Source organism: Phaseolus vulgaris, chromosome 3, assembly GCF_051622355.1.
Source record: "Phaseolus vulgaris cultivar YP4 chromosome 3, ASM5162235v1, whole genome shotgun sequence".
NCBI lineage: Eukaryota > Viridiplantae > Streptophyta > Magnoliopsida > Fabales > Fabaceae > Phaseolus > Phaseolus vulgaris.
The window spans coordinates 39999980-40072068 of NC_143500.1; the positions used below are offsets into that span (position 1 = coordinate 39999980).

General features: G+C 30.2%; 4 protein-coding genes and 1 long non-coding RNA gene across 6 annotated transcripts; 3 read left to right on the forward strand and 2 right to left on the reverse strand.

Annotated features, from left to right (window-relative positions):
* The first annotated feature begins 3349 nt into the window (after window positions 1-3349).
* LOC137807540 (Tetratricopeptide repeat (TPR)-like superfamily protein) lies at window positions 3350-5421 on the forward strand. Its single transcript, XM_068608226.1, has 3 exons — window positions 3350-4181; window positions 4268-4440; window positions 5084-5421. The coding sequence occupies exons 1-3, from the start codon at window positions 3714-3716 to the stop codon at window positions 5223-5225; spliced, it is 783 nt and encodes a 260-aa protein (XP_068464327.1). The 5' UTR covers window positions 3350-3713; the 3' UTR covers window positions 5226-5421.
* Window positions 5422-9315: 3894 nt separating this feature from the next.
* LOC137807541 (Nucleoside transporter family protein) lies at window positions 9316-12251 on the reverse strand. Its single transcript, XM_068608228.1, has 2 exons — window positions 10838-12251; window positions 9316-10276 (listed from the first exon to the last, which is right to left on the reverse strand). Exons 1-2 carry the CDS (start codon window positions 11334-11336, stop codon window positions 9579-9581), a joined length of 1197 nt encoding a protein of 398 aa, XP_068464329.1. The 5' UTR covers window positions 11337-12251; the 3' UTR covers window positions 9316-9578.
* A 4578-nt stretch (window positions 12252-16829) lies between these two features.
* LOC137807542 (uncharacterized) lies at window positions 16830-21568 on the forward strand. 2 transcript variants are annotated; one of them, XR_016519161.1, is made up of 3 exons: window positions 16841-17075; window positions 19931-20155; window positions 21212-21568. It is a non-coding gene; the product is annotated as an uncharacterized LOC137807542 (long non-coding RNA). The 2 variants fall into 2 exon arrangements; XR_011080551.2 differs by lacking the exon at window positions 21212-21568 and having other exon boundaries at window positions 16830-17075; window positions 19931-20613.
* A 5578-nt stretch (window positions 21569-27146) lies between these two features.
* On the forward strand, window positions 27147-28388 carry LOC137805619 (uncharacterized). The gene is made up of 2 exons (XM_068605560.1): window positions 27147-27326; window positions 28071-28388. The coding sequence occupies exons 1-2, from the start codon at window positions 27147-27149 to the stop codon at window positions 28386-28388; spliced, it is 498 nt and encodes a 165-aa protein (XP_068461661.1).
* An 11268-nt stretch (window positions 28389-39656) lies between these two features.
* Window positions 39657-43560, reverse strand: YAB5 (plant-specific transcription factor YABBY family protein). The gene is made up of 7 exons (XM_068608229.1): window positions 43104-43560; window positions 41981-42100; window positions 40818-40938; window positions 40612-40660; window positions 40447-40522; window positions 40283-40351; window positions 39657-39875 (listed from the first exon to the last, which is right to left on the reverse strand). The coding sequence occupies exons 1-7, from the start codon at window positions 43179-43181 to the stop codon at window positions 39828-39830; spliced, it is 561 nt and encodes a 186-aa protein (XP_068464330.1). The 5' UTR covers window positions 43182-43560; the 3' UTR covers window positions 39657-39827.
* Between the last annotated feature and the right edge of the window lie 28529 nt (window positions 43561-72089).

A 72089-nucleotide genomic window follows, 5' to 3' on the forward strand; every position in this document is an offset into this window, starting at 1 on the left:
CATAAATATAAAACAGAAATTAAAAAAAATAACTTTACATAAAAAATTTAAAAACCTGAAGATAAGTAGTCAAGAACAGCACAATAGGGATGACTGATAGGATGAAGAACACACCACGAGTGTGCCTGAAAACCACATAAAACAAATTAAGAAACACAGAATTTTACAAAATTTAGAACATAATCGATTATCCCATCAGTTATATACACAGGATAATCGATTATCCACGTATAATCGATTATGTTAGTAGGCAAAAAAACAAACATAATCGATTATGACAATACATAATCGATTAAGACCCTTTTTTCACACTTCAGATAATCGATTATGGGTTGAAACTTTTACAGATAATCGGTTAGTGCCTTTACTTAATCGATTATCTACACCATAATCGATTATGTGACCAGTGCTAGTTCAACCATAATCAATTAAGCACCATTCAAAGACATGCTCTCACATTAGATGAACCCAGATGAACCCAGAGATGAACCCAACACGTGAGATGAACAACCTATACGTAACTCAAGCCCCTACCACACACTATGATGGCTTACGAATCTCTCCAACCACACTACACTACACACTCTAATGGCTTCGCTTTCTTTGCTTATATGTGAATGGAGGAATCAACTTCATGCATCGTTTTATATAGCATTTAACCAACTTCATTCCACACCTACCTCACCCACTGCATTCACTCAGTTTTCACACTTTCACACGGTCAAACGATTCCTGAGCCAAGTCAGGAATCTTTGATGCTTTCATGTAGCATGCATGCAGGGCACTGTTCAGTACAAAAGCAAGGGCACCAACGTAACTTCCTATGAATGACGTGGCACTCGCTCTCCTCTGCTCAACTTTCTCTTCATCTCAAGGGAGAACCGAAATTCACTCCCCTTTCTCTTTCCTTCCACCCTCACCCGCAACAATACATGGATCCAAATGGGGTGGTGTTGTGACTTCCATTGTCGACAACAGTACCACTCCTGGAAGCAAACAAGCTCTTAGATGCGGTAACACTTTATATGTTTTTTTTTTTCAGATTTTCATTGCATTTTTTTTTAGGAAAGTTAAGGTCATGAGATGAAAAAAAAGACAATATATAAATACACAATAATATCAATAGTTCATATTGCATAACTTGAGTGCAAAATGGATATTATAGTATAATAACTATTAAATATATAACTGGTCTTCAGTTTTTTATTTTTATTTTCAGGAATTGAAGAAGTGAATTTATTTATCTAAGGTGATACGATCTTTTGGCTATGGTTCTTCTAGCTTTTATATTGAAAAAGCCAAGACACACTAATGATATTTTCAATATCTTATTAGTTCGAGTGGTTGAGAATCATTACGTAATATCTCAAATTCCTTTTTTTTCAATAAAAAATATGTACGTATTACTTAATTAAGTTCTTTTATGGAATCAATTATTAAAAAAAATATTAAATACTTTAACCATGTTTAAATAAGATATTTGACGTTTTCTTTCTTTGTACACCATTTTGAAAAATTTGTATCAGTTGTCCACGTCGAGGGGAGGAGATGAGCTTTTGTTTGAATTTGATTGATAGCCAATAACAAATCATCTTTATGCCACACACTTAAGAGATTTTGTTTTCTCTTTTCGATGGACACTTCACTATTTATTTATAGCTTTAAGTAGATTGGGGATTTGACTAAATCTTTAGTTAAATGATAAGATATTATGAGCTAGAAAAAAAATTGTTTTCATAATGTATATGTTTTATTTTATTAATACTAATAAATAAAATATCAGGACAGATCATCTAATATTTTTTATAGTGGTCTAGTGTGTTTTATGTTTATCTAATATTTAGTATAGGGTACACTGTTTGTTAGTTTCTTAGATATAGTGTAAATTGTCAAATATGTTTTAGGTTGACATAGTAGTCTAGTTTTTCCATAGCCAGTTTATTTCTATTTTTTTTTTATGATTTTAGGTATTTTAAGGTTTTGTGATTTCAACAGTTTTATCTTTGTCTTTTTTGTGTGTATATATTGTCATTGTTGTTTTTTATAATGTGTTGTTTTTTTGGCAAAGCGTCATATGAATGGATAAAGCAGAGGGAATTTGGAATGATTTAAAGTTTATATACTTTCTAGGTGATTTATTAAGAATTTTTTACCACCAAATGAAGGCTTCTTCATTAAGGAAAGGTGATTCCATCGCTACTGAATTTTTTTACCAAACTTCGTGTTATATGGGAAAAATTGCACAATTTCAAACTAAATCTCATATATGTTTGTGTCACGAGATGTACTTGTGTTGTTCTAACAATTATAAATCAAGAAAAGATTATCAATTATAGAGATTTTTTCTTATGTGTCTCAATAAAAAAAGACAAATTCAAAGAAATAACTTCATTATTGGTTTGGAACCTAAGATCAACGTTGTTGCTTTAGTAATTATTGTACTAATTGTGGAAAAAGTGTGCATATAAATGATACATTCTATCACAAACATAATTTTCCTCTGAATCATTACAATAAAAAAATGTGAATACACTACGACAATCTTAGTCATATTATGAACATATGCTATATAAAGCACATATTCCTACTCTACTTGGTAACAAGTTTAGCAATAATAAAAATAACTGTGTTAACATTATATATATTGAGAATGAAAATAAGAGTGAGATCAATTAATCATCTACTTTTGAAAATAAAGTATTTCTCCTTTCACAATAACAATATTAAGCTTTGATGTCTTTAGTTTCTAAATTTGATTTTGATAACTCTACCAATATATTTGAAGTCAACGAAATAGGTTCTTTCATTGTTTCACACAAACTTCTAATATGAATTTTTCAAATTTATAAAATTTAACTTTATAAACTCTAGTAGTACTCATTATACCTATTAGTGTGATTTACAAAATTCCTTTCTTGCTATTTATACATTCAGTGACTTACAATTTAATTTCTATTTCAAAATTGACTTCTCTTTTAAACTAAAATGACAGGAAAAAATGATTTAGTTAATGCTATTGTTTATCTATACATTCTTAATGCTAATGTTGTTCGATACGGTCTCAATTCATACAAAAGAATATTTTTTGTTTTAAAAAGACCAAAATGTGAAGGAGTTAGTGAGTTTTAATGATAAAGTGATTATTAAAGTGGAAGGAAGCAATTATAAAACATTGAAAGATAAGAAAATAAAGTATAAAATATCAGAGAATAGGAAAAGAAAACCTAATAATGAGGCAAAGAAGGCTGAAATGACAAGAATGGCCAGAGATGAAATGGTTTTGGAGAGCGGGACCCACAACAATCTGCTTCCAGGACTCATAAGATGCATCCAAAGCAGAGGCCCCGACGAAGGCGACCCCAACGTTTCCCAGCCTCAGCAGTCACCCTTAAAAAATCTCCACCAATGCGCACACCCCACACCACACCACACCATACCTCGTCCCTTCGCGCCATCCCCACCGTCCAAACCGGATCTAACGCCTCAAAATCTCATCACCGGGTCCCACTTCACGTGAAACCCTAGCACGTGGGGCCACATAAAGGGCCCCACTCCATCAAGAATCAACGGCCGGGATCACTTATCACTTCCTTCTATAAGAATCCGTCGCCATTCTCCACCTTCCTCACCTCTCTGACGCGTGAGTCAGCGAGTGTTCCTCTTCCTTCTCTTCTCTTCTCCGTTATCATTTCACCAACGACTTCCTTACATCCATGACAACAACCACAATGCTTCTGCGAAGCTCCTCCACGCCGATTCTGAACTCCTGCATCCCCAACCCCAACCTCAAGGATTCGCCTCACGAACACGAAATCCTTCACCGGATCCCGCCTACGCGCTCCCTCACGCTGTCGGCGTCCTCGAGTTCGCTGTCACTTGACGCTTCCCCGAGCAGAATGACGAGGGCGCTGTCGGAGACGGATCTCCCCGCGCGCTCCAAAACGACGTCGTTCGGCTCCGCTCTGTTTTCGTTCTCCGAGTCCGACGAATGCGAGAGTGCGTCCGTAGAAGGCGGCGGAAGTGGCGGCGGCGGCGGATGGGACAACAGTGGCGGCGGAGGGTCGGGGTTTTGGAATTCGAATAACGGGAACGATAGCACGGACTTGTATTACCGAACGATGATCGAAGCTAATCCAGGAAACCCTCTATTTCTTGGGAACTACGCGAGGTACTTGAAAGAGGTACGTGAATTGACGAATATTTGATTTACTTGTGGAGTGCGTAAAGCGATGGATGAGAATATGTATAGTTGTTTATTTGATGGCAGGTTCGAGGGGACTTTGTGAAAGCAGAGGAGTACTGTGGGAGAGCGATATTGGCGAATCCAAATGATGGGAAGGTGCTGTCCTTGTATGCAGACTTGATTTGGGAGAGCCATAAGGATGCTTCGCGTGCCGAGACTTATTTTGATCAAGCAGTTAAAGCTGCTCCTGATGACTGGTAACAATCATCAACTCTTCTCTTGTTTCTTCTTTTTATGCTTCGTTAATCTATATAATTCCATAATAATATGTATGTATGTGGTGTGTTTGGGACTTGACAGTATCGTGTAACAGTAGATGGAATTTTTTTGAGTAATTAAGGACAAATCGCATACATATTATTGTTATGTAAAAACTAATCATCTTAAAATTACTTTTCAAGAAACTTTTTGAAACAAATACTAATTTTGATTGTAATTTATAATTCATTATATTTATTATCAGTTACCAAAATATTATAAACTTTTTAACTTTTACATATATGTCATTTCTAATTGATTATTTATTGACTGTAAATAATACTCCGTGTATAATTGAAGAAAATGATTTAGAATAGGATGTTTGCATGAATTGAATATTATAAATATGTATTATTTCCATGACTTTTCCGAGGATAATATAATTTCTGGCTGACACAATTTTCTTATCAAAATTCATATTTCAAAATGGCTGGTTGATTGAAGGTTAAAAAACGCTGGTATAGAAAAGTAGCAATTTTTGGTTCAATATATGGAGAGGGATGACCCTAGATCAGAAATTAAGAATATGTGTTTGTCGTAACTCGTTCTGTAAATTTATGAAACGCTTGCTTTGTTTTGTAGTTATGTTCTGGCATCCTATGCTCATTTTCTTTGGGATGCTGAGGAAGAAGAAGATGAAGTTGTAGAAGATTCGTGTGAAAAATCTGGCTGTTTCATACATGAAGTTGCTCCACCCCCTACTCCTTTAGCTGCTGCTTCTTAAGCTGCTTCCACTGGTGCCTGGGTTTCATATAATATAACTTTCTAACCTTTGTTTATACTACCTTAACCTTATAATATTTTTGGCCGATGAGAACTGTGATAATGATAAATGGTTATTGTCCACCTTGTGATCGATGTAGATTCATGTAGCCATACTGGAGAATAAAAGATGGAGGACATTATTCTCCTTTCTGATTCGTGTTTCGCGTTTTGATTGATTTGTCAAATCTTGCCTTTTATTTTTAAAACATTTCATGGACAAAATTTCTAATATTCCCGAGATAAGTCGAGTCTGCAAAGCACGACATTTAAGTGTTAAATCGTCTTTCTGAAAATAATTTCTTTATTTTTTTTAGTGAAATAGAGTTTGATAATCTAGTTTAGGATTATTATTTTCAATTAAAACTTGTGTTTTTTTTAAGTTGCGTTTCTGCACACGACTTTAACCTTTTGATTTGATTGAGGTCGTCTATGATATATGATTTGATGTTAAAGATTTAGCATTGTTTTTCGTTTTTTCATTTTTCATGTATAGTTTTATTTTCTATAAACTAGTTTATATGAAGAATAAAGTTTCTTATATGAATGTGTCACTTTCCTTTTCTTCTTTTGTGCTTGGTTTCGTTGAACTTGGTGTGAATGCAGCATTGTATTTGCTTCCATGTTAACTTCATGCTTCCATGTTAACTTCATACCGGTGGTGCTGTGTGATTGTTTGTCAAAACTTAGAGTACATAATTAACTATGCTATAGCATAAACTATTATATTTATATTATATAACATAATAAATAATGTTAAAAATAAAATAGTAAATAATAATATATTTTAAATAATAAATAAATTCATATAAATAGTAATAAAAATATTAAATAAAAACTACGATTTATAATAACAATAATAAATAATAATATTAGTAATAAAATAATAATTAAAAATAGTAATAACAATAAAATATCATAAAATAATCATACTGCTAATAAAATTAAAATTTAAGATGAAAGCAATAAAGTTATTTTACAATTTTTTTAATTAAAAAATAATTTTAATCTATTATACCAATCAAATAAAGTCATGGTTGAAATCATAACCTTTTAAAAAAAATAATTAAAAATCGCGTTTCTAGTAATATTTTATGTGAATTTAGCTTTATTATTTGATTTAATTTTTGTTTTAATATTTCATTTGAACTTTAGCTTTAATAAACATATATTAGTCTTGTTTTTTGTTTTCAAACAACACTTCAATTTTTTTAAATTATCTACACAAATGATGTTTTGAACGCGACTCTAAAATAAAAACATAATTATTTTAATTTTCTATAGCGATACGTAATATAAAAGTTTTTATAAAATAAAATAATAATTATTTTATTTTATTTTGTTAGTCGGATGAAAATGTTTGCATGTAAGTTTATTTAGAAAAAAAAATCAACTTTAACAAATAAAAATTATAATGTTATATTTTAGTTTATGATTTAAATTGAAATCGTGAATCAAAACACGGATTTAGTAAAAGGTTAAAAAAAATAAACATAAAGAAATTGAGTTTGAGACTTTTACTTTGGAGTTTTTTCTAAGTTTTGATGTATTCAGCAAACTTAAGAGAAAGTGCACTGCTCTGTAAAAAACAAAAAATATCTTTGTCTTTTGGCATAACTCCAAGAAGAACGCAGCTTGAGCCGTATTTGGAGGTATATCATTCAACCTCTAAGTAGGTGCCAGATTTGGGTTTTTATGCAGCTAGCATTAGGCTGTTCCATCCAATCAACTCAAACCAAATCCAAACACAAATTTTGGATCTTATAATTGTAATTGATTTGGGTTTTGAATCCGGATATGTAATTTTAACTCAGAAACAATTTAAATTTATCTTTTTTATTTATACCTTGTAATTTTATAATTTTATATCACATATACATTTATAAATTATCATTTTGACTCGAGAATAATTTTTTCTTCTTCAATTTACTATGATTGCCCCTTATTTTTTATTTTGTTTTATCATCATATCCCCAAATATAAACTATTTTTTGAGTAAATTATTATTATTATGATGGGGATGGCCACTTAATATAAGATATACATTCACCTCAATAGTTTACATGATTATATTCCAATAATAATGTAAAAATTTCTGCAAACATTTAAAATCCAACAAGTCTACGACATAAAAAAAAAGTGTTTCACATCAAATACTATTTATGTAATTTGAGTTGCTACAAAAATTTGAAAAATCTGAATAAACAAAAATGATTTAATACTGATAGGATAAAGTTTAATGATCTGAAAAGCCAATCTATTGATATGCAAAATCCGCAGGAATTTTGTGTTTAGAAATAACGTTTCAACCTTGTATAGCGCTGCTTCCACAGTTTTGGAGTTATATTATTCACACGTGCGGATAGGTGGCATGGCAGATTTTTATTTTTAGACAGCTCGCATAATGTCACGTAGGGACAAATCAAAATCCCCAGGTGTATGCTATTATTATGTGTCGTAAGGGTCACATAACTCCGGGCCTATTTGACTTATATACTTTAGTAGACCTGGACATCTCCATAATGAGATACCTACAATTTATTTATTTATTTGTGGAACTATATATTATATATTATTAGTCATCGAGATAAAATCTAAATGACTAAATTCTTTCTGATAAATATCAATTTTATCATGTATTCAATTTGGCATTAAAATGAGGAAAATATTCATGTGAAATGATAAAAATAAACTTAAATAAAAAGAGGGTGTATATTTTTAAATTTGATTTTCGGAACACAGTATTGAATTCTGAAAATTCATTTCCATAATGCATTTTCAAATTTTATGTTCTGGAATGTATTTTTTGCATTTTCTTTTCCAAAAAAAAATTTTGATTTATATTTTTTGAATTTCAAATTTTCAAATTCGGGATAAAGGATAATTTTGAAAATTTTAAAAGATAAAAGGGTGCATGTTGAAATTGATATGGTGCACGAAGAACTTGTCAGGTTAATAAGTAAACTTTAAACATAGTTTAATAAAATAAAACTGGTGTATAAAGTGATGTTTGCACCTACTTATATTTTTTAAAATATTCATTTTTTATAATCGATGTGAGATCTCCAACATTAAGAACTAATATTCTAGAAGACACAATTGATATTAGTTAGTTTCCTTCTAAAAACCTTCTAGCACGTTCTTTAATAGTTCATTCTTCAAAATTGATTCATCTATAAATTTTTTGAATTTCTAATTGAAGAGATTTATGTACATACCCAACAATCATAAGACCAAAAAATATTAATTTAATATAATATTTAACATAAATGGAATCATAACTTATTATTAATAAGATTAGTTACTATTATAAAATTTATTTATATATTATAATTACTGTTTAATGTATTCTTAATTAAATAGACGAGAAGAGTACAACTCAACTTTTTTTTTTTACTTTTTATACTCATAAATATAATATATTCTTACTGGAATAATAAGAATCTTTGACTTGAGTATATAAGAATATTTGTAAATGAACCTCAACCTCTCCCTGATATCTATCAACGTCATAAATCTGGGTCCGATCAAAATCTTCTGATCTCCACCTCAACTCTTGGAGTCGAGAAGAGGTGGGTGGATTTTTATTGTAAATGGAGCGTTCGTGTTTCTCGTATTTCATTTTGTCAAATTGTTGTGATAGGTCCAACCCTTGCCATTCAGCTTTTGAAATGTTGATGGTTGGCAAGACAGCTGCAAAATTTTCGAATTTTGAATATGGTTGGTTTAGGAGATTCCATATTATCTAGTGAGTAAATTAGTTTCTGGACTGAGTCAGGCCTAGTTTAGATACTAAAGTAATATCAAAGTTTGTCTCACTGGTTGTTCTTAGGTTGAGTATGCTACTTAGTACTTGTTATGGAGTTGTTAAGTTACCTACGAATGTTCAAATCTATAAATTTATAATTTGAGATGTTTAGCCTTTTGTCAGAAGAGGTATGAGTGATGGTAACTCTCATTTCTTTGAGATAATTTTAAAATTTGAGTTAGACTCGAAATCAGATTGAATCATTTGAAATGCCTAATTGCGGAAGAGGAAACTTGTTTGCATCTGTGGAAGAAGATATTGCTTCTATTAATGCAGATCTTAGCTTCCATTCAGTTTATGGATTCTTAGAATACATTTCTAACCTACTATTTTTCTAATAATCTCGAGGTTTCTCATGTTCTGGCATGGTAAGATATGGCACTCACAACATTAGAGAACAAATAAAGAAACAACCTAATCGTGGCAAGGTAACTACGGTTTCTTGCCTCACGATTTACAACGAATGCTACTACCTTTTGTTCATTTTATTACAGCAGAAGGAGGCCTTCACAAGATCCAGAACCAGCCAAGAACTGAACCACCAACTAATCCAAACCCGAGGAACCCTGTCATTACAATAGCAGATAACTCTGCTTCAGACAAGGGCACTGACTTGGGTGTTAGAATCATGAGGACACTAGTGAGGTATCCATTGCTAAATCCTAGCAGAAAAGTCAGAACCACCATAGGTACTTCTGTTTTGAGCCATTTTGGTCCATGAAGACAAATTACAAAGAGTGGATAGAATAGTAGCCTAGATGTGGCAGCCCATATTGCCCTTTTCATGGATTGAATAACATAAAAGGCAGTTAATGACTTCCCCATTAGATCAGCCAAATTGTAAACTGTTATCAGTAAAATAGGATACCAATCCCTTAGAAGCTTGGATTCAAGATCTTCAGCAATAAATCCGGGGAAAATAGATAGGGTCACTATGTAGATTATGAAAATTCCAAACGCTGCTCCCTTGATTTTTCCTGCCACTGCCCAAAATTTTGTCCCTGTGCATAAGGTGCTCTCCTGATGAACGCTCTGATGGTGCTGGTGCATCACTGGTAACTTGTGCTGCAAGTTGCTTAACACAATACAAAATAGGAGGAAAATGGTGGCAACCATGAAGTACAGATGAGCACTTATTTTGAGACCCTTGGGGGTTTGTGGGAGTGATGCCTTGGTTATTATCCTCAAGATTGAAATTATAATACCTGTCACCCAGGAAAAAAAAATTATTATTTGTGTAAGACCAAACTTTAACAGCACCTGGATATCAAACTAACTACTCAATTTTACTTCAAACATCATTTGAAAACTAGAGACCGACCAAGCTCAACTTATTTAAGCGAAAACAGCAGCAAGGTCAGTTACAGTTTCAAAACTGTGAAGTATTTAATATTTAAGAGACACTTGGTGTGAGTAATAACAGTATGGCTCTATTACCAGATGGATAGGATTACTTTATCGATTATAGATGAAAGAATATGCTAAATATGCAAGAAAAGATCTTGTCACGCAGATACAGTGCCCAGTTAAAAACTAAGAAAACGAGACCCCGGAATCTACATTAGTTTTTCTCCCACCCTTTAAAAGCATGTATATCCTTACAAGAATAAAAGTACACAACATGGTATTGTTTAAAACTTCTTTACTTTTCTAATCAGCTGCTTCTTATGTTCCTAAGAATTTGTCAAAAATAGAAAAACATAATCTGCCAATGGGGAATGAAAGTGAATTGAACTTGGGGGACAAAGAATGAATTGCCTTGGTACCTGAAGAAGCAGTTCCAGCAAAAACTGCTTGCATATACTGTTTTGGGAGCTTCCCAGCTGACCCTATCAAGCTTCCACCTACCAAGCCGTCTGCTAAACCACATATCACCACTGCTGCAACCGTCAAACCATAGGCACCACTCGGTCTCTCATTGAGCTTGGTGCTGCTTGAGGTCCAGTCTATGACTGGGGCTACCATAAGAGACATAACAAACATGGAGAACCCCAAGTTCATTCTCAACCTCAATGTTGTTTTGCTCCAACCTCCCCAACTGATCATCCCAAGAAGCACCATCACAGATGAAATCATGTAAGCCACAGAGAAAACCCTTTCTATGTGTTTGGTTGGATAGAGGTAGGCAAAGTAATCCACTGCAGTGATCAAGGCATTCCAGGGAAGCAAGTTACCAGCACCAAGCAAGAAATGAATTATGTAAGCAACTCGGTAGGTATCTGGTCTTTCACTTGGATCACTAGACACCAACTTAACAGCTTCCATGTTTTGCTAGCTTTTTCTCAACTTGTGGACATTCGTGGTTGATACCTGATACTATACCAACCCAAGTGCTAAGCTATGGTGTTTGTTTGAATAGAGTGAGAGGATGAGAACTATATGAGGAAGTGGTGGTTGATATAGGCAGTGAGATGGTTCTACTTATGCTAGAGCTAGTTTGGGAGGGACTAGTTGACAGCTTTGCTAGCCTTCATACGTATATATACGCAGAGAGGCAGGCACACGCACAAAGAGAAGCACGCATTTGATTGATGGAGTTGGACATGGAATCGATATGCTTAATGTATGAATAAGAAAATTTGTGCTCTGTGGGGACAGCAACGAATGGGTGATATTAGATATACCTTTTGGTCATACGGTCACACATGGGTAAGCTGTCGTTGCAATATCTAGTACTTGACCCTCAATTAACATAAATTGGATGCTTGATATTCATGATAATGATCCCTTTAGTAAAAGCCTTGTCTTTCTTGCACCCGAGTTATCCATCCACAAGTTGCAAAAGATGTTCAGTTAAAAGTAGTGTAATAAGTCGATAACAATATGCCACCAACCAACGGTTGTGTTCACTCATAGAGAGTGTAGTCAATGAAGTCATGGAGATAACACTGACAAGGGGCTTGTCAAGCGTGACATTTCACAAAAGAAAAGGGTCCCTTGAATCGTGTCCCTCGGTTAATTGCTAGTTTACCTCAGCAGAATTTGATACTGTATCAGAGAATTTATACAGTTCAAGTTAATCACCCCCAGCTTGACGTATGTCACTTAGCCGTTATTCCAGGCTTTTATCCTTTTTTCACATGGTGCTGGTTGGTTTCTTGAGGTCCATGCTGCTCACAATCACCCTTAAATAAAGCACTGCCTCAAGATAACACTGCAAAAGAAAAGGAAGTTTAACATGAAGTGCTATGTTACCTAAATCATCAAATAGTAACAGCCATCAATTTTTTTGGTTAATTGTATGAGTCATAGCATGTGGAGCTTTTCTTTATTTCATCTACTCAGTGGAGGAGACAAACCAGTACCCGATGATAGTGATTGCTAAGAGACTTAAACCTAACGATGTGCAATACAAACTGGATGGACAGAATTTATCAACTATAAAAGCAGTAGCAATGTGCCCTCCATATTGCATTATCTAACATGAGTCAAGTTTAACCATTTTTTTGAATGTCCTTGTTTTGACTTCAGTCTTTTTTTGGGATATAATTTCAAATCAATTAAAAATGAGATAGCAATCATTACGTGGTCATATTCCTTAAAAATAATGTCCCTTAGACAATGATGTGTGTTTTGCACCTGTAGCCAGAATCAGGCCCAGTGATCCATTATTCACCCAATTAGGGTCATAACTTGATTTCAGGTTAGATGCTGAAATTTCTGTCATAATTGCGTCATCAACCTAAAAAACTTATGACTCATTCTGCTTTCAAATTATGTGCTTAGCCTAAAATAAAAACTTTCCACCATATTTCTTATACCAAAAAGTTTGGATAGCCAATCTCTCATGCTTAAGTAACTACCACGCTAATTAAATGGGGTCTCCCCCACTCAACGTGACTCTTTTATTTGGGTCCAAATATGATTTCAACTTAAGTGTTTATGGGAAAACGAAGTCTCATTATGGGAGGTATTTGTATTCAGTGTCTAAATTGCATCTCAAAACAAAAGTATAGGGTACAACACTTCTCTCTGACTCCACTACTAGTACTACTGCGGGGACATAACAATCTTCAACAGACCTGCACGGAAACTATAGTCTACCAAGTCAGAACTGTGATTAGATCCATGTGAAAGGGACTTGTCAATACAGAATAATGAATTGTTAACAAAGGAGGCACATGTTTATAGTAGTTGTAGAAAATGATGTGAAACTAAAGAGAATGGAACTTATATAGCATACCATCTCCTTATGTTGGGGAACACAACCATGCGTGAGAATCACGTGATTCTAGGGCGTTTCCAGACACCAACCTCTTGTCTCTTAGTATCAAATTCTCATGGCTAATGTCTTTACCATATAACTGATTAATTAATAAAGTAACAAAAAGGTAAAGTAGAAAAGATTGTCGAGTCTACAAAGACGGAGCTTATAAATAATGGCTTGTACCTTTACCATTATTGGATTGGAACAAACCCAAACCCAACATTTTTGAAGTGCTAACTGCCAAATTTATGTTGATGAACAATAGATTGTATTATTGGATTGGAACTATGGGTGAGAAAATGACAAAAGTAACCATTCATGTATTTTCTATCAGTTTAGTGTTAAATATGATTGAAAAGGAGAATGGGGCCTAAGAAACAGATAAAAAAAGTGATTTTCCCAAATGGGATTATCTTTGGAGGGCAAAGCTTTTTAGCTCTTTGTCTCATTCGATGAACCATTTAAAACAGTCAAGTTGAAATGAGCTTTACCATGAAGATTTTGAGTGGCGTGATTTTAGGATGTCCGATGTGAGTCTGTGACTCCGACTGCGATTGGATTGACGTTGTTAACATCTAGCAATAATGGTTGTTTGCTTCTAAAGCCTTTAGCAGAAGCATAAGAAATGTGACCAAATTTGCACAAAAGTAAATGAAGTGATTAGTAAACTTTGAAAGCAGAGATAGATATGCATAATCTAAGGATAAGCATGTTGGTGATTATTTTTAAGAACCATTTTGCAAGGTGGAATGAGTGCAGAAGGGAAAGTAAGTTTGAGCTATGTTGTGAAAAGGAAGTTCCCCTTGTCCTTTTAAATCCCATCTATTCTTATCTCATAGTATCACACATATCTGCCACAACTTGATTGGCCAGTGAATTAGAATATTCTTTAGTACAAACACATTATTGGTTAAGCCAAACTTAGAATGATGTCCCATGTTTGGAGTGAAGTCCTTTAAGCTCAAAAGAAGAAAAATAAATGTGCGTGTACTAGAGAAAGAGAGTAACCAACCACTTCTTACGAATCAATTGAATTTGTGGTTTAACTTTGTGGATACCCACTACTTCATCTGAAAAAGGGTCTCATTTTGTCTGACTGCTAAAATGTTCACTTCTTCATAATTTCTACAGTACAATGCTTACTCATCTACCAAAATGCCAAGTTCTATTGGTGTACAGGGAAGTTTAGGGGTACCAAATTCAACACCTTCTTCAATTGCTACTAAAGCTACCATCCACCAACAAATAATTGACGTTCTCTGTCAACGCAGAATGTTTCAGCTATACACAGAATCTTTTTTGGTTTCTTCGGTTACTCCTTCGGTATGTTCCCTATGCATTTTGGGTGGATGAAATTTGACATCTACTACAACACCATTCTCTTATACTTCTTCTTCTATTGGAACAAACAACAATACCTCGTAATCACCACTAAGTTCATATCTTAATTTTTGTAAAATCCATTTGTTGAGATAACTATATTCAGATTATGCAAATAAATGTACATGTTCTTAGTAGTTTATGTTTTTTTAAGTAATAACAGTGAAATTATTACAATTGTTTTATAGTTTAAAAATATTTTATAAGCAAATTATTACAATTTTGTTTGTACGAACAGTTCTATAAAATTATTTTTAAAATCAAGTTAAGTTTAAAATTAATTCTATTAATTTATGCCTTAATATTCCTATTGTCGTATATTAATTGATAGAGTATTTTTCTTATTATTATATTTGAGATGAATTTGTTGATGTGGTGGTTAAAGTTCTATATGTATTTATTAATACATATATTGGATCTTTATTCAACTCCTTTTATAACAAAATGTTAATAGAAAAAAGATGAACGAACTTTGATGTCTAATTTTTTTATTAAAGGTTTTTTTTTTTTGTAAAATTTTAACTTTTAAAAAAATAAACATAATATAATTTATCTTCCTTTGTAAATATATTGAATGGAAAAAACATGTAAGCAATATCTCATTTAATTTCCAAGATTATAGGTGTCATGATATGAGAAATTAAGAGTGTTTTTTCTTAAAATAATATCCGAAAATTGCTTTCTCCTTTTCTTTCACTTTCATCTTATTCCTCCCCTTTTCTCGTGGCCCTGACTCAGCATAAGCATTATGCTCTTTTAGAATTAAAAACACCTCTCTTTACCTGAGAAAATAACAGCTCTCTTTAGCAAACTTTTCGAAGTTTGACCCGAATTTTTTTTTATAAATATTGAATTTATAATGTTTTTATGAATTATTTTTCACAAAAATTATTATTTATGAGTACTTTTTTGTGTTTAATAAATAGTAAGTGAAATACATTAATATATTAAAGAATTGAAATTAATAAAAATACTATTTGATAAAATAATAAAATACATCTAACAGAGAGGGCGTATATATTCGTATATTGTTGGTTTGACATAGTAATGCAAAAGCAATATATTTTAGTCCCTGTATTTTATAAACTTTACCCTAAATTTTATTTTCTAAAACTTGACTTCTTATTTTTTACAAAATTATTAATATTGGCATCTAATCTCTGCCTGCAATTTTAGTCCTTAATTAGTTTTATCTATTTTTTATTATGAAATATTTGAATATGCAACTAAAAGAAATATTTTTTATGAGTATCAAATTAATTTTTCTTCACTTTTTTGGTAAATTATGAATTTCCTTTGTAACCGTTTAACGTCCGAAATTAAGATCAATAGTTTTCTTTTTATTTTTAAGAACAGTTGAGTTCAAATTGAATGAGAAGAAAAATTTAAACTAAATTGATTGGAGATAAATAATAATCACCGTATCTTTAAAAGTATAACTCTTAAACATTTTTTAATGAATTAAAATATGTATTACTTCCTTGATACGTTTAATTAGTAAATATTAAGTATCACAATCAACATTTTTAAAATTAAAATTTGAAAACTTATAAATAATTAAAATTAAGATATTATGAAAAATAAAACACGCCAAAATTATACACGGGACATGATTACTTAAAAGATATATAGGCCCATAAAGCTAAATAATTTTTGGCTCATTCTTCTTGCACCCAAAAAATTGTAATCTATTTTTAAATTTCTAAAATTTCTCTTCGTTGAAAATGAAAGTTTAGAATAAAAAAAAATAAGTTTTAAAAATATAAATCTGGTATAAATTTTTATTTGATGGAAATAAAATTTCAGAATAAAATTAGAAAATCAAAATTTTATTCTATTTTTTTTTTCAGAATACAAAATATACATTCTAATTTTTTTTGAAAAATAAAATCTAGAAACGTACAAGTGTTATAGAAATCTAAATCAGAAAACATTCCAATTTTTTTTCTTACAATGTATTTTAATCTACACCCCTTTTATTTAAGAATATTTTTGTAAACATCCCTCATTTTTAAGAGTATTTTTGTCATTTGATAATCCCTTATATTTAAGAATATTTTTATCATTTGATTTGATGTAAACTCAAGTGCAGACAACAATTCATGGGGTGCAGGAAGTAATTGTGATAACTTTTTTACATAACTTGAAAAAAATGGAAACATGAAATACTTGGTGCTGTTATGTTACCACTAACCCGTGTTTGTTAGAATCGATTTCTTGAAGAGAAAAAAAAATGGTGATGAGAAAAAATTCCTTGTTTTTTTCCCGCCGTAACTACCTCAGTGCCCGCCGAACCGGAAGGGAGAAGTGAAGGGGCATAATCGCCGGCAATAAATCCGCCGATGGGTCCTCATTGTCACTCTTCCACCCACTCTTACTCCCTCTATTTCTGTGTCGCCGCTAGAAGATTAATGTTGGTTAGGTCTCACTACCATTCTCAATTTGAATGTTAAATTTCAGAATTCCTCTTAGTATTAAATGTTTTAATTCGTTCATGAATTGGTTGTTTTGTTTGTTTCTGTTATACTCTTGGCCTGTAATGAGAATTGGGTATTTGATTAAGCATCCTTACTCGACTGAGAAAGGAGCAAGCTCCTATGAAAACCATACTATATTTTAATTTTTAAAGGGCTTCTAATTTTACACTGATGATAACAAAGCCAGCGTTGGAACAGGGTTAGCCAATTGGTACATCCCTTCATCACTAGTAGCTCTGCTTAACTAATTTGTAGTGTACACATCAGCATCATTTTTACCTCCCAACTCTCTTTTCTCATTTCTTGCTAAAATTGCAATGTATATCCTACCCAAGTGGCAATGCTTTGATTCCAAAGTTTATTACCAGAGTGCAAGTTTAGAGTTAACCTCTTCCTTTGATCTATCAATTAAAAGAATACAATTTGTAAAAGGAAGGCACTTATAGGTCCCTAGTATGCACATCCAACCTTGACTCATGGTGTGATCCAATCCTTATAAGAAAGTTTTTAGATATCTTGGAATTCTCTCACTGATGGTTATTCCATCACACGTGTCTTGTATAGCTTGCAAATTTAAGTCATGCGAACATCTTTTTGGCATAAAACTAATTAATTCTTCAAAATCCCTGTTTCTTCTTTTAATCTATGTTCAATCATCTTTTTTCTGGAACAAGGACTGAGTTCAAGAGGAGGTGAATTGAACTTTTAAAGATTTTTGCAAATTGATGAGTTATTTTCTTTGAATCAAGATAGTCTTTATGGACGAACAAATTTCAGCTTCAAGAGATGTCAATAATGCTCTTTAATTTCCATGAGCATACAATTAGAAGTTTAATTTAGATGCAATGTATAGGAGATAAGAGAAGTAGAAAAACACCAAGTTTTATACTGGTTTACCTTTACAAGAGAGCTAAATCTAGTTACCTAATCACTTCGATTACACTAATGTACTATAGTTTCAAGTTTTGTTAGAAGCTTTAAAAAACAAGAAAATACATCAAACACAACAAGATCTTCTACCTCCACTGGTGAAACACTATTGCAAACAATATTCTTGACAACCCTAGTTAAGATCAAAATCTTGAACCCTACATGATCTTTTACTACCCTTGTAAAATCCTTTTACAAGTAACATCTTGACCAATCTGGTAAAGAACAAATACACCAAAGAAATTAGAAAATGGAACAAGATCACCTTGACAAGTTGCACCACAAAATGAGAAGAAAAGATACAAAGGTGATCTCCAATGTTATTTACTCAATCTATGATCTTGAAGCCTTTGATTCAAGGGACTCCAAGAAACCTTTTTCTAGCTTTTAAAGCTTATTTCAAAGTTTTGAAATGATTCAAAACATTTTCCAAATTGATTGCTCAAAGATAGCTTGATATAGCTTTTATATAAAATTGTCAATTTTAATGGATTAAGATTTGTTTTAACGACAAAAGTTGTTGCCTTGTAGAATTCTAATTCTTAAAAACACGTTTTTAATGGATTAAAGTCAGTACACCGATTAAAATATCATTTTGATTTATTAAAACAACATAATCATTAGACTTTGAAATGTTTAAGTGAAATTAAAAGATTAAAATGAAGTTTTAATTGATTAAAATGTTCTTCCTTCCAAACCCACCAGACTTCAGAACATCTTAACCTATTAAAAATATTTTTAATCTATTAAAACAATACTTAACATTCACACAAGGCTAAAACACTTCCAAATAAATCACCTATCAAGATTAAGAACAAAGAAACAACTCACAACACATTAAGTACTCAAATTACACTTCAAACTCAAGATCAAACACAAGGTTACCATGTAATCTGAGTAAAAACTATCTTCATCACTTGCATCATCATCATCATCATCATCATTAACATAGCATATTGTGGTTGGAAACATAAAATGTTTAAGCTTGGAAGCATAAAATCTTCTAGCATGGAAGCTTTAAATCTTCTAACTTAGAAGCATCAAATTTTAAGCTTCAAGTCTCTACATCTACACATTTCCCACAATCTCATAATACAACTCATTTTATTTCTATGTAATTTACACAATTATGAATATCTCCCCTCTCCTTAAATTCCACACATCTAACATTATCTTAGATCTCATAATCCCATTAAATAGATTAGTGAGTTAAACAATACCTTGTTCTCCTACACATTTCCAAACTCCAACAGAAATACCATAAAGATCAATGACATTATCATTATCCCTTGTGGATTTCTTGTACTTGTACCTCTCCAACTTGAATTTTGAACTAGTAAACCAAGTTTTGTTTGTTCTCTTGAACTTCTAGTCCTTCAAAATTTGATCCTTGTCCATCACTGAAAAATAATTCTCCTACTTCTCTTTAAAAATATTAGTATGTAAGCAAAACATTTATAAGTAAACGCTATATTAGTTTACCTTTCAAAGCTATGATTTCTAGATTGTGAGCTTTGCTTGTTTGGATATTATTTAAATCCCTGTCATGGAGCAAAACTGTTGCTACTAGGAAGACTTGCAAAAATTTAGATAACATTTGGACTTAGAATAATGGCTCTAACAAAAATGGAGTTTACAATTGAAGAAATCTATAAAATAAACTTTACCACATAATCTAGTACGAACATTTGCAGAATGTTAAATCAAGGAATATTTATTTTTTTAATATCTAAATCGTTTCATTGGTTGTTTGTCATATTTCTATTTTGTTTTTTTCTTGTCTCTGTTGTGCTAGAGCACTGTTGTTGGCTTCCTTTGCTCCATTGTCTAATCAAATGCACTCGCACCACATCTTTTTTATACAGTTTATCACCATTGGGAGGGTACAACCCTGTTCATATGTATTGTATACTTCAAAGGAGATTGTACTAATGGATTCCAAACCCATTGTCACACATATGGATCCCAATGCTAAACTTCTACTAAGTTAGGAGGAGCCACTTTCAGATCCCAAGAGATACAAGAAACTGGTTGGAAAATTGAATTACCTCACAATCTCTTGTTCTGACATCTCCTTTGCAGTTAGTATGGTAAGTTTGTTTCTTAATTCTCAACGTGGAAGACATTGAAATGTAGTCATTCACATTCTAAACTACATCAAAGGGATCCTAGGAAATGGTTTGTTTTATGGACACAATAATGATACTTGAATCGTAGGATCCTCAGATGCAGATTGGGCAGACTCATCTTCTGACAAGAGATCCACTTTTGGATATTGTGTCTTTATTTGTGACAACTTGATCTCTTAGAAAAGCATGAAGCAAAATGTAATGACAAGATCCATTGTAAAAGAGAGTATAGAGCGATGACTTCTACATCTTGTGAGCTTATTTGGCTCAAACAGTTGTTATAGAGATGTCTCTCATTTGTGATAACTATGATGCTCTACATATTGTCTTAAATCCATTATTTCTTTGTATGACCAAATATGTTGAGATAGATTGTCACTTCATTTGAAAAAGTTAGATTTTATTTTGGAGACATTATACTCAGTGTGTTTAGTTTCAATGATTAGTTAACACATCTTCATTAAACAATTGTGAAACCCTAGGATTGATTATATAACTTTGTGCATATGATTTATATGTTTCAACATGAGGAAGTTTTAGATATATTATAGATATATATTTTGTATACGGGCTTGGGTCCATTCCTATGTAATGGCGCGTATGGTATTATGTATATATGTTCCTTAGCTTTGCTAAACAAAAACAAGAATATCATATGTCATGAATGTATACCATTTCTCTTCAATAATTTCTTGTATAATATTCTTGATCTTAAAGCCTTTATGTTGGTGCACTCTCTTTTGCATTTTTTTTCTTCATCTTAAAGCTCATATTTGTTGATATAAGCTCTGTCTGATTTCCCATTTCTGTCGAAAGTGTCTCAAGTGCTTAGTGTTGGATATTGTAATCTAATACTTCCCTCTTACCAAGGTCATATTGCCCTGCCAAGAAGATAATTTTTTTGTCTTCCCTGCTCTCCCATCCTTTTTTAGTGTAGTGTTTGGGAGGAGGATTTGGACCATTTTCTTCCTCTACATATAAAAATATTTATAATTGATTGTGCTTATCCTCTGGCAGCTTCAGGCATCTAAGGCACTGGTGACATTAGTGATACCCTGTAATACTGGAGCAGTTCTGATGTTGTTCTTCACAGGCAGGGAACATAATCTTGGTACATTAATCTTATAGATGATCTTTCCTCCCCGTTGTTGTTGTTTAAGTCTAGTTTCAGAATTATATCAGGTAATGGCCTAGAGTTTGCTGAAGCGAGGCTGTAACTTTGAAGTCAAAATTCACTTCAGATGAACCTCTTTGTTGTCCCATTTTTCTCTTAAAGTGACAAGTTCTTTCCTATCGTTCTTTGGTCTTCTCCTAACTTGTGTGTAGGAATAGCTTCAAGCACAACATGTTTTTATTAATCATGTTAGCATTTTATTTGCACATAATCTTTTAGAAAAGCATTTAATGTGCAGATAACAGTTGTGACCATGCCTAAACTCTTGGATTCCCTTAAGTACATACGAAAATTTATTCGTTTAGCGGGTTATTAAATTAAATTTCAAGTGTTGAAAGCTATGCTGTTGGAAAATATCATAATTCACAAGTGGTTTGCAGCTGCACATGGGCTGCCAACAATATCCAATATACAAAGACATTAAGAGTTTAAGGTTATTTCTTCATTTTTTAAGTATTAGATTACCTAAACTGATATGTAAATTCTTCAGTTAAATTATCTTTTCCATAATAAAGATAGACATTATCTTGTAAATTTTGGATTAGATAATCTAAAATGAAGGTTTTACATCTTGGATTGATCTTTCCACATTACAAAAGTGTTTAAGCTGATGTTGTTGGAATGTAGAAAAAACAAACCAGTTTGAAATAGAATGGAGTATATGGGAAACTCAACACTTTTAGGTCTGACAAAGATGAGCATGCAGCTTAGTATTTTTTTATGGGTACAACTAACAGTCATACAGTGTGGGCGATTTCTTCCTGCAACTCCATAGAAGATATGAAATAACAGCTTTGCACTTTTCTTCATCTTCATTGACACCCCTCTTCTGAACTCTAGGATTTGGAATGTATTTTCTTGGCGTATCTTCCAAACTCTATAATCTAAAATACAATATTCTGAATTCTAGAGTTCATAAGGAATTTTTTAGGTTTGAAAATACATTCTGAATTCTAAAATTTAGAATATAAAATTATATTCCGAATTTTAAAGTTTGGTTTATGGATTATATAATTCAAAAATTAAAAAAAAACTCGGCTCCTTTTTGAAGGATAGTTTTGGAATAAAAAGATTTGTGGAGGTGTGGAAGAAACCATGAAGGTGGAGGAATGTGAAGTGCAAATTTATGCTAAATTAGTTTTTGAAACAATGGTCCAATAAAACTTTGTTCTAGGTGTCATCATATTTTATGGGGGTGTTTCTTCGTACACCCCAACAATTTTCCCTCTGCGCCCATCATTTCCGAACAAAACTATTTTACCCCTTTCAAAATAATTTCTGGATTTCTCTTTCTGGAATGTTTCCATAACATACTTTTCATTTTATGAATAAAAAACATGTGTTCTGAAAAAAAAATTGAAATAACTTTTTGTTTTCTGGATTTTTTATTTCAGAAACACTTTTTGTTTATGGAATACTCCTATTTTAGAATTATCAAGGATAATTTGGATATTTAAAAAAATGTAGGAGGACAGGAAAGAAAATGTACAGGAAGAAAAACCCTACTCTATGATGGTCCAATTTCTTACTTGGCTTTTATTAATCTATTATGATTTATGAATATTTGCAACAGTAGAGTGAGGCTTTGCAACGATGTAAACAGAAAAATTGGAGATCATTTTGCATTTTTGAGAGCAAAAAGTTATTGCATTGACAATGCTTGTAAATTGAATTTTAATGGGTGATTTTATTGATGATTTATACTTGCTAAAGTTTTGAGTTATTTATAACAAGACTATGAATTTTTTTCTCACAGTACTATTTAGAGTAGGAATGAAGTGGAATGTTACGAATTCCCTCCATTGAAACATGAACTCACGTGCGATTGGTATCAGTCAATCACATTAGTGCATTGTGGGCGTGATGGAGTCAGCAGGTTTTTTAGCCTCCTTATTGGCTTGTGGCCAATGCCAAACAGAGAAATAGATTCTGTGAGAACTGGGCTTATCTCTTCAATTTAATTTATTAAAAACCAACACTTAACTGGGATAAAACACGACCAGTTACAGTGTAAGGGAAAAGTAGAAACCTTAAAGAACAAAGGGAACGAAAATGTTGACACCGGTGTTATGCAACTGTTGATATATATATATATATATATATATATATATATATATATATATAATAATATAATAAATAAATTTATAATTAAATAATATAAAAATATTAGAATACTAATATTATTAATTGTTAGGTGGAGGTATAAAATAAAGTTGGATGTCAACTCTAAAACAACAAACTGTATTAAGAAAGGCGTTAGAAAATGAGAGTATAATAGAAAAATCTAAACATAATTTCAATTCAAATATTGAATTTGTTAAATTTAAAATTTATGTTTTACTTTAAGATTTCTCATTTCATCGTTTCAAAATTCAGCAGCTTATATTTTTAAATCATTGCTATTTTTTAAATTTTACTCCTTTCCTACTTAACCTTTACTTTATTGTTCTTATAATTTAAATATATTTAATTTAATTATGTTTTTTTTTTAAAAAGCTTCCAACTTATTTGAATACTAAATAGATTTTTTAATCATCTATCTTTTTTTTTTTAATTTGGAATGTTGACATGTAGTATTTTATACCATACATTTGAAAAATATGAGTTCAGCCCAATAAGATACTCTATGGACTAAATATTTCATTTTCCTTTTTATTTTGATATTTACATAAGCCTACTAGTTAAAATTTTAGAGTAAACTCAAATCAGAAGTAATGATAAAGAAAAATCCTCTTGAATTATCTGGTATTGAAAACAATTAATAAGATGTCTACTGATGATTTTTTTAATTAGTTTCTTATCTTAAAAAAAAATCAAGTCATGAAAAAATCTATCATTGAAGAAAAAAATATAAAAAATAATATCTTCGAAGTAAAAACAAAAATTTTCAAATAAAATTAAAAAAATCTTAAATAAAATTTATTTAAAATATAATTGAATAAAAAATATATATAATTTTTTTAAGGTTTCTTGATATTACAAGATCACAAATAAATGGTTTAAGAACTCCCATTAAAAAAAATTCTTATTTGGAATCACATTATTGATTGTCATAGTCATAACCACTTCTTATTACATAAATTTATGCACAATAATAATTATAATAAAAAACTTACGCAGAAAATTTTCTTTATGAATACTTTTAAAAATGAAAAATATATTTAACTTCTTCTTCAATTGAAATTAGTTTGTGCAGGAATTAATTTCTAGAAGTTATTTCCTATTAGCTTCAAAATTATATATATTTAGATTTCTTGTAAAAAAAATAAATGAGTTAATTACAAATATCATCATACACAGTGTGAATTTAATAATATATGTACTTAGGTGATTATTATTAAGGTTCAATGCAAAATTTAGTAACTCAGAGAATATTCAATTTAATCCTAGACCTACATATAAGAACTTTATGTTGTTCCCTTTAAGTATAAAATTATACCATCTTGGTTTCTGCTATGTACTTCTAGTCCCATATGAATTTCTAATTTTGTTCTTACAACACATTCCTAATTTAATCCCCACTTACATAATATATTCTTAATTTGGTCTCTTACGTGCAGGTATTATATAAAGAATGTGTTAGAGGCACAGAAACAATTAAAAGTTTGTTACACATATAGGGAGCAAATATTAAGAATAAATGAATACATATTTAACCCTAATACGTAGTAGTTTTCGAAATGGACTAGTTTATCATATATTTTTTTGGACTATAAAATTTGAATCAATATCTTATTTAAAGAATTAAAGTATGGTTGTATTGTAAGGAGAAGGATGATATGATTTGTTAAGTTGTGGTTGTAGGGGTGATAGTGAAGAAATAAATGTGGGGGAGGCAGATTCCGGTTTCCATGTTGGGATGATGCAGTCTGAGTGACAAATTGATAGAGAAGAGGGAATGTTACCTTACTGTGAATTTATGTATTTTGTGGTCCTCACAGACACCAGAGGTTGCAAGTGCCACGCGTTACTGTGCTTATCACAAAATACAGAATTTGGATTAAAGGTAGGAAGCAATCCTGCTATAGGAACGGGATGCCATACCCTAAAGCTAAGGAATCACGTGCCTCTCAACTCGTTTACTCTTTCATATCTTCCCATTCCTTCGACCCCACCAAAAACTCTCTTCAATTTTCATTGCTTTTCTCCTCATCAAACCAATGCTACTTCAACCAAACACCATCCTTTTATACACTTTCTTTTGCAGTCCTAAAGCATCATGCATGTGGTGGAAACCAATATGATAGGCTTCGTTTCGTCGTTCTAGGTGCTATTACTACCTGTCGGTATTTAGGTAAGCCTAAATTTCCCAACTAGGAACTACAACCTTTTTAGATAACTATTCCATTTCTTTTTTCTTTTTAAAATAACACATGTTTTTTAAACTTTTTATTTTAATTGAATAATTTTAGATTAGTTGTTTACGGTTTTTATAAATATTACCAGAATTATATATTTTAATATCAATTTTATTTTCATGAAGTTTAAAATATATTTTTAAAATAACTTTTATCATTACTCATCGATAAATTTAATCTCTAGTTATATGGTTAAGAATTGAAAACAACAATACACTTTTATTTCATAGGTATCACTATAATGTATAATAGGAAAGAAAAAGACAACGTGGCTAGTAAACGGCTAGTGGGAGATATAAGGAGGTTGACTTAGTTGTTAATGGGCCAATTAAGGCAGGAGGGAGGGAGTGAGTTTAGCGTTTTTATGGGTCTAAGTCCAAAGGATGTGGAAGATGAATAAGCAGGGTGTGCAACAAGCAAACCCTATTTAAGATGACTTGAGAGACGCTAAAAACAGTAACTGGGAACGGTGGTGCGACACTCCGGGGGAGCATAATCCAGGCACGCCGTTGCAGGGAAAAGCGAGGCTTCTTTCTGTGATAGAGGTATATGAAGATGAAGGAAGAACTGTGGGGACAATGCGAGTGTGCGCGGAAAACGTTGACGAAGTGAAATGACGAGAGCTTGCATAATGAGCATTTTGAAGCTTTTAGGGTTTGGAACATTGGAAAGGAGGTGGAGTTTTCTTTCTCGGGAGAGAAGGATGTCGTTATTGGTCGTCCACAAGCTATGGAGATGAGAGATAAATCAATGGTTAACAAGGAGAGCACAAGTAGGGTGGAGAACAACTTGTTTGATGATGAAGCTAATTAGTATGAATATAAGGGGAGTGAGGGGAAGCATTAAAATGAAATATATGGGCGATTTGATTCAGAAAGAACATGCGGATTTCGTATGTATTCAGGAGACAAAGTGTAAGGAGTTGGGGAAAGAAGAAATTTTTAAAATGTGGGTGTAAATGATGTCGAGTGGGTTGAGAATGGAAATGATAATGGTGCTGGAGGGGTGATCACGATGTGGAGGAGAAATTGCTTTCATCAAGTAATATTACTAATGAGAGTAATTATAGTATAATTGAGGGGTAATGAAGGATAAGAGAGGATCTACATATTACCATTATTAATATGTATAACTTTGGTTCGTCTACGGAGACATATGTGGGAGGAGGTGTGGGAGAGGAGAAGGGCGCAAAATACAAAGACTTGGTATGTGGTTGAAGATTTTAATTAAATCGGGAGACTTGGTGAGGAGGAATGCAGAGTTTGATGTTGATCATATGAGGGAGATGAGAAGGTTTAATGAGTTTATTGAAAACACGGAGCTGGTCGATATTGCGATGGTGGGAAGAAAGTACACGTGGTACAAACCGAATGGCTTGATCTAGAGCAGAATTGACTGAATCTTAGTGTCAAGGGAATGGATGGATAAGTGGCCCAATAGTAGGTACTATGTTCTAGAAAGGCCAGTGTCTGATCATTGTGCCTTGGTGCTAAAAACGGATATAATTGATTGGAGACCGAAATCGTTTAGAAGCTTGGACATCTGGCAGAAAGATAATAGGTTCAAGGATTTCATCATTGACAAATGGGGAAGTTATGAGGTGCAAGGAAGTGGGTTATTTATTTTTAAAGAGAAGTAGAAAATGTTGAAATCATATTTAAAAGTCTAGAATAGAGAGGTTTTTGGTAACGTTTTCCAGCAAGGGGAGGAGATCCGTAAGAGATTATAGGAGCTACAAAGGATGATGAGAGCGAGTTGGACGAGGTAGGAAGGGAGGAGAGAAAGTGATTATTAGCAGAACAAAGAAGAAATAGTCTAATCCAGGAAGCACTTTTATAGCAGAAGGCCCGTCTCAGGTGGTTGAAGCAGAGTGATTTGAACACTTAATACTTCCATTCGGTAATTAAATGGAGAAGAATAAGGAATGACTTCAGAGGGATTAGAGAAAAGGGACAGTGGTTTGAAGAGCAGGGTATAGTGAAGGAAAATGTTAGAGATTTTTTCAAAGAAAGGTTTAGTGGAGAAGCCTGTCAACGAGTCAGGCTAAATAATGCAGAGTTCAATAGGATCACAAAAGAAGATAATGCATTGCTGGTAGGAAGGATAACCGAATAGGAAGTAAAACATGCCATGTGGAGTTGGGATAGTGATAAAAGCTCGGGTCCCGACGATTTTAATTTCAGTTTTATAAAGTTTTGTTTGGAAGAGATGAAGGGAGACATCCTAAGAGTTGTTCATAATTTTGAGGAGGATGGAAGATGGCCAAGGGGGACGAGCGCTTCGTTTATCTCTTTGTTTCCTAAAGGATTTTAGACCTATTTGTTTGGTTGGTTGTATGTATAAGATTGTGGCAAAAATCTTGTTTATGAGGTTAAAGAAAGTGCTACACAAGGTCATTGATGGAAGGCAGTCTGCATTCCTGGAGGGTAGGGGGCTAATGGATGGTGTTTTAGTAGCAAACGAGGTCTTGGAAGAGATAAAAAGGAGAAAAAGTGGTTGTGTTTTCTTCAAGGTTGATAAAAAGCTTATGATTCAGTTATATGGAATTTTTGTGTACTACATGATGAAAATGTTAGGTTTTTGTGACAAATGGGTTGGATGGATAATAGCATGTCTTGAGTTCTCATCTCTATCAGTATTAATGAATGGAAGCCCCACTTAGAAGTTTCATCCAAATATATTAGATTTTTCTCTCACATACCCATCTTTTATATATAAGAGTAAAATAATAAATAATATAATAATATTTAACAACGGAAATCAGTTTGATTAATGTGATTTGAACAGTTTTAAAGTTGGAATCGCAACTCAAATAAAACCATTTGGTTCTAAGAAAACAAATATCTAAATCAATAAAAAAATTATTTTAACTAGTTATAAAAATTGAAATCAATTTTCAGTTATTTTCTTAATCGATTGAATTTTAAATACTTAACAATTTTATCTTACCCAAGATAATCATGTAAGATAAAACTAATTTCACGAATTTATAATTGTTTTTTATATCAGCAATAAAAATAAATAAATAAATAGGAACTACTTCAGGGGTGGTCCAACCCTTATACAGAAATACCTGACACCAATCTCCTATTAGAATGCCTACAATAGCAAAGGATAACCATACCAACACTAACCAACATTAATGAATCAACCTCATACAAGCTAGAGGATTTAAAACCCAACTAGAATAAGGGAAATAAGCAAAACCAGACTTTGCATAAATCCAAGACCATACCTTTACTTGCACCGAAGCGAACACTTCAAACACATCTGTCACACCTCTATTGAAGATGACCGAGTTCCTATGTTTCCAGATTTCGCTCACTATGCCAACCCAAATTGTACCCCAAACTTCGTTAACCGAAACAGAAGTCTGACTCATCCTGAATTGTGAAAAATTTGACTTAGGGTCCTTGTGAATTACAGACAACACATCAAGTCACTTAAAGCACATACACTAGACACGCCAGAGGATTTAAAACCCAACTAGAATAAGGGAAATAAGCAAAACCAGACTTTGCATAAATCCAAGACCATACCTTTACTTGCACCGAAGCGAACACTTCAAACACATCTGTCACACCTCTATTGAAGATGACCGAGTTCCTATGTTTCCAGATTTCACTCACTATGCCAACCCAAATTGTACCCCAAACTTCGTTAACCGAAACAGAAGCCTGACTCATCCTGAATTGTGAAAAATTTGACTTAGGGTCCTTGTGAATTACAGACAACACATCAAGTCACTTAAAGCACATACACTAGACACGCCAAGCAAACCTGCGAAAAAAAAAAAACAAGTGACACAACGACTCCTCCTCCTCCCCACACAAACAACACAAGGGATTTTCTACCGCCACTCCACGCCTTACCAAGTTAACCCTAGAGGCAATTCTATTCTCCAACAACCTCCAAGCAGTGAACAAAGTAGAAGGCAAGACTTTGCACCTCCACAACTTACTATACACAGGAGAATACCCCCCTCCTCTAACCCCCCTTACCTGAACATAGGCAGAGTTGACTGAGAAAGTTTGACTCTCCCCGATCTTCCAGACCCAACTATCCGCCTCCCCAAAAACCAATTTCACCTCTTGCAGACTTTGAAACAGCTGTTCCACCAAAGACTTCTCCCAGTCGAAAAAGGATCTACGCCAGTCCAAATTCCACACCCATTCACCATTATACCAATACCCAAGCTCAACAATTTTTGCGTTTTTGGCCGAGCTTAGAGATAAAAGTCTCGGAAAAACTCCCTTCAAAGTACCACAGCTCAACCAGATGTCCTCCCAGAAAGAGATCTCCTTACCATCCCCCACTTTCCACTTAAACCCATCTTCAAAACTTCTAACCCAATCCTCTGAATCCCACACCTCCTTCAAATCTTTCCACCAGAGAGAGCCCTTACTAAACTTACCGCCTTCTGTCAAACTTCTCCAACCACTATACTTAGAATCAAGAATCTCTTTCCACAAACCTCATTTATCCGTACCCAGTCTCCAAATCCACTTTCCTAATAAAGCCAAGTTAAATTTCCTAATATCAATGATTCCAAGACCTCCAGAATCCCGAGGCTCACACACCTTATCCCAAGAAGCCCAAGCGATCTTCCTTCCATCAGAGCCCCACCCCCAAAGGAAATTCCTTTACCTAACTTGTCTGCCACCACTGAAGGCAGTTTAAATAAAGACATAAAAAATAACGAGATTGAAGAGAGAACAGACTTGATCAAACAAATCCTCCTTGCCATTGACAGGCACTTGCCTTTCCACCTAGATAGTTTACTCTGAACTTTCTCAACCACCTCGTTCCAACAAGCACCGCGCTTATGACACCCTCCTACCGGTAGCCCCAAGTAAACAAATGGAGTTACCATCACATTACAATTAAGAATAGCCGCAAAACGCTGAAGCGAACTCGAATTCATCCCCAGCCCACCCAATATGCTTTTTAAGAAATTCACCTTAAGCCTAGAAGCAAGCTCAAAACAAAACAAAATCGCCTTAATGTTGAAGATACTTTTGGTATTAGCTTCACAGAAGAATAAAGTATCATCAACATATTGCAACATATTCACCTTTACTTTAGCTCTTCCAACCTCCAAACTATCAATCAAATTCTTCTCTTCTGCCATCCTAGAAACTCCAGCCAACCCTTCTGCAACTAAAAGGAAGAGAAACGGAGCTAGTGGATCACCTTGGCGAAGACCCTTCCTAAAAGTAAATTCCCTAATAGGACTACCATTCACCAACACAGAAACTGAAGCAGATTCTAAGCAACATTTTATCCACTGAATCCATTTAGCACAGAAACCCAACCGATCAAGCATATAATAAATAAATTCCCAACTAACCGAGTTATACGCCTTCTCATAGTCAACTTTGAAGAACACACAACTCTTCCTCTTTCTTTTATATTCCTCCAGCACCTCATTAGCTACTAACACACTGTCCAACAAACCCCTACCTTCAAGAAAAGCTGACTGTCTCAAATCAATAACTTTACTAATTACCTTTTTCAAGCGTAGAGACAACACTTTTGAGATAATTTTATACAAGCATTCAACTAACGAAATAGGTCTGAACTCGCCGAGTTGCTGAGGGTTTTCTACTTTCGGGACGAAACAAAGGAATGAAGCATTTGAACCTCTAGGCTAATGACTTTTAGATGCGAAATCCTTCACTGCTGACACCACATCCAACTTTACAATATCCCAACAGAACTTTAAGAAACCAAAGTTAAATCCGTCAGGACCTGAACTCTTTGAACTTTCACAATTCCAAACCGCAGCCCTTATTTCTTCTTCAGAGAAGTCACCGACCAACAACTCGTTATCAGCTTGCGAGATAGAATTAAACCTTACATTGTCCAATCTAACCGTACAAGCTTCATTCCTAGCAAACCTATCTTCAAAATAATCTCTAACCTTATCCTTAATCACAACGTTATCATTAGCATGTGTATGCATTGTTTTTAGATTGGATAAACTAAACCATGATATATACAAGGTAACTTCTCTTATGGTACGAGTGTATGCATTGTTTTTAGATTGGATAAAGTCAAGAAAACAAAAATATTCGGCAGAAGTTTGTTTTTCTTAATAAAAAACCGATTGTGTAGCATGTTCCCATGTTCGGAACTAGCAGAGATAAGGGATTCCCTGTTCATAAGGGGGACCAATATTTGTTCATGGATGAGACTAATTCAAATTTAGTTCTCAGAAATTGGACAATATTACCCTGCCCCTTCTGTTAGATACCTTATTTTGCATGTCTCATTTTCTAGAATCTGCACCTTTCTATTTACATTACTCCTTTTTAAATATTATTAAAACCATGTTATCCAAATCTAGTTATCAGACCATGCCTAACTAATATATTGCAGAAAAAGTTAAGATTTTTTTAATAATAACTTCGGGAATAACAATTCTATTAATAATATATGCGTCTCAATTTTCTATATATACCATTTGCACTTTTATTTTTCCATCTATCACCTTTTTGTTTTTAATTTTCTATCTAGCACTTTTTTGTTTTTATTTTCCTATCTAGCACCCTTTTATTTTTTATTTCCTTATCTAGCACCATTTCAAAAATAAATAAATAAATAATAAATTATTATATTTTTGATAATTTTAATTTTGAATGCATTAAAAAGTAAATATTTTTAATGTTTAAAATAGTTAGAAATATAATTAATGAATAAAGAAATGAGTTTTTACAAAATAAAAATAAATATAAAATAAATTTAAAATGTTTAGTTTAAATTTTCTTTTTAAGAATGAAGAAAATAAAAAATTAAACCCTACAACAACATAAAAGTTGAATCTATAAACATAAATTAGTATTTACTTTTATTATTATTGATGATGTAATCTTGTTAATTTCAAGTAAAAAATATATGACATAATTATAAAAAAAAAACAAAGTCAATTAGCATTAATTAATAGTGGACACACAAATAATATTGAATACCTTAAATGCAAAATCCTAAAAAAAAAACTAATGCAAATGTTACCCATAATGCTTAAAAATGAGAAGAAAAAAATGCAACAATAAAAAAAAAACAGAAATAAATAAAGAATGACAGAAAAAAGTAATAATAACTAAAAACATAAAAGATATAAAATAAAGACAACAAAATAAGATAAAGATGAAAGATATAAAAAAAAATCCAAATAGGATAAATATAAGAGATATAAGGGGATACTAAATAAGTATATGTTGATCATAAAAAGAAAATTAAATAAAACATGGTCATTCATTTAATATTTTCTTCACTGGTACATTAAATAGTTTGTGCGAAATGAAACATAATTAATGACGAGAAGTGAACAATCCAGTAATGTTGAGGCAAGTTCTTTATGTGTGTTCTGGTGTTTAACAATATGACATTTTTTTGTTCAATCATGTTGTTCTCTTATGTTCATATCAGTCCTTATTCAACTTGTTTTTTTTTTATAATTATGTCATGTATTTTTTACTTGAAATTAACATGATTACATCATCAATAATAATAAAAATAAATAATAATTTATGTTTATAGATTCAACTTTTATGTTGTTGTAGAGTTTTATTTTTTATTTTCTTCATTCTTAAAAAAAATAATTTTAAACTAAACATTTTAAATTTATTACTTTTTTATTTTTATTTTGTAAAAACTCATTTCTTTATTCATTAATTATATTTCTAACTATTTTAAACATTAAAAATATTTATTTTTTAATGCATTAAAAATTAAAATTATCAAAAAAAAATTAATTTATTATTTATTTATTTATTTTTGAAATGGTGCTAGATAGGGAAATAAAAAATAAAAGGGTATTAGATAGGGAAATAAAAATAAAAGGGTGCTAGATAGAAAAATAAAAACAAAAGAGTGCTAAATGGAGAAATAAAAGTGTAAATGGTACTAAATAGAAAATTTACCCCAATATATGTTGTAGTGATAATGTAATAATATCTTCTTTCCTTATGAATGATATCTTAAAGATTAATCTCTTCCAATAAAAAAAAATGTATCCAAAATATTAATCTCCCCATAAATATTCACCGCGTAAATAAGAACTTAATAATAATTTTAATAAACTGCATCCAATGATATCTTAAAGATTAATCTCTTCCAATAAAAAAAAAATGTATCCAAAATATTAATCTCCCCATAAATATTCACCGCGTAAATAAGAACTTAATAATAATTTTAATAAACTGCATCCATAAATTGTTTGGAGATGTATAAATTATAACGTAGTTTTTTAGGGTTTAGGGTTTAATTTTTTCTTTGAGAATTTTTATCATTTACGTTTTTGATATTATAAGGAGGCATTGAAACTATATAATTAAAAATATATAGGGTGATTTTGTCGAGTATTGGTATTTTCAAATGTAAACTTAATTAAATACTATTACAATGTATTATATAATTTTTATTTGATAATTTTCATATAATAAATTAAAATTATTATGCAATATAAATTTTGTCAGTAGGTAATCTTACATTTATCAAAATGTCTATTCATGCATTTAAATTAATGTCTTTTTTAATACTGGTATAATTTAACATATCCAACATGTATAATCTATTACCAAACATTATCCATGACACCTAACATAAAATAAAACACACATTTAATTTCAAATTCAAACATAACATAATTGAAGTTTCATCATATGATGATAACATAATACAAAAGTCAAGTCAACTTAAAATATCTAAAAATCCAAACAAACTTGAAACATAACTAAAGATCCTATCTAAAAATCCAAACAAACTTGAAACATAACTAAAGATCCTTAATTCAAAATTCTAGTGAACTTGTTTACTTCCATGGCTTGTTAGAGCAACTTTGCATATGAACAAAATAGTCTACAATCTAAACATTGTAACATACTAACATTTGACAAAAAGAAAAGAAATATATAAAGACCTGAAAGAAAATGTAATATATTAAGAAATATATTGCTACAAAATTTCATGCCCATACCCTTCCTTATGGTAAACTAGTGCAACTGCATAGCCAAATATGAAGGAGCTACTAGGAATGTTGGCCACCAAATTAAGCTCTTTAAAAAGAAGACTTACATCTACTCAAATTTTGATCCTCCATGATACAAAACTAAACACCAACTTCTCCGCTTCAAGGTCCCACTTATATACAATGAAAGGCTCGAGACTACCAACTCGTGCGTGAGACTATATATTATGGGTGGTCCGATAGTGGGTGGCACGATAGGCCCAATACAAATACTCGCTAGGATAGACTCGAAATGGCTCTGATACCATGTTACGAAGTGGACTTTAAGCCTAACTCAACCCCATAAAACCGGCTCATGAGGTTGAGGTTTGCACCCACTTATATACAATGAAAGGCTCTAATCTCTAGTCGATGTGGGATCTCCAACAGAAGTCTCCGTAAATCTCATTTGAATCGTCTATGCTTCTGAACACCACGACGGAGCTTTCCATTGGGTTTTTCACTAAATTTTCAAAGTCAGGATTCAGGATTTAGGTTTACAATTTCGAACACCAGATTAGGGCTTTCGATTTCACAAATTGAAACCAAAAATTGGGAATTTCAATATAGATTTTAGAAGACATGGGATTTGAGTTGCAATTTTGGAACGAAAGAGAGATTGGGAACACATTTTTCAAAGGGAGAAAGAATGGGAACTTCAAAGTTCTTTTGTTTGGACGTTTCGGAACTCTGAAGGTGTTAGAATTTCAATTTCTCACATCCTCATGATTTGGATTTGAGAACCCACCATTGATATTTTCTAAGAAAATCTAAGAATGTTTCAGTCTAGGAAGCAAGAGAGTGTTTCGATGAGAGTGGTTCAATGGTGGAGGAAAGTATATTAGTGTCGAGAAAACCAATTTAACATAATATTCTTTTCTTTTCTTTTCTTTTTTTAAAAATACTTTACCTATCACCTAACCTTCATACGTAATGTAATGTGCCCAATTTCAAGTTTTTTTTATGTTTAATAATATTACCCACAAAATTTATAGTAGGTACAACTATAGATAATTATTCATCGGAAATACAATTTTTTTTTCTTATATGGAAGCAAGTATTTAAAAGAATTTATGTGTAAAGAAAAATGGTGTATGTTTGTCAGTATATTTTAGTTACATTAGTTTCATAATTACAAAATATTTTAAATTCAAGAAAACTTTTAAAGTTAACTACCACTATTATATCAGCAAACTTATACCACACAACCTTTTTTTTATAACTTTTCGTTCACAATAATACAAATAGTAAAATACATACATTTTATACCTCTTTATAATAATAATATAATAATATTTTAAATTAAAAATAAAATTAAAAATATTAAAATATTAATTTATTGATATGTAAGGTGTATGTTTTTATTATTAATAGTGTTAATATATCACATTTTTTTTAAATAGATCCTTCTGACCCTGGTTTCTAGGTTGTTGCCCCTGTGGGGTAGGCTTTGGGTCTATCTAGTTTTTTCACATCTCAAGACAAATTGAAATAGGATAAAAGGACAAAAGGATTGTAATTGATTATTTTTAATTTAAATATTTTTTTAATAAAATGTTAACATGTCTAGTAATGACTTAAACTTTGGAGGAGAACGTAAAATTATTTTACATTTATAGACAATAAACTCAATTGATAATGTACAGAATATTGACAAATAAAATTTATGCCATTTAATAAATTTTAACCAATTCTTTTCATTCTATCTTATAATATAGTTCATAAAGTAAATTTGAATCAATCACTTTATTTTGTCTTAATTAAAGTAATAGTACATTTTTTTTAAAGAGAGACTAGTTTAATAAAAGATTACTATTTCATTAAAAAAAATTATGAATTGATTTAATTTTTTAAAACTAAAACAATATACATTTTTGAAGGGAGACACTAATATTTGTTTTATCTGTCTTAAAATAAATATATATTCAGAATTCATTAAATATGATAATAAATGGGCATGAAGCATTAAATAATATGAATTAAGATAGATGGGTTGCTATGTATGATTAGGTCAAGTTTGAAGTTGATGCCAAGCAAAATACTGAAAGACAAAAATGGCATTAACTTCAAGGCAAGGGCGAGTGCGAAAAGGAAGGGTTCTGCTTCTGCTGTGGCTCTCTATGGCAGTAAGTGGTGGGCTGGGAAAGTCAGACATGAAATGACATTCAAAGAAATCAATGCTTAACAGACATGATTTTGACGTTTCAGATTCTCATTGTCAGACTGACCAACATAACTTAATACTATAATACTCCTTCTCTCTATAATACTCCTACTTTCCAAATACTATATAATCAAATTTATCTAATATATATATTACTAATATTCTCATTTCTCACAGTCTATATGTTTAGTTCCACTGCTATAACTAAGATACCTTACTTTTTGAAATAAATATCTAATTTTGTATTTTTCTATCAGCATAGAGTCTAGAAGAAGAATTCTTATAAACTTTTTTCTAGTATATAATATAATGTATATATATATATACGATGAGTGTAGAAGTTATCCTATCTGTGAAGCATGTTTCTTCTATTCCGCCAATGAGATTAATTTTCCTTGAGATGATTAACTTTTTGACAGCTTTCATAGAACAAGTTTTTAGTGATATTTGTGACCATCAATGGCGATCTCATTTATGTTATCTGTTTTTTCTTTTGTCCGCAAGTAGTTTCTTAATGGGACAACACAGAAGCTGGTCAATACTCAATAGTAATAAAAATTCTGCCAAATTTTTTAAGCAACCTGCAAAAGTAGCTGCTTCATTTTTAGTGCTTTCATGGAGATTCCTATATGTTTTGATGGAGATGCCATAAGCCAAAATGGTGGTCCAAAAATTCCTTTTCGAAAAGGCCTTTGTTAATTTATGAGTTGGAGTGTGCTTGGTACAGGACCAAATCTTGTCTTAGATATTTTACTTTGAAAAGTAAAAAGAAACATTTATTTTGGAGTCTTTCCCGTCCATTTCATAAAACATATCACACTCACAGAAATTACATTACATATAAATTAAAGAAGAGAAAAAAGAAACAAGAAAAAAAGTATTTTGTCCTCAACTCTCCTAGTTTGCTACTAAATGTTTGTTTGGATTTTGAAGACCGTGAACATTAAAAATTTGTTGTCCCAAGATGATAAGTTGGCTACTAAAAAGTGCATTCCACCTTTCTTTTAACATCAGGTGACATTCAAATAAATCCAAAACAAATAGATGCTTTGATTTGTTAGGTTAGGGCATAAATAATTAATGAATAAATTAGAAAAAAAATTCAAATATTTTTTATGAGTTTCTTTTTTTAATCAACAAAAAACTTATAAAAAATACTTGGGATATATCAACCTTAAATAAACCGAACAAATGCACATATGTATTCACATTAAGACACACAAATATATAATAATTATTCAATACCTAATAACACACTACCTATATAAACTAGGAGTGATGATATTCAATTGTAAAGAGAAATTAGAAACTAAAACATAAGTTGTTGCAGCAAAAATCACCATTAACTTATGAAATTATATGGTCCTAGGAGCTGGATATACCGTCATGTGATTTTTATGACAAAACATATGAAACGACTCTCTTCTATGGTGGTTTTGTGTTGGAAAACTTGTTAATACCTTGTTTATGTTATGTAGCTATATGTGTATCAGTCTATTTTGCAAACATTTATTTTAGAAAGAGGACTATTTTGGAATAGGAAGAGAATGATTATGTTACACATGAAGACTACTGTATAAGGACTAAGATACCCTATTATCTAATGTATATAATAATATATGTTTTTTTTTATAAAAAAAATGAAATGATATGCTCAAATTCTTTTTAAGTTTAATCTATATAAAACTTATTGTTTTCTCCTTTTATATTAGTTTCTTAATTACTACATTGATACCTTAATTAGCATTCACAAACTTCAAAACCAAAGAAATGTCAATTTTTACCTTTAAGATTTTTTTTAATTTATCAAACAAATCTTTAGTGGTTTTTCAATTAGTTAATAGAGGTCTTTAATAAAGAGATATTATAAATTCTAGATAGATGAAATTAAACGAGAAAGGTTATGAATGCAATCTTAAACACATCTCTTTTTGTTAACTGTCTAAATTTGATAGGAGTATACTGAACGAGAGATATTACTAAAATATTAATTAACATTCCTTAATTTATATATATTGCAGAGTTTTATGTGAGTTCTCAAATTACTAGAGATTTAAGGCTAAATTCTTAGTTTTATTTGACTAAAGAAGATCAAGATATACATTCTTAATTTGTTAACAGGCAACCTCGGGTCTTCTTGTGAACGTGTCAATAATACTCTCTATTTTCTCTTATGACCAAACCATTAATTTACCAATACTAATAAAATACATATTTATGTATATTTTAACTAATGACACTAAATTAATCACTCTTAATTCTAATATTCAATTTTTTTCTAACAAATAACTTAAACATATTTATGACTGCATCATTGAACACGGGTAGTAGTTAAGCAATAATAATTTGACAATCCATAAAAAATCATTTAATAATTAATTATATTAATATTTTAATCATATTTTCTTAAATATATTATTATATTATTAAAGTAAAGTAATTAAGTGAGTGTTTATTAAATAAAGGAGTTAAAATATAAATTTTCATCTTAATTTTGAACCTAGATCTCCCAACAAAATGATGTAGTAGAAATGTAATAACTAATAAATTTTAAAAATAAATATGTTCTTTATACATAGTTACCCTATGATAATTTAAAATATATTGTCCTACAAATAAAAGATTATATATATATATATATTTACTTATTTATTGATTAAGGTTAAAAACAGTAGTCAATGTATTTTATTTTATACTTATCTTAAACAGGTAGAAAATAGAAATTATTAAAAGATGACAAGAGAAACTAACATTCGTGCTTGAAATTAAAGCATCCATTGAACAAGTAATAATTAAGTAGTGACAAGTACATTAACAAAGAAAAGTGCAGATTGTCCTTAGAACTCATTATAGGTTGGACATTGTCTTCTTGACAGACTCAAACGAAACTCAGGTCCCATAGTATGATATGATGATGAAGATAGCTTTCATTTATTCATTAGCGCAGCCCTTGACATTAAATGCTTCTCAGAAACCTGAAATCAAATATCATATCATCAAGCAAAGTTTTGTAACAATGATCCTTAAACTTAAACGAGAGTAGTACTTTCCATACAAATAGAATATATGCATCAAGGTTTCACAAATACTGAAAGTACTTATTAATTTAATAGCTTGTTTTTTCTTTTTCTGGAGCTAGTTTATTTATTTATCTTCTTAAGATGTGCTGCTTTCTGTTCCTCCAGTTGAACGTTTGATGCTATATTAAAAACTAATATTCATTCTCTTGATATATATTTTTTGCTAAGTGCTGTATTCTTTAATGGAAAAAATGGAAAAAGGAAAGAACAAGGTTTTTTGTTACCTAATGTACACATGATCAAATAATGCTACGGAGGATCATAATTTATGTAAAGATAAATATTTGCTGAAATATACTTACATTTTCCATCTTAGCTTGGTTGTTGCTGTCCAGCATCAGCCCAAAGTGAATATGGGGAAAATGTGCCCACTAAAAGGAGAAAATTCCAAATTAATCATACTTATGAAGAAGACATATATTTAATTAGGGTAAAATATTTCCAGCAATTTTTATCTGGTACATACGTTTTTTGCAGCTGTACTGAACGCTTCTCTGTGACTGATATCAGGATTATTGGCTTTGATCCTCTGAATCTCTTCCCTGCATAAGAACAAAGACATTTCAAAGGGCTTTATGCTACCAATTACATCTTATATATACAGTAAAATTATGTGTAAAGCGTTGCTTACTTTATAAACTGATTATAAGCAGAAGGTACGCGCTGCCTCTTCTCGGGAGCTGGAAAGAAAATAACAACTCAGATCAGATCAATATTGTCAATAACAATGTGGATTATTTTATTTTATTTAAAGAAAGTAGCTAGCTCTATATGTGTGGTTATGATGGTTTTGAGATTGAATATTATTAAACTTGGTAAAGCCAAATATATACTCACGCCTATTCACAACCCTTTCCTCAGATACATTAGTGGTGGGTGCACGCATTGCAATCCTGTTGTTGCATTTGGAGGTGGAGCCAGTGTCAATCCTGTACTCTGGGTTGCAGTGCCCAGGTCCCTGAAAGTGAAAATGTTAATTAGCTTCAAACATCAACTTAGCCATGTCCATAAACACCATGATGACTTTAGCTTGACCAAGTTATACATGAAGAATTCTTTACTTTTAAACCATTAAATTTAGTATTAAATGTTCTTTTTGAATAATAAATTTAGATTAAAATGTATATTTTATATTACAATATGTGAAAAGTAATTTTTGAGTGTCAAAACCAGACGGGGACCAGTTAGTTTGCATGAAATAAAATGGGGTGAATAAATTAGCTGACTAGGTATCTGGCAGCAGCAAATGTGGGTTTACTGTGATTCAGACGTGAAGAAATAATGATGGCCTCTCATAGAGAGAAACGAAAGTGCCTTTAATATCACTGAGCAATAAGACAGGAAATGCAACTAATCAGATGAATGAAAGTACTTACAGAAAACCCAGATTGACAGTTGTGGAAATGAAGGGCTTAGATTTTAGGGATTTACACCAACCAAGATACCATTTTTTAAATTGAGAATTGAGTCCTCTGATCCACAGGAGTGTGCTTGCCTTGGAGAGGACAAGGATCTTGAAAAGAAATCATTAAACCTAGCTAAGGCTAACATAACATACTTCCCGCATATACATATACATACATGGATACATGTCAATCAAATCGATACCCAAGGTATATCATCTCGAAAAGCCATGAAGAGAGAGAGATAGATTTTCAGTTGCCTTGATGGGTTAGGACAGAACCTGACGCCTCTACTAAAAGTGCAAAAAAGAAAACGAATAGGTTTTGCTTATGGCGGCTGCAGGTAGCTAGGGCTTTCAGTACTCTTTCTCAGGTAGAAATAACAGACATGCTTGCTTTGAAATACTCGATTTAGCACACAGAACCTACCACAGGGGCTTCGATTTTGTCAAAAAGAATAACTCCCACAAACCCTACCCTAGGATCCAGAAATCAAAGACCCTATTTTATTTATATTTATATTATGTTAGTACTTGTGAGCATTCATCATAATCAAGTACTAATTAGTTGGAAATGTGGTATTATATTGCACCTTACCTGAACATCTTGCCATGACAGTGACTGAAACGCGGCGGCCATGTTCACGGACCATAGATTGGTGCAGTGCCCGCATCGAACGGTCACAATGTCAAACAGGCTGCTGCATGGAACACTCACCTGTGCCCATAACACAATATTATTCCATTATACAAGGAGAAAAGTTTATTAAAAACCCAGAGAATGACAGATAAAATAAATTAAACTAGATCGCATAATTATTTCATACTTGAGATCATTTCATCTCGTTAAAAGATAAAAAAAGTGAGGGGGTGAGGGAATAATAATAGTAGTAATTTGTGGGGTTTGAGAAAAAGGGTGCAGCTTGGTTTTACTTGAAAAAGAAAGAAAAGTTGTCAACTTGAAAGGTGCTACGATCCAGGGTTTCTTCTTTATGTGTTAGAACTGGGACTCCTCAAGAAATTTACATTTTTGTTTTCCTATGTACAAACTTGAGAAAGCACCTGGATGTGTCGCAGAAGTTGAGTTTAGCATAAGCTAGAGAGGTCAATTAGGTTACAGGTTAGAGATAGAAAATCAAAGGGTGGAGAGGACTTGTCCTATCAACAGTTTTAACATATAGTGCCTGTTTTGGCGTTTTCAAAAGGAAACCACCATATTTCTCAAAACAGCTAGCTAGTTAGCTAGCACAGTTGGCACAATTTGCCTCACCCGCACTTGCTCAGAACGAGAAAGGGAAAAAGCCGTGTGTGTATGTGTTTGTGTGTGACCTGAGGTCCTCCAGGATATGACTTTTATTTGACTGCAAAAGAAGAAAAAAAGAAAAGGTCCGGAGATGGAGACATGACTGTAACAACAACTAGGAACCCAGAAAGAGGGAATTGAAATAGCACACCCACTGGTTCATAAAAGCGCAAACACACACACACGCATAGTAGTGGTAGCTTCCTTTTCAGCATCTGATTGAATTCTTTTGCCCTCGGATGTTTACAGGAGAAGGAAAAGAAAGAGGCAAAAGAAACCAACCAGGTATGTGTGTGTGTGCTGCACAATAGTTTGGCATTTGAAAACAAGAAGATATTATATGAATTAGGTAACATGCAAGAGCCGAAAAGCAGATCTCCAACTAAATTATAAAAGCTAGCTTTCAAATCAAAGATACCGCAAGAACAATATTGCAAAAGTTGCAGGGGATGTAACAGAGTTGCTCAGGCGCAACATCGATGCCGCAGCTTGTCATGGCTGATCTCAGGTTTCTTAACTGAAACAAGGAGGGTGAGAGGAGAAGAAGAAGAAGAAGAAGGAAGAGAGAAAGAAAGAAGTAGAAGATGGATGAAGCTAATTGAATAGCTGGTCCTTCTCTCTTGCAATACCAAAGGTGTGAAGGCAAAGGCCTTTAATTATTCTCTCTCTCTCTCTCTCTGGTTGGATACTGAGCAGTGTATAGGGGTGTATATATAAGTATATGAGGACAGTAAAAACTGAAGGAAGGGGTTGTATAAAATAGAGTAGAGAGAGGTAGAAGAAGGGGTTGTTTGGAATCCAAAGGAAGAGTGAGGAAGTGAGAGTAGGGTAGTATGGCAATGAGATTAAAAAGTAGTTTCAGTAGTGCCCACGGCAGTCAGGGAATGCTGGGTCCCCCTAAGGAAAACAAAGTGGTTTTTAGTTCATATTGGAAAACTTGCTCAAGTGCCCAATAATTATTCTTCCAAAAATTCAATTTATTGCAACTCTCCAAAGAGAGAATATTAAGTAATCTTTACTTATTATGATCCCCTCAATATTTACATAGACTATTATTCTTTGATTAAATTATAAAATTTTAATATGTTTGCTTAAATAAACCAAAATCAAAACATCATGCATTAACTTTTCTAAAAGAATACACTTGACTAAAGTGTTCCTCTTTGATCAATAAGTAATAATTGGTGGAATACATTAATTTTTAATGTTGGAACCTTCTTTTTTTTTGAAAAAAAATAATACATTTAATATTATAAACCAAATTAACTCATTTAGTCAGATCATTTAGTTAATTGGATTTTTCTAGAAAGGACCATAAAAAGTATTAGGAATTAAAGTACGAGGTACTCTACTCCGACAAACAACATCTTACATGGTCAATTCAAAAGTATAAAACGTAACAAGTAATTATGAAATCGATATACCAGGAATAAAGGCAGCACTAAACGATATTAATCTTATGATCCCAAACCATGTTCACAATCTAACATTCATTAAATCTAAAATCCCGTTAAAAAGAACTTGAAATGTATTTCTTTTGTTCTTTTTTTAAGTGTTATGATTTTGAAAGATTTTTATTTTTATTTAATTATCATTTTCAAAATTCAAAGTAATATAATTTTTTTATATGCTTATTATTCGCCTAATTTATGATTACTTTACATATACAGTGCAGAAATAAAAAAAGATAAAGTAGAAAACTTTATAAATATTTTTTTAAATAAAATAACTTTTTTTATGTATTTACTAGTTCTCCAAAAAAAAAATTAGCACGAAAAAACGGAGGAAATGATATTATAATTCAGCTACATCATCTACAACTTGTCAGACAAGATAATCACACAGGCTACATTTTTCTCCCTATTGGGCATAGTGAATAGAAATATTATAAGAAAAAGTTTGTTGAATATCCAAAATATGCATAAACATACTACATTCAAAACAGAACTATAATTTGTGAACTTCTATTTTGAGTAATTAGATTAACGAGATTCGTGTAGGCGTGGGTTTATTGTAATTCATGAAACCTATATAAATTATTTCAATTACATGCTAATAAAAAACCAGAAATATTGAATAAATGGGTATGAAAAAAAAGGAGAAACAAAAACTATAATGTTTAAGTTTACCTTTTTTTGCAATATAACAAAGATTCGTTATCAAACGGAAAATAAAAATCTATAAATGGTAATTAGGATAAGTGATGGTTTGTTGAACAGAAAAATCATGTAGCAGTCAAATGAGTCACAAATAAATAGTTAAATATAGAATATAAATTTTACTGAACTATAATCATTTTATGTCAGATTTTGAGGCTGAAAAAAAAAAAGGAAAGCAAATACATAGTTATGTTTGAAGTAATTTCATTTAATATGGAATTTTATAAAATCCAGTGTATTCAAGCATCAAAAGTTGAGAACAAAGCAGAGGTTTTGGCTGCATTACCAAATCTGTACAATATTTAATAAGATATATTATATCATTATGATAGATTGAGAGTGACCACTCCATTCTCAGACAAACCTGCAACTCCACAGCGGACGAGGGGGGCGATCAAAAATTTACTATTAAATAGTATAGTGGTTTCTTCCATAAACACTCCACAGATTTTAACTATACCTGTTTAAGTTTTTTTTACTGAACAATATATAGCAGATGGTTTTATTAGGAATGATACTGGATTTACTAATTATGCTTTGCTCCTTCCCGATAAAAAAAAAAAACTAATTATGCTTGCTCTATGAATTTTCTCTAGTATGAAACTTTATATTATAATTATTATACATTTTCTTAAAACGAAAACAAAAGATAAGAGAAAAACAGGTAATAAAATGATTGATGTGACATGAAGCACAAAAAATAGTACTGATATATATAAATTTAAGAGTACTGCTAACAAGTGGACAACAAAATGTCCTTTTCTTATTTTAAATAGAATTATTTGAATAACTTTATTTTTACATATGGTCAGTATATAAATTTTTGACTACCAATTTAAATTATTATATTTTACTAAAAAAATTATTAAATAAAAATCAATTATTAAATATCTAAATAATTAATTGTAATAGTAATTAAATTAGAGATATTTAAAAAAAATATTTTTAAATTAATTTATATTATTGTTAAATAATTTTTAAATTAGTATTTAATTAGAAACCAATGTTTTAACTATCAATTATTTAGATTCTAAATTTGATAACAAAAATCTTGATTTTTAATTAGATACAAATTTAAAAATCACTTAACAATAATAGAAATTAATTTTAAAAAAAAAATTATTTAATCTCTAAAATAATCTTTAATTTAGTTACTATAGCAACTAATTATTTTTTTGTTTCTAAAATTAATTTTTATTTCATAATTTTCTTGTAGTGTTTGATTATAGAATATAAATAATGACTACCAATTTAAGTGAAATCTTAGATACAACTATTATAAAAACTAACTATCAGTTATTTGTAATTTAACATATATTTGTAATTTAACATATTTTAGTTGAATTCATTTTTAAACTCATACGTGCAAAAAAGATAAAATGGTTAGGGGAAAAAAGGAATAATTATAAAGATATTATACATAATGTTAATTTTTGATGTTGTTCAACTAACCAAAGTGAATATATAAAATGCAGCTGCAGAATTTTGAATATATAGGATACTTTGAAAGAAAAAACGCACTATAGACAATTCATGTATTTTATATTATGTATTTCTTTTGAAGATAATATATGACAATTACTTAAAAGTTCCAATAGTATGCATCCTTGAGATTTGATAAGATAGATGACACAAATTAGAAAATGATTAGCTCAAAGAAAAATGTACACATAATAATCACATTTATGTGTGTATTCTGTTTAGATACTCCATAGCATGCAGTCACACACTGGTATTTCTTTCATCCCATATTATATTTAATCTACTATATCTAGTAAATGTTGCTGTCATTTTGGGTGGTAAAAAGTTAGCTAGTGATGTCTTTCATTTTCTCCAAACGACTTTTTCTTGCAGCTTTTGTTTCCAAGGGAAAAACAAATCAATCATAAAACTTCAAAACAGTTACATCAAATATGACAGTTGAAACCCTAGGAGCCACTAAAATTGCCCCCATATGCTTTTAGCTTTTATAGCTTTTTTGTTTTTATTTTTTTTCCATTGAAAAAGATGAACCATGTGATTTACACTAGTGTTTAGACTTACATAAAACCATCCTCATTCTGCAGTTGAATGCTTGATATCGGTAAGATAAAATGGTTTTAAATCTCTGACCCTATGATGATCGAACTTATTAGAACTTAAAATGTGCTAGCTTCTGAGTAATTATATAAAATAATAATAATGCTTTTGAGACTAAATTATTGTAAAAGACAAAGAAGATGTATATATACATATAAAAAGTCTTGGAGATATAAAGGTACTGAAGAAAATGAGAAAGTCACAACAACATTATTAGGATCTCTTCTTTGTCGATTTAGCCATGTTAATAGCACTGTTCCATTGCTCATTTAGCTCCAGTCCCTTTCCATGTCTGGTGTAATAAATTCTACTTAACTCGCTTTGCTTCATCACCTCCTTTTGTAATTATTGATAAATGCTAACCTGCATATCTTTTTCATTTTCTTAATGTCCCATTGACTGCTGGATCTGATCATGTTAATATTGATAGGAGTTTTCGTATAACCTTGCTGAACTTACCATCAGATCTGTCAGAAAAAGCCCCAATTCTTAACTCGTTCAAATTTTCTTTGTACAATAACTTACTGTTTACTATAATAACCAATTAAAAACCCCTTAAAGGTGAATTAATCAAAGTGTTGCCTACACTGCATATTTTTCTTTTCTTTTCTGGCATTTAGCTTCTGATGATAGTCATCATAATCTTTTAGACTTTTGTCTCGTCCTAGGAGTTAATAAATTTTGGTATTTGTAGTTTATGATATCTTTCTTTTCTAATTCATGGTAAAAAGTAAGGATTTATTGGCTTCAAAATCAAATCTAAAATCTCTCTCTCTCACACACATATATAGAGAGAGGATGCTCATTCTTCTTGTTGTTTGTTGGATCTTGTGAAAATGGTCTCATTTCGAGCTTTGAATTGGAGATTTTTTTTCCATTGTAAGGATGAATTTTTAAATATCTCCCAAAATAGGTTTATGAAAGGAAGATATATCCATGGTTGTTTATATATATATATATATATATATATATATATTTTGAAAATGATATGCTGAAAAAAAAAATTGAAAATGATATAAATATCACTACAAGAAAATCATGATATAGAAACCAATTTTTAGAGACTAAAATAATTAGTTGCAATAGTAACTAAATTAGAGACCATTTTAGAAACTAAACAAAAAATTAGTTTCTAAATTAGTTTCTATTATTATTAAATAGTTTCATGATTTTCTGGTAGTATATATATATATATATATATATATATATATATTTATTTATTTTACATTTTTTTTTCTTAATGGCTAATGAATAAATGCTGGTATTTTTAATCATCTCTTTAGTATAATTAATTATGTTAATTTTTTATTTTTAAATTTTAGTTTTGGTTGATTACTTCAATGTATTGAAATCCTCATTTAAAAAAAAAAGATTTATTCTCTGTGTAGGGAGCCACATGAGAAACTTAAAAAATGTGACAAAATAAAGATAAAGAATAAAATTGCCCAAAGTAGAAAACAATAATAGGGATATGAGAAGCAGGAAGAGGTAGGGATAAGGAGCAAGAAAGCAATCTCCATCTTCTGTCCAGCACCGTTCAACTGTCATAAATTCCTAAACACGTGTACTATTACCAAAAATTAGATATATCTCATTGTTTTTGAAAGGGTACATGGTCGTTTTATTTAGATTTTTTTATTTTATCTATACGTTTTTTTTCATTTATATTCATTATAATTTTATTATTTTCTACTAAGTTTTTTTTATCAGTAAGAAAAGATAGAATAAATATGATCCATTTTAGGGGTGGTTCAACCTTCTTACATAACAAAAGAGACATAAAACTAAAAAAAGTCCCAACTATCAGCCTACTCTGTCAAAATCAGCTAAAAGCAACTTAAATTTCAAGGATCAACCCCGTCGCTCTATCCATAACTTTTAATTAAGTGCATACATACCAAGAGTTCAAGGCACCAATCAGAAAATGAGAAACTTACTGATGATATATTTGATGAGATCTAAGACCAAATCTTAACTTATACCAAGGAAAAAACTTCAGAATAGTCTACCACTCTTCCGTTGAATAACATTTATTCATTTGTCTCCAAATCTTGCTTACCAACGCAATCCAAACATTATCCAAAATAAAATTAACTCAAGTGGTCGCATGAAAAATTTTAAACTGCTCGAAATGTGATCCAAGAGAGAGAAGATTTATCGAGCTCCCTCCTAACCAAGCGTTACATAGATTCCAAGCTAGCAGTCAAACAACTCCTCTGAGACCCTGCATAAACAACAAAGGTGGCTCTCAACTTGAACCCCTCGTCTCTCCAAGTTGATCTTACTGTCAATTGTTTTCAATCATAATCAGTGAAAGAGCTGAAGGAAGAACCTTGATCCTCTAGAAAAGGTAGGACATCTATTTCCTCTCTCCTTAATAAACATCAGACTAATTGATGTTGCTTCATCTCTATCATCTCTTAAAATTAAAATTAAAATATGTGACAGTGAAAGGTTAGAAAAATATGATATTTTTAATGAATAGAGATTAAGTGCAACTCTCTTTATATGTGAACTAAAAATATATAATATAAAATATATCAAGAACTATATCAAATCTTCACATTTTACAATGTGCAGAATTGAAATGAAATAAAAAAAATACAAAAAATCACTAAACAAAATTATATTCAAGTTTCATTAAATATATATATATATATGATTTTTTTTAAAAAATTCAAGTAAGATGAAATATTTAAGTTTGTTTTAAAAATCACGAGTCTATTTTTATTTTCATTAATGAAGTTTTTCTTTAATAAAGTACAAGGACTATCCAACTTATCATTCACCCAAACCATTATTTTTTATATTTTGCTAGTCATTGTTAAAATTAAAGATTTAACCATTAAAAAACTTCCTTACCACTTGTATATAACAGATAAGAATATATAATAGTTATAATAATTTCGGAGCTGCTCTATATAATTTTTCCTGTGTAAAATACATTCATGACTCCCTGAAAATGTAGTGTAATGTCAAATTGATGTACAATGTGTGACTAAAAGTCCAAAATATTAAAAGTAAGAGGAAGAGAAATATTATATAATGTTTTAGTGGATAATGAGGTGATATATGAGACTAAAAGAAAGAGAAAAGGTTGTATGATATATTAAATTTGGTAATTGGAAATTTCTGTTCTATATGTACAGGAGATTAACTTTTAGTTAGAGATTGACAGAAAGGATTAAGGAACTTTACAATCCAATTACAAGGTGCGGTAATTCACTAGCTTCTTTCCTGTTCATATTGTTGGAGAGAGAAGAGTTGATTGATGAGAGAGACAACAGACAAACAAAAAGAGATATATAAGGTATAGAGGGTTGGATGTGATAAAGTGAAAATTAGCAGATGGCATGATTTTTTTCAAGAAATCTAGACAAAATGTAGAGTTCAACAAGAAATCATGTATCCAAAGGAATGCTTAAGATTTATTTGATTTTGTGGTAGGTAGTTAAATATGAAGACTTAATTACATCACTAGGAACCTCTAGCTTTGTATGTGCAATGTTTTAACTGATTATGTGGATAGTTTGATAGTGTTTCGATGTAATTGAGCTGGGACGTGGACACAACGAAAGTGTGAATACCAATTATACTTTCTTTAGTGTGTCAACAACTCTGTATTATAGTTTAGATCAGATCTTGTGTAAATTGGATGTAATAATTTGTAGGATATTTACTCGTGTATAATTTGTATTATCTTTGTATACAAGTTAAACACTCCTCAAGTGTTACTTTTTATTTTATTTTATTCTTTTTCAATAAAAAAAAACTATGTTAAGGAGTTACAAGTTGATATTGCGACTAAAGATGAAGTGCCATAAAATAGGTTAGGGGCATTTTGGTTTGAGGAAATGCTAAAAAAAATAGTTGATCAACTTTTGTTTAAAGTTTTCTATCCCATTCACTTACCTGCTATTCCATTTGGGGTTAATCACAATAGAGAAGAAATGTAAAAGCTAATTATTTTGTAATTTTAGCAAAAGAAAGGTCATGGAAGCATAAACCGTTGTCTTATACACAAAATCATGCTCGGTGAAACTAATTTTGGTGTCTACACCTATATTTTGTTTATCCCTTTACAAAATTCATAAGGTGACAAAGAAACTAACTCGATAATAAAGAAATTTTTAGTGGGAGACGAAGAGAAAAAGAAGATTTATTAGAAAGATAAAGAGAATATAATTTTCAAAGGAGCATGCAGATAGAGTCAAATACCTATACACTTTCACTGAGGTTTTATTGAAAAAATAGAGACAGTGAAGGCATAAAGATGGGAATCCACCTTGGTTGCAAAGTTATATAATTTAAGTATAGTGGACGAGCTCCAAAAAAAAAATGTGGGAAAAATAATCAGTCAATATGATTTGATAAAACCTAAGTAAAAGATTGGGAGATGTAAGTATCATTAAATTTTGAACTAAGGCAAGGCATGGGTAGGGCAACAACAACAAACATTCCAATATACATATCACAAGTTGCTTCATTTATCATAATAAATAGAATAAGAGAGAAAAGTTGAACAGAAAATCATTAATTAGAAAACATTTTTTTAAAAAAAAAATAATTAGTTGCTATAGTGACTAAATTAAAGATCATTTTAGAAACTAAAAAAAATATTTCTAAATTAGTTTTTATTATTGTTAAATAGTTTCTAAATTGAGATCTAATTAGCTATCAAGATTTTAACAACCAATTATTTAAATTCTAAATTTAGTAGAAAAACTTTGATTTATAATTAGATATCAATTTAGAAACCATTTAACAATAATAGAAATTAATCTAGAAATTAAAAAAAAATAGTCTTTAAAATGGTCTCTAATTTAATCACTATAAAAATTAATTAATTTTGATATCTAAAATTGATTTTTATTTCATGATTTACGAAAACATTTTTTATTATAAAAAAATTAATAAAATCAACATAAAACACTTGAAGAATTTTCAAACACTAATAAAAAAAAACACAAACTCATATGCAACACAAATACATAACTTGACCTCCAAACTATTCCAACATTCCAAAAAAAAAATATTCTTTGTTGAATAAATTCATGCCAAAGGATTTATAAAATTATCTTAGTTTGAGAAATAAATCTATAAGGACTTAAAGAACAACATTAGGTAAACCAGGGGCTCTCCTAAAACTGATTGAAGTACATATGAAAGGAACACGAATAGTTTGTGTATGGACTGTGAAATAAAAATAATAATTTTGGGAAGCATATAATCTAATTTTTTTATTAACAAAATATATATATAAATTATTTTAAAAATATTCAACTCTTATACATGTCAACACCTTCTCTTAAAGAGAGCATGCAGCACCTCTTGTCTTTAGTATATCAAAGTAGCGGAATAATAGAGAAAAACAGTGATGAATTTAGAGAAGTGTAACATTATCTTGGGATAAAAAAAAAAACAATGAAGCAGAACTTCTGAACTCAGCAAGTTATTCTTGTATTACATTTTTTAACAAAATAATCTATTATTGAATGTTTAAGATGTGATGGTCTAATTTGAGTGTAGGAGTAAGGTTTTTTTGTTGGATTGTTTATTCTCTTAATAGTAATAAAAGAAGTATAAAATATTATATCATTATGTTACACAAATTTATACAAAGGTATATATATAATTTAAAATATTATTAATATTCTTATATATATATATAACAATACTACAAAAAAAAATTATTAAATAAAAAATAATTTTAGAGAAAAAAAATAATTACTATATTAATTAAGTTAAATATTATTTTGTAAACTTAAAAAGTAATTAATATATAATAATTTTTATTATTAATAAATATAAATTAATTTTTAAATTAGTATTTAATATTAACTATTGAAATTTTAATTAGTTATTAGTTACTCTAAATTTTAAATTAATCACTATAAAAATTAGTTTAGAATATAAAATAGTTAGTAACTAAAATCTTGATAATTTAAAAATTAATTTAATTTTTTTATTAATAATAAAAATCACTTTAATTATCAATATTTTTTAATTTATAAAATAATATTAATGTAGTAATTAATTAATTATTTTTTAAAATTAATTATTATTTAACGATTTTATTTATATTCATGTTTCTTCATATTTTTAATAAATGACTTATTTATTATAGAAAATAGAATATTTACATTTTTTTATTATTGGTAATATATGTTGAAGTTAAAATTAAGTATTATGATTTTATCATATTTCAACATGATTGTAAAAAATATATGTAGTTTCTTTAAAAAAAGAGAGTTAAAAGTAGAATTCATGTTCACAGCAAGTTAATAGAAGAATGTATATTATTTTTTGATAAATTTTATGACATAAAACTTTATAAAAATAATTATTTAAATAGTATGTAGAGGTAACTATCACAAAAAAAAGCCATTATATATTGAAAGAGTCTAATTCAAGGCATTAACAAATATCCACATCAACACGTGATTATGCACACCAACATTATTTGAAAATGTCCATGTCACAATAACATATGGCTCGGCAGGCTTGTACGAATAATTTATATATATATATATATATATATATATATATATATATAAAGGTGTTTTGTGTGCGATTTAATATAAAAATTGTGAAATTTGATTTAAACATAAAATAAATAATTAAATGAAATAAAAAATAATTTATAGATTGGTTTAAATCAATTTTATTATGAAATTTTTAAAATGTTTATTATTTTAATTAAGATTCTTATATAATTGAATTTATTTGGATTTTAACTATAATTTTTGTTAATTTTGTGTTTGTATAATAACGGTACGAAGAAAGTGTCTATTTTTTTTTCATAAAGTCCAAATTGCTTCTTTGAATCAAAATAAAAGATTTTATTCATTTAGGTAAGAAAGATTTTATCCACCTAAGTAAGAGCCAAATCTTCTTCACTATCTTTTCAACTATAATAGGTTAAACAAAATTGGTTAATTCATTTGTAATTTTTCATTTAGTTTTAAGTTCTCATCAATAAAAGCTCCATTTTCAATTCTTTATAACATTGGTTTTAATCTTCTAATCTCCTAGAAAATTGGTTTTTGTTAGAGATTGTACTTGAACAACGCATGATTGAGAATCTTATTTATGTTAAACTTTGGTTTCTTAGTTAGTTCTTAATTAATTTCCTGGGTGCATGATTTAAGAGAGAGGAAATAAGTATTCTTATGAAGTACACGTGTGATCAAACCACTAGACACATGTTCTACTGGTAAGTTTCAAGTTGAATCAAATTGACACATAGTTTATATGTTTAACTCTGTTTGAGAATTGAGAAAAGACTAAACTTTAGAAAACCTATGAAAAATTCAATGGTGGAAGAACTCGATTAACTGCTTTTTATTTGCTATTTTAATAATTTATTTTATGTTTATTGTTAAACAAATTAAAAGCTCACTTTTTATTTTATTTTTATTGCTTGCAAATAGATTTTAATAACTGACTTATTGATTTCACTATTGGATTCGTTAGAAGACAACTTGAAATCATCTGATCATAATTATATTATCATCTTTATAGGGTTAAACAAGTTTGTAATCATGCGACAATATGATTCAACTATCAAGCGTGAATTATCGTGGAGTATATAGACACGTAGAAATAATGTAATAATCAACAACTATAGACCTCAATAAGTTGAAATTTTCATGATGATATAGGCTAAAATATGAATTTGAATAACATCCAAATACACACACACACAAAATTCTTATTCAGATTTGTACTTAAGTCCAGTTACATTTATTAAATTCTTGTGTTAGATCGACAAAGCTAACTAGGAATATTTTCATGGTCTTTACCCCAATCAATTAAGGGGTATCTAACAGCATCAGATAATCAAATCTAGATTTTTTAATCTTTTATTATGCAGGAAAACGAAAACTTTCAAAGTGCATGTTTTTTCAATCAGTCATACATATTTGTTCAAGTAGACTGACAATGACTCATTTACATGAAATCAGAGTACAAAATTGATTAGGAAAAAATAAGGATGTTCTTGTAATCACTGAGAATCAAATAAATACACACATAATTAGGAAATATGTGATTACACATTGTCAACTCTTCATCTTATGCTATTGTGAACAACTTATATAGTTGAATGAGTGCCAAATTATGCATGTAACTGTCACCTTAACAAAAACTATTTAGAATTTAAGACATGTATGTAGTTAAGCATTAGGAAGAGTCACGAAGGTTTTGAAATTTGATGAAAGGTGATGCATTAACTTAATAGTTAGAGATTTAGATGGTGGTGTTCCTTAAACTAATTTTTATTCCATTTCAAACCAGTTTGTATTTAAAAAATATGGAAATGCTGGAGAGGTTTCACGTTTTTTTAGTATGCACAGTTTTGAACGTTTTTATATATGGATGGAAGTACCTAAATACTTATATATTTATTTCTTTCTTTTTTCTGATAAAAAAATAGAAGAAAAAAATTATAGAGTAAAAAAATACATCCTACAAAACTAAATCAAATCAATATTTTATATTCAATAAATAATAATAATGGTGAGTTTTTCTCTGTCACTGAATCTCATACTAATTTCAATCATACTATTATAACTATCACTGGCTTAAACTTTTACACATAATAAGTATAAATAAGAGTTTTCCTGACTTTATCTCCCTATGAAGTATATAACCATTACCTTAACTTGTCATATTATACCAACAAAATTATATAAATTAATTTATACATAAATTAATTTTAATTTATTAAACATTTATTTAATCTCTTCTAAAATTTATCCAAAAAATATTTTTTTTTTATCAGCAAGAAACAATAATAAATAAATAAGAATCACTTTAGAGGTGATTCAACCCATATACATACAACTTCAAACAAAAGGAATACTCAAACTCACAAAACCACCCACTCAAACTAACAACTATTCTTGATCATAAACAAACAAGTTCTCGGATCAAGACACCAATCAGAGTACGAAAAACAAGTATAATCACATTTGGAAGTTAACCAAGACCATACCTTTAGTTGAGCCAAGGAGAAGATCTCTAGATGATTAATCACTCCTCCTTTAAAGATATACTTATTCCTATGTCTCCAGATCTCTCCAATAACTGCAATGCAATCTAGATACTTCCTCAAGCAACGTTAACATAGTTTGGAACACTGCCCAAGTTAAAATGTGAAACAGCACCATTACTATCAACAGACGATACCCCAATCCAAACATGACACAAATTCCAAACTAACCAAACAATTCTACATTCAAAAAATAAATGTCTTGTTGTCTCCTCTTCCTCCTCACACAAACAACAAGACGTACTACCAACTTCAACCCCTCGTCTAACCAAATTACTTTTAGTAGCAATCGAATTGCCCAACACCCTCTAAGCAGTCACCGAAGCTGAAGGCACGACCTTAATCTTCCAAAGCGACGCATACACAGTTGGGCACTCCCTTTCCCAGTTTCCTCTTAATAACTTACAAACTGAGAACCCAGAAGTCTCGTAATCCTTCCAAATCCAACAATCGTCTTTACCCTCAACAAGAGACCTTCCTTGAATCTCCTGAAAAAGCTGATGTTCCTGATTCAACTCCTAATCAAATAAACCTCTTCTCCACACTAGATCCCATGTCTAAGACCCATTAACCCAATGCCCAAAAGATTCTAGATATGCGTCTTTATTACTACTTAGTGAAAACAGCCTAGGAAACCTGCTCTTCAGAACTTCACTGTCCACCCAACCATCCTCCCAGAACAAAACCTTCTTCCCGTCTCTCACATCCCACTGGACACACTCCTCAAAGCTTCTACCCCAATCCTCCATTCTCCAAATCCCCTTCAGGTTTCTCCACCAGAGAGAATCCTTATTGCACTTCCTACCCTCTTTCAGGCATCTCCACCCTTTGTATTTAGACTCAATAATCTCTTTCCATAAACCACCCTTCTCTGTATGTAACTGCCAAATCCATTATATATATATATATATATATATATTTACTAAAAGATGCAAATTCATCGTTTATAGCTTCTCTACCCAAGATGGAGGTCCTCGCGTTTTACATACTCATATTTTTCATAAGATATATTTGTAAGATTTTTATTGAAGGTGTAGAAAAAATAATGAAAGGGAAAATGCACAAGATAATTGAAGTGTTAAATTTGACTTCCTTTGTATGAAACAGAAACATGGTTAGCAAAAGTAATTGTTAATGAGTTAGTAGATGAAGTGAAAACTTAACTAAAGTCATGCTTAATTTAAGTTTAGTTTGAGAAGAACTAAGGTTCTCTTGTTGGAGGGTTCCTATACAATATGGTAAGGATGGAATTAGATGACATGTGAAGTGAGTGGATTAAATATATAAAAGAGTTAGAACACCCAAAATTTTCCATTTTTTATTTATAATATTTTTTTTGTTGATAAAAATAATAATTAACTAGAGTATCAGTATTAGTGAATAGGTTTAGAATGAGTATCTACAGAGGTGTAGAAATCAGTTGGTAACTTTTGAAGAGCAGAGTAATTTGAGCAGAGCCTATTGGAAGATTTTTTTTCGAGTATTTCCAGCAAGATGAAGGGATACATTGTTGTATGTGCCTTAAGTTTTCAAGTCTTCATCACATTTATTGGTGTTGTATGATTATTTTAGGGTATTTAAGTAGGTTTTTTCTTCATCATTGTTTTTTTAAGGTGTTTTAAGAAGGTAGTATTCATAGACTAAATATCTATATATTCATGTTTCGGGATTGGAGTCCCCTCAAGTACTTCATGTTCTCTTATCTTATTTATTTTTTACTGATAAAAAATTAATATTAATTAATGAAACTCTAAGATAAGATTTCATCATTTAAAAGGAATTAGAATGGAGATCTCTTAACACCTTTCATTTCATTTTATTGATCACTACAAAAGAATTCAACAAACTGATGAGATAAGTCACTAACCTTAATCTCTTCTCACCCTTCCAAATAGGTAATCTTGCTCTAGTTTATGAATGATACTGTTTTTTAGGAACCAATAATGAGAAGAAATGCATAAATAGTAGAAAATACACTAAGAAACTGAATTATTGTCAAATTTAAAGGTTAATTTTCATATAAAAGTAAGATGAAAAATATGTGCATGAAAGAGGGGATTTACAAAGGTGTGAAACTACCATAAATGGTAGCATTATGTCAATTTCATTCACATATTTGAGAATACCATGATGGCAAGGAAAGTGTCTCTCTAGAAATCTAAACAACAACTTTTGGACAGGATTGTGTTTGTTAAGATTTATACTACCATCTTTGCCACTCTATTATCAAGCTTTTTCTAAGCTACCAAAAGGAGTGGAAAGGAAATTAAAAAACTAGATGGGGAAAAAAGAGGAGAAAGATGGAAAAATAACATAAATTAGTTTGAGAGAGGATATGTAGTTTAAAGAAATAGAGTAATTTGGAAGTAAAAGACATCTCGCTTTAATGTAAAAATAGAATTGTAGAATATTAGTGAAAAGAACAACCTATAAAGTGAAGTTTGTAGTCATCAAAATGAGTTTGAGGAGACTAAAGGGAATGTTGTGGTTAGGATCGAGTTTTATATGGTGGAGGAAGTTTGAGAAAATAGTATGTCAAAATCAACTAAAGAGTTGATGGGGTTGAAAACATCCATCAGAGTTGTAGGAGATAGTGAGGTAGTAAAGTTTTGAAAAGACATGTGAATGTGAAACAATTCCTTTAAATCTAAGTATAGTAGACTAACAACAAGTCATTGTAACAAACCTTGATGGTGAGACATATAAGATGCTTGGAAAAGGGAGAGTGAAAAAAGATGGTTTGAATGAGAGTGAACAATTTGTGTAAAAAATATCAAGGACATATCAAAGGAGGAAGTAACAGACACTAGACTTGGAATAAGATAAAAATCTCAAGTTATATTCAACCTCATCTATTCAGAACTACGCCAACATAAAAGATTCCTAACAGAAACAGCTTTAGAAAATTCCCGAAAAAACAAGGAACCTCTAAATCCTTAACAATCCTTAACAGAGCCTCTTAGCAAATTCGAGAACATCAAGGAACCTTCAAATTTAACTTTCTTTACTTGGAGATTGATACATAACAAACTGCCAAGTAAGGACAACTTAAAGAAGAGAAACAATATTACACCAGATTCCTCATAATTGAAATGTCCTTTCTGCAATATATGTGAAGAAGCAACTGATCATCTCATATTCTTATTCTTATGTGAATTCTTGGATACCATTTAAAAACTGATTTACCGTTGATGTGAAAAACGCACGCTTAAGCAACACACAATCACGAATCAACTGCAGAAAATAAATAAAACAGGATTTAACGTGGTTCGGTCACCAATCTACATCCTATCTACGAACAACTAATTAGGTTTTCATTTTGTTTGTTACAATTTTATTACAAACACAAAGACATCTTAAATAAATATTATAAATGACACACAATAATTAAACACACTTACTAAAACATGGTATTTAGTTAACCCAATCAAATTTGTCTTCACTTCACACTCAACAACCATTTGATGTATATATAATTACCAATACACAAGAATCATAACACTTGCTACATTGTCATGTTCCATTAGTTAATAAATCAAGTTCCATTAGTTAATAAATCAAGGAAGATATGATAGTTTGTTTGGTTTACAACTATTTAATCAAATTTAATATCTTTAAATCTTGATTTTGATTTTATGTAAAGGTAAGAGGTTCTGTGCTTCTTTCTTACAGTGACTTTTCAATTTCATGTACTATCTTTCAACTCTGTAATTTTTAAAGTGTAAACCAGAACATATAACAAAAACATAAGAACACAACAAATTTATATTACAGTTTAAGACAAAGCTATTAACTTGTTGAATAGAATGTGTTCTGAATCACATTTCCAAATCATATTATCATTATGTGTTCATATTGTTCTCTCTGTTTTTTTTACATGTATTTTAAAGATTTTTTTTAAATGAATTAAAAATATAATAAATTTTATTGCTTTTAATAAAATAGTTTTATAGTTTTTTTTTTCATTTAACAAAATAAATGCACATTTAAATTAAAATTATTTAAAAACAAATAATATAATAGCAAAAAAAAATAACAGGTATCTTGTTAAAATTCCAGAGAAGTAACCATTTGAGACAAAAACACAAGTTATTAATTAAAGCAAAGAAATCTAAAATATCACTCTAAATCCAGAAGAGTCCTCTAAAATTTGTGAACTGTATGCTAGTAAGAAAAAAAAATTCATATCATAATATTAATTCATTTTACATATGTTTCATTTACATTAAAACAATATAATTTGATAACTGTTTCTCCATATTATATTTTTAAGACTTCTTAAACTGCAAACTAATTAATATTAATTGTTTACATTATTTAAATTTAAAAAATGACATGTGGGAACTCCTCGATCCCAAAGCCAATGTTGCATATTTGAAAAATTAAATTCTCATTTAAAAAATCTGCACCTCGAGAGACATTTTTGCCCTTTGTTACAAAGATGAGTAAATTGATAGATAACCTTTAGTATGACTATTTGAATAAATAATTTTTCATCTTTATGTATATAAAATTTATCTTACCAAGTTGATATATTTCATTTTTAAATCATATGAAATCACATCAATTGTCTCTCTTCATGAGCTAGAATGTAGTGTCTTTCTCATATCACATTTCTATTAAATCAAAATTAATATTAATTATATTATATATTTATACAATATAATACTTTTTCATCCCAACAAACAAAAATTGTCAAACATCATATTTTTCTTGTTTACAAATTGATTAATAGTACTTTCACTAAATTATCAATTTTATTGTTGTTAGATACAAACTATGTCATTTGTTGTAAATCTAACCCTAAAGTTCTAACCCATTGTGTTATAAAGTAATTGATGAGTTTTTGTGTGTGTACAAATTAGGAAGAGACAGTGTAATCATGGAGAGTAAGGTTTATTGTGCATTAAAAAAACAAATATAAATGATGGATAACTATTTCTGACTGAGAAGGTTTTATTGTTCAAAGGGAAAGTCTATAATTTAAGTTTTATATACGTGGATATGAGTAAATTACATTGAGAAGAAAAAGGACTAAGATGTCACTGTATCACGGGAACACAATTCAGAGTGTGAAGCTACAAATGGATGCATGGCTAGTTCTACCTCTAACTTTCGACACGCAAAAAGATCACAGGTAACTAGCAGCCAACCTATCTTGCATGCGTGAAGGAACCTCTATCTCTGTGATTTCTTAAAAGGTAAAGTAAAAAAACGTACAAAATATCTAATGTTATAATTTTTTTTGTCAAACACCTGTTCCTAATGTTGGCTTAGTTTATCTTTATGAAAAAACAAATTTTAAAAAAATAGTCTCAACAATTTTTTTTTTCATTCTTAAAACATATATTTTTCTCTTATTTTAACCCCATGAAAAATTTAAATTATTGTTGTTTATTCTTATAATTTATTTAACCTCGATAAACAATTTTATTTCAAAATTTCATGATAATGATTAATTTAGAACTTGAACTTGTATTTTATTTATTACTAATAATGTGTTCTTTTATATATATATATATATATATATATTATCATTATAAGGGATGTGTATATGGCATGTGGATGTTAAGGATTAATTTAGCACTTACTGCACTTTATTTATTTTACTAGTCCTTGCTAAAATTAAAGAAAACTTAAATAAATTTCTAAATATTTTTAGATTTTTATTATTTAAATTCTTAACATTATTTTTTTAATGTTTTTTACTAGACATGTGTTATTATTATCATTCAAGTATTGGAATTATAAAAAAGTTAAGAATTTAAGTAAAAAATTAAGAGTTTATTTAATTTAAAGAAGTAATATGACAAGAAACTATTTTCTTTTGCTAATTTGGTGAGTCGTATGAATATCTAAAGAAGAAAAGAAAGTATAAAAAAATTAAAATATATAGAAGATAAATTGGAATTTTAGATCGGTGGAAGAGGTGGCCATAGAAGATATACATTATGAACTTATCAAGAATTGGTAGAAAAGAGAGAGAAAAGAGTTAAGGGATGTTGGAAGATGTGAGAGGTGTTGTAACATTAGCAAGCTGTGTTGCGGTTGCCTTTGTACACATGTTTATGAAACTATGAATGAGAGTGAAAGGCCATAACAGCGGTGAAAGGATTTGTATACACGAGAGGAAAAGGCCATAACAACGATGAAGGGGTTGCAGAAGAGTGTGTTGAAGGTATCAGAACTGCATTTAATAGCGTCTGCACTGCAGGACTGTCTCTGCATATTTTGTTTTTGCCGTGGGTGGGACGTGCTGTGATTGTCTACCCTTCACCTAAATTACAAACTTGAATCCTATATCTTTTTCATTGAAAGTGAAAGATAAATAAAGTATCAAAAAATATAAAGTTAGTGTAAAAATTGAAATACATAAGATCGTTAAGATGCTGATTTCACTCCCAAAAGAATAACTGTTTGAGGGACCTTCTCTACATCTCCATCAGTGTCTCTACACTTAAATGTATTTTCAGATAATTGTATTGTTTTTAAAATAAGTCTTTTGAAATTTAATGAAGTAAAAGTACAAGCATTTTAAATTATTTTAACAGATTAATACTTATTCATTGTTATAAATATATGAATGGAGGAGAAAGTAGTGTTTAATTTCTTCTTTTTATGAGGTTTAGGAGAGAACAGCTGTTGTTATCGAACAGCAAGGCAGGGCTTACATCTAGCAAACATGTAGACAACTCTCTCTACAACTCTATCCTTCTAGATATGAGATATGGGTACCTGCTCCTAATTAATACCCAGAAATATATGTCAGGAATGAATATGAGGTTCTCATTCACTTTTCACACACTTTTTTTTTTTTTATATTTGTTGCCTTAAAAATTATACTTTTGATAGTATTTAAATGCATATGTTAGATTGAACTAGACAGTTCCTAAGATTTTTCTTAGTATTTCAAAAAGTGACTGCTTTAACTACATAAAACAAGGATTATAATTAATAAAATTCTAAAAGTGGGGAGGATGCTCGATCTGTCTAAATCAATTCACTGGATCAGGCTTGTAATCTGTCTTCTTTTAAAGTCATCAAGGACATGATTAGACATATTATAGTCACAGCATTGGTGCTGTGTAACTAGAGAGTTCCCAGTGTCCATTTCTTTTGACTTTTATGGTACCCATTTGAATAGTTAGCAGTAATTTTGAATTCTCATAGGTTTGGAAACTTAACTATCTTGAAGTCAACCATACATGATTTGATTATATATTATAATGTCCTTGTCCCAACAAAAGCTTATGACAAATTAAGCACTTTAAAAGGTCAGGCTATGATATATGAACAAAATAGTTGTTAACTAGCTAGAGACTAAATGCAGAAATGGAACTACCAAACTGGATTCGGTTCTTTCAGTTTCTTCACTCTTTCACGTGCTTGTGTATGGAGAACCCCTCTCCCTTGTCCACTGGATAATTTTGAAGAAGGAAAGCTCTTACCCATGAATTGTATCTAACAGTTTATACCAACAGGATAAAATTAACGTCCTTGGTTTATGAGTAACAGCATACCCCTTCATGTACCCGTATACATTGGAAGATGGACCTGGTTCAAGTTGGATCCGTATAGTTGAAATTGTTTTATTATTGAGAATGACAAAACAAAAGAGAGAGAAGTTAAATTGTAGGAACAATTTAAAAGTAAACTGATATGGTTGACAATTACTACAGTTGTTTTATTTGAAATGCACTTGGTTAGCTGCTGTTGTATTTTTGCTCATTTTAAAGTGACATAAACCAAACCAGATATACATAAACTTTAAAAAATCTCTAGGTTTGACAATTTAAATTACTTATTTTTTTAGGCATTTTAATGATTTGGATAAATTCAAAATAGTGATGACTGAATTTTCCACTCATTTGGAAATGTAAAAAACATTAGGACTTATAGCAGAAAAAGTTTGACAAACAAAAATTGTAGTAACATTTTTTTAGATCAATTTAGTGAAAGTGGTAACATGTTTTGAAACACTTCGTATAACACGTTTTTTTGAAATTTATATGGATGTCTCACTGATAAGATACAAGTTATTGATTAGACATAGGTATCAGATATATTATCATGCCTAACAATAAAAATAATAGTAGTTAACTCTTCTCTTTTGATTAACTTCAACCTATAATTAGTGGGATTTCATATCAATTTATCTGTGTCTCCTAGCTAGTTACTAGTTAGGTTTCTTGTATATCATAAAAGTACCTAAATAAAGCACCAATATGGCAAACAAAGCCACATTATGATTGCTTTGGAATCTTTATGGACACTTAGATAAATTGCAGCAGGAGGAATCAAGCTAGAAGGAATAGCATTCCTGAAACTATGACCTTTCAAAAAGTGATTTCTTTTACAAACGCTTCAAGGATGGACTACTTGGGAGTTGATGCATTTGGAATTACTTCAACATCACGATGACCAGGAATGATTCATCCAACTTGTACAAGAACTTAACAACAAATCACAAACACATACATATAGATATTGTCTATAAAAAAGACAAATAAAAACATATATTAGTGTTTTCAGAAAATCCATAAGAAACACGCATTCTTCTTTTCCAACACGGAATTAAACATGCAAAATGCAACAAATGGCATGCCAATCCATCCTTCTTAGTCTCATCATATGAACTGTGAAGCGCGTTCTACAATCACGGGCGTGGTTTTCCCTTGCATGCTTTCGGACATAAATAATGCATGTTCATCTAGTAGCTACCTAGTATTGTGTATCAATAGTGCATGCAATTTTAAACTGTGTAGTGTGAACTCCAAAAGAAAGAAAAAAAAAAAAAAACGCGTCTGTGCAGTTTGAAAATTGAATATAGTAAATAGGGAGAGACAAGAGCGCGCATATGGAGAGTTTTGTCTGTGAAAGATGCTGCACTAGTTGATGTATGTTGCCTGGGTACAACTATAGCTGCGTTCATAAGTTCATGTCTGCAAGGGTACTTCATTTGAGAATGACATGTTTAATATTAAGATCTGTGCCAACCACAAGTTGAGCATCCTTAAATTTGTCAAACTTCCCTCACCCCTTCACCCCACCATACTTATGCCAAGGTGCTCATACTTTAAAATGTACATTAATCAGATAGAAAGGGTAAGGGAACAAAGTAAGGAAATTGTCTGAGTAGAACAACACATCTTTTTATGTTTATTGATTTAAAATAGTATGTTAAGTTTTTTAGAAATTAAATTATGATAGACTAAAATTTAAATAGTATTTAATGAGATAAAAAGATATAATGTAAAATGCTACTATAGGAATGATGAAGAGTAGATGTTAGAACATAGTTATCTAGTTTCAAATAGTTTAACCTACTCACACTAAAACAATTACAGTTAAAATTAAAGTTTTAAAATTTTTATGCAAATTAAATTAACGTTAATATAATATAAATAATCATTTGTATTTGTATTTGTCAATATAAATATTAAATAGACATGAATATTATTTTTAAATTTAAATAATAATAATATTGTGTCAGTTTAGTTGATTCAAAAGTAAATTAATATATATTAAATATAAAGGAGTGTATACCTGTTTAATTGAAGTAAGAAAATATTTGTAATATGAGATGTGTCAATTAACCAAAGCTATAGTTAACAGTAAGTTAGTGGAAGTTTCACTGATACTTTTGAGAAGATTGATCATACACAACATGTAGCAGTTAGGAGTGAAGTACTTGTATTACAAAAAGAAATTAAGTATCAATTAATTTAAAAAATTAATGATTATATTAACTATATTAGATATTATTTTATTAATTAAAAGATTAATAATAATTTTTATTATTAATAAAAAATTATAAAATAGTTTTTAAATTAATATTTAATATTTTTGTTCTAAATTATTTTAGATTTTAAATCAGTATAATATTAAATATCGATTTAAAATTATGTTATAAATTTTTATTAATAGTAAAAGTTATTTTTAATATTAATAATTTTTTAATTTATAAAATAGTATTTAACATAATTAATTTAATAAATAATTATTTTTTACTTTTAAATTAATTAAAATTTAATAATTTTCCTACCGTGCTAGTGTCGTGATTGGTTTATAAGCCTCTAGCATGGAGCTTAAACCATTTGTTCTAGATGCCTTAAAGGTGAGTTTTTTTTAGTTTATTTGTTTTTATTAGAAAAAAAATATATAATAAATGTGATTCATTTTAGGGATAGTATAACTCTATCACAAAATAAAAGAGACATATACTTAAAAAAAAAATTATTCTGTCACAACTAGTTAAAATACGACATAAAATTTAAAGACTAACTTTATCACCCTATCATCAATTATTAATTGGGTACTTTTAGGCACCAATCAGAGAACGAGAAATTCGTTGAATGTACGTTTGACGATATCCAAGATTAAACCTTAATCTATGTCAAGGAGAAAACTTCAGAATAGTCTATCACTCCTCTGTTGAATAAACAATTATTTTTATGCTTCCAAATCTCGCTTACCAACAAAATCCAAACATTACCCAAAATAAGATTAACTGAAGTGGTCACATTCAAGAATTTTAAACTGTCCGAAGTGTGACCCAGGAGAGAAAAGAATTACTAAACTCACTCCTAACTAAGCATAACAAAGATTTCAAGCTAGCCAAACAACTATGCAACCAAAGAACAAATGACTTGTCGACTCTTCTAACACTTTACACAAACAACAAAGATTGCTCTCAACCTGTACCCCTCGTCTCTCCAGGTTGACCTTGGTAGCAATCTTGTTTTCAATCACCCTCCAGGTAGTAAAATGAGTTGAAGGAAGAGCCTTAATCCTCTAGAAATAGTTGTACATCCTCAAACAATTCTCTACTTCCTCTCCCCTTAATAAATCGTAAGCAGACTTACAGAAAACTTTGCAGACTCACAACCCTTCCAACTCATATGTCATCAGTCTCCAAGGCAAGACTCTTACAGGATACCACCTCAAACAACTCACATACCTAAGACTCTTCCCAAGCAAAAAAGTCATCTTCTCCAAGTTAAGTTTCACTGCCAAACATTTTGACCCAAACTCTGCAGTTGCTTAACTTTGTCTCCTTATTGTCAAAAGGAGAAAACATCATCGGGAATCTATTTTTCAAGACTCGAGATCCTACCCAGTCATCTTCCCAGAACAAAATATTTCTCCCTTTTCCAACCCCCCAATTATAAGAGTCTTCAAACTTCCCTCCCCATCCAAATCTCCTTCAAATCTCTCCACCACAAAGAGGCTTTGTTGTTCTGGCCCTCTGATCTTTCAGACTTCTCCAACCCCTTTTTAGTTCATACATTCTAAAAGTGAATGCCTTTTCTAATTGGAATTATTATTTGGTTTAGGTTATGATATTTTTGTCATGTGTATTTAGTTCCATAGTGTTGGTTATAGTTGTGCCTGTATTGATAATGAAAAATTTGTTTGTCCTTGCTTTATATGTGATTATGTGAGTTTATAGTGTGTTTGATATGTGTATTATGGGCAAAGTTTGGTCATTTGAAAAGGAGAGGTCGTAAACTTAATTGCATTGATAAAAATAATCATTTAAAGTGGTCTTTTAAGCTATTATAACAAATTTGATGTGTACTCGAAAACTGGAAATTTGCTTATAAAACTAGTTGAAATTAGTTTTGCAACCAACATGAGTTGAATTGAATTTTAAAACTCATTTTCTTATAGAAATAAATAAGTAACATTTATTTTTTATCAATAAAAAATAAATTAAAATAAATAGAACATTTTAACGTCTTTCTGAAAAAAAATATGGGCCTAGTCAACTCCTTCCCCGCATAATTAACCTTTTCTACATATATTCATGTCAAAAAACCAAACCTGTTACTGAAGCAGGACCCCAATTTTCAAAAAAATTGTAACACACAAGACCACATTTTTGTACAAACAATACCTCTTTCTTTCTTCCTTTAGTGTATCTACAACCTGCAGATAGAAATTAAGCCAGTAAGCACTGAACAAAGATGAGCAACATGCCTAGTTAAAAGTTCAAGGTGAAGAACGGAGTGGCAGTTAGGAACTTAAAATCTGAAACACACTTATTTTATTTGCATGTAGAAAGAACCTAAAATTCAAAAAAAATAGGACACAAAAGTATTTGTTCATATGAATTATAAGATTAAAAAACAATCTAGCTATTGAATGTAATATATATATATATATCATAAGATAAATGAGAAAATATAAATTTAATTTTGGTGTTGGAGATCTCACATCGACTAAAGATAAAAGATAATTCATTGTATATAAGTGAGTGTAAATCTCATCTCATATATTAGTTTTATGGAGTTGAGTTAAGTTTAAAGTTTATTTCTTAATACTTGTTAACAATAACGGGCAGCAAAAGGGAACTCGCAACATTGCCGATCTGGGCAGCACAGCACGATAGAATGGGGTGTGGGGGCGGTTATGACTGGGCACGGGGTCTGACTACCAAAACGTGGTGCGGGACACCATGTAGGTGACACTGATAGTGAGAGCGATGCAGATGGGTGACGACGACCACAACATTCAGAGTGGATGCAGCAACAAACTTAAACCTATGAACAAAAATAAACGATTAACAACTATAAGGGTTTTAAAATAAAAGTGGAATTAGTGATTCTTTAAAAAACACTTTTTATGTTGAGTCCACGCTCAATGCACATCAAAATTGTTAAAATTAAAAGTTGAGTTTAAGAGAGGGAATTGAAGTATCACCAATTCTTGAAATAGGATGATAACTACTTCTTGAATTAATTAAAAAGAATGAGTAAATATTACATTTAGTTTAGAATTAAAGATTAATTAAAAGATATTTCAAGATATAAAATATCTTATAAGTATGATGTCCAATATAATAACTAAGTGAATAGAAAATGAGAAATATTTTAAGATATAAATTATCTGTTATGTCGCTTTTTTTCTTAGTTTAAAAGATTCATTTATAATTAATTATTTATTTAAAGAGGAGTTATAATTAAGTCGGGATAAAAATAGTTATAAAAAATATATTAATATTAATTGTGTTTTTTCTAATTTTTAATTGTTTCTCTTTATAGAGAATCTTTATTTTGTCTTTTCTGATTTTAGTATTTATTGATTGACTATTTGTTTTTCATTATCTTTTAGTTAGATCTAGAATAAGTATACTTTTTAACTAAATCTAGAATAAGTGTATTGATGGTATATATTCAGACAATTTATTTTGATTTCAATTGAAAAATAAATAAAATATTCATTCTCATATTTTTATTTTTATTTTCTTTTGGTCATCTTTCTTCTATTTTATAATGAATTCATGTACTTATAATATCTCTTGTGGGATCGTCAACATTTAAACAAATTCATGGTCTTCTGTAAAAATAACTTCAAAATCATTAGTCTCTCAACCAAAATAGGTTGTCACCTTTTGATATATCATAAGTGTGTTGCATTGCAGCAAAGGAAAGACTTGACCTATCTTCTGGTAGGGAAATTGTGAGAGACCAACCAAATCATCGTGCACCCTTTCTCCATCATATTCGTTGTTGATTGAAGCTGTATAAGATTTGTCTTTGGGCCTTTCTTTCTCTTTTTATGGAATTTCTTTGGGCCTTGGTTTTTGGTTGATGTGCTTATTAATTTGGTCTTAATTGATTACATTCATATGTAACTTTGGGATTTACTAGCAAGTCGACCCAATTAAAGTTTATTCTTTTACTTATCAATTCATTTATAATTTAAATCACCAGGTTAAATAATTAAAAAATATTATTATATCTTTAACTATTTAAAAAGATCTCCAAAATCTTGTTTTTAATTTCTATAAAACAACATAAATAATAATTCTTGAAATATTGCGATATCAAAAAATTAATCATAAATATATTTTATTACTCACGGAATATGGTCTAAAAAAATATGCAAGGTGTGAATATTTATGCGGTATGCTCATAATGTTCATAGGATTACTTATTAAATTATTTATTTATATAATAAAATTATTATGTATTATAATTGGGTTAGATTGAATTCAATAAGTTTGAAATTCAGAAACTTTTTTACATAATTAAATTATAATTGAGTCTAAATGAAAATTAATTCAATTCAATAACTCAGCTCAATAAACACATAACTGATTTAGTTTAGTTGAACAGGTTCAAGGACTGGTTGTAATATACTAGTTGGATTTGGATTTATACATTGCTTGAGAGTTTGGTTTTCAAACAATGTTGTTAGGTAACAAAAGTTAAAATTAGAATTATCAAACCAGAAAATGAATATATTAAAAATAATATATATTATTAACTTCAGAATTTGGTATCATTTTAACATAATTTGAAAACCAAACTCGTTTTTTGGAAGAGGAAAACCAAAGTCCTGAACCACGTACAGAAAAACTGTAAACAAAACAACAAGTGCAAAGTCATTTTATTTTTGAAATCGTTAGATCGGACCAAATTAATGGACACTAGCAAAAACCAAATTTCTTTCAGAAAGGAAAAAAATAAAAGACCCAACACAATTCTTACCCTTCAACGCAAATCTCACACTTCACCTACGCGTAAGACCAGACATTTTTGTTGTGTTTTACATGTTTTTTTTTTTTAAAAGGTAAGTCTTATGTTGCATAATTTTATTATCTTTTAATATTTATATACCAATATGTTTTTACACTTTTCAAAATAGGTAATAAACCTTTGAAGTATGAAATTAGACATTGTACACATAGTTCACTTCAAAACCTTTTAAATGTTCTATGAACAACATTTTTCCCGTTCCAGAAATTTAATTGACAATCAAATCGTTGAAAACTAAGAATTGAGTTTGTGGAATCTCTTCATCAAATTTGAACACTATTCCATTTGGCAACTTTCTCAAAGAGAAACCAAATTATTTTGTTTTGTTTTCACGTTCATTTTTAGTTAAAATAAATACGTAGTTAACATACTTTTATTATATTTAAATATCAAATTTTTTTATATAAAATTATTAAGTAAAGAATTTTTACGTTTTTTTATTACCCCTATCGATTATTTTTTGCGTTAATCACTTCTACTCTATAGTCTTCTCCATATCTTTTCTTATATTTTTTTTTCTTTTTAATCTAATCAAACAAGTGACAAAATTATTTTATTTAACTCGTTTGCAATTTCATCAATCCAACTAATTTTAAAATTGACTCAATTTTTCATTTTTTATTTCAATTTATCTGAATCTTTGTCAACTGAATCAATCCTCCTTAATCCATGCGTTCCAAACAACATGTTAATGAAAGTACACAAAATCATTACATTATATGACATAACTATTTAAGCATCATAGTTATATTATGTTCATTTATTCATCATTCAATGATCACGTATATTATATTATCACACATTGTCAAATTCGTAGCATATAAAAATGCCCAAATTGGGAAAATGTGCATATCATATGACTTCGAAAGTCACCGATGACCTCGTTATTAAAATTGTTATCTTCAGATATATCATATATATTGATTCAGATGTGTAGATAACATATTTGTCTTATTAGAAGCCACTTTTATTTAATTATTTTTTCTGCGATCGACTTTATACCTTTGCCTGCCTCGAGAAAGTTAGCAATAAAATATATCAATACTATCAAGCGGGTCATTTGAATATCGTTTTGCCCATACAAACACACGCAAAAATAAACAATTTCACACTTTCTTTTATTTTTCTTTTGTTTATTTGGAAAAAGGTTGAATAGTCTTTTTTTATTAATTTTTTTTAATTTAGTTCCAGTTTTTAAAATGTTTCAACGTGAACTGATTTTATTTAAAAATATTTTATAAAAATAAAATTTAAGTTTAATTCAATGTGACAAAACATTTTTGTTAGAATATATTCTAATATTATTTAAGAAAGTAAATTTTAAATTAATTTAATCTCACAAAATCAATTCAGTAAACTAAGATTTGCACATTACTGTAATTTAATTATATCTTTAGTTATATATGAGATTTTAAATATTTTCTTATATTGAAAGACATATCTAATAATATATTAAAATAATGTTTGATTGCATGTGACACAAATATGGAGAGGTAAAAGATGACGGTGGATCTTATTTCAACCTTGTTAAGATAAACTTTGATATCATCTTAAAAAGTGATTTT

Excerpts from the sequence above, each read along its gene's own strand:
- LOC137807540 (XM_068608226.1), top strand. The coding sequence starts at position 3,714 with ATGACAACAACCACAATGCTTCTGCGAAGCTCCTCCACGCCGATTCTG. Across the intron at positions 4,182-4,267 it reads ACGCGAGGTACTTGAAAGAG|GTTCGAGGGGACTTTGTGAA; the intron begins GTACGTGAATTG and ends ATTTGATGGCAG. Across the intron at positions 4,441-5,083 it reads AAAGCTGCTCCTGATGACTG|TTATGTTCTGGCATCCTATG; the intron begins GTAACAATCATC and ends TTTGTTTTGTAG.
- LOC137805619 (XM_068605560.1), top strand. The coding sequence starts at position 27,147 with ATGGATAAGTGGCCCAATAGTAGGTACTATGTTCTAGAAAGGCCAGTG. Across the intron at positions 27,327-28,070 it reads ACAAATGGGGAAGTTATGAG|ATTGTGGCAAAAATCTTGTT; the intron begins GTGCAAGGAAGT and ends TGTATGTATAAG.
- LOC137807541 (XM_068608228.1), bottom strand. The coding sequence starts at position 11,336 with ATGGAAGCTGTTAAGTTGGTGTCTAGTGATCCAAGTGAAAGACCAGAT. Across the intron at positions 10,277-10,837 it reads TGCTGGAACTGCTTCTTCAG|GTATTATAATTTCAATCTTG; the intron begins GTACCAAGGCAA and ends CCTGGGTGACAG.
- YAB5 (XM_068608229.1), bottom strand. The coding sequence starts at position 43,181 with ATGACAAGCTGCGGCATCGATGTTGCGCCTGAGCAACTCTGTTACATC. Across the intron at positions 42,101-43,103 it reads TTTGCAATATTGTTCTTGCG|GTGAGTGTTCCATGCAGCAG; the intron begins GTATCTTTGATT and ends TTATGGGCACAG. Across the intron at positions 40,523-40,611 it reads GCTTATAATCAGTTTATAAA|GGAAGAGATTCAGAGGATCA; the intron begins GTAAGCAACGCT and ends GTTCTTATGCAG.